Source organism: Ambystoma mexicanum, chromosome 5q (genome assembly GCF_040938575.1).
Source record: "Ambystoma mexicanum isolate Mex_15411 chromosome 5q, UKY_AmexF1_1, whole genome shotgun sequence".
Lineage (NCBI taxonomy): Eukaryota > Metazoa > Chordata > Amphibia > Caudata > Ambystomatidae > Ambystoma > Ambystoma mexicanum.
The window spans coordinates 562,510,398-562,582,486 of NC_090933.1; positions in this window are offsets into that span (position 1 = coordinate 562,510,398).

The window sequence follows — 72,089 nt, forward strand, 5'->3', positions numbered from 1 at the left end:
TGCCAAACACCCACCCAAGTATTTCATCCACCCACATAGAAATGCCAATTACATGACACAACCCCAATGGCAAGTATGTAAATGAAGACCTGTCCCTCACACACACACAATGGGTGCAAGTGAATGTCAAAACCCATATCATGACATGCATGAAAACAATGAGATGATACCACACATCGAAGTTGGATGAAAAAAATGTATTAAAAGCAACATGAATGGAATTAAAATCAAACAAACGACAATGGAAATTAAAAAAGAAAAGCTGCATGTCTGTAAAATAATGAAAAACAACAAATCATAATCCAAAGGAAAGGTGTCCAAAGTCACAGTTCCAAAAATGAAATCCAAGGGCAAAACAAAAGTGAAAACCATTGCTCCATGGGGAAATCCAAAGAAAAAAGTAGAATCCAACAGTGAACTATATACAGATGAACAATCCAGGGTCCATGATCCCAACTGAAGAAATGAAACCTATCAAAAACTCCTACCTAATTAAAAAAACTATATACAAAAATGTGGTCAATTGTCCTAAAGGTCCAAAATAAAGAAAAAAACAAAGGAAACCTAATACTATCCAACTATTTACAAGGGCAGCGGTCAAGTCCAATGGCTCACATGTTGATGTCCCGGGCCAGGGAATCATCGAACTCCTGCTCGATGTCCCGGAGGCGGTCCCCTTCCATGGCCGCGAGGGTTCGCAGGGATGATGACATCTGGAACTCCAGGTCCCTGCGAATGGCCTCGAGGCACTCAGCCCGTCTTAGGGCCCTACGCATGGAGTTCTCCGCCCTGACCATCGTGAGCCGTGCCTCTTCCGCCCGCTGCCGCTCTGCATCTATCGCATGGCCGAACCGCTGCCACACGGAAGACACTTCCCGTCCAGGGTCCTCCTGCCCTCCGGCCGATGCCTGCCCCTCCGATGTTGATGGCCCTGAGCCATCATTGCTCCCACCTACAGCCTGCTCCTGCTGCTGCTGCTGTCCATGTGCCCTGTCCGATGGTGCCTGCACATCCTCCATCTGCTGGTCTCCAGTTGTGGTGTCCACCCCTGCTGGACCGCCAACTCCCGACTGTGGCAGGGATGGGATCTCCACCAAGCTGGCTGTGTTGGTCAGGCCAGGTCCACAGGGGGCCCTGGTGGAATCTGGGCCGGAAGACGATGTGGAGAACGACTGGCGCATAGCCCCCACAGAGGAGGAGCGGTCCTCCAGAGTGCGCGTCACATGTAGGAACCCTCCGACCAGGGCCCCTCCCAGCAGTGCCACGTCACAACGCTGCTCTTCGTGATGGCGTGCGTTCTCCGCCCAGGAAGAATGCACGTCATCATGAATGACACGCGTGCGCAACGCGACACCCACCAGGACTGATCCCATACGGTCGCGGGACCCCTCGTCCGCAGGTAGTGGAGAGGCAGGTGATATGGCACTCTCCCCTACCTGCGGACGGGCCTGGGACGGGGCCTCCCTGCTGGTGCATGATGGTGCAGTCACAGGGTCAAGGACAGCGACATGCACAGGCCCCTCCGCGGTGACCTGTGCTGCCTCCTGACCCTGGCCCTGGACTGCACCACTTGCACCAGTGGTACTACCCCCACCAGGCCCCATGTGCGGCTCAGTAGTGGGCTCTTCCTCCTCTGTGGAGACCACCAACCTGGATGTCTCCACACCGTCTTCCACCATTGGAAGCCCCTGTGGGGGCTCACCCGGCCCTTCCGCCACAGCCGTTAGGGCAGACGCAGCACCAGCCCCCTCGCTCCCGGATGATGGTAATTCCTGGGAGGGTGGCTGGGCCTTGCGTCGCCGCCCAGTGGAGGCATTCCCGCCGCTTGGCTCCACAGCGCCGTCTCCGCCCTCCTCTTCACTTGACGCTGCGTAGACGGAGACATAGAACACAAGCATCAGGGCACAGTACAAAATACCCTAGAAAGGAAGCAATAACACCTGAGTGGCACTGTCAAGTGTCACTTCCATCCTGTCATTCCACAACACATGGGTGAATGCAGACAACACACATGCAGAAACAGTCCGGGCGCCTGCAATCAACATCAACATCCATGTAGAAGGTCCCCTGTAAACCAAGATGTTGCCTTCAAAGTCACATGCATCCATGGCGTTTCAAAGTAACACACACACTTCTCAGGCACACACACACACATGTGCACCATACATGTACATGACATCAGCACCCATTCCTCACCCCCCCTCCATGTCCAGGAACAGAGACAGCCATGCATTCATGTGTGCATTCCACATAGAGCTCCCCATGTTGCTTTAAAACACATGCACCAACCATGTGGCTCACACATAACTGGTCTCACATGCATGACCATGATGTCCCTGCACACACACACATCCATACATGGCCTATGTCACACATACAGGCAAGCATCAGACTACCAGCACACTGCAACATGCCCTGTCTCACACAGCAATGCTTGGCCACTCACCGCTCAACTCCAGATGGGTCTGCCTCCCAAGGATCTGGGTGTGGAGCGCTGGGCCTACGTGTTCCAGGACCCTCATCTGGATGGCACTCAGGCATGCCCGGCCCCCTCCGCGAGGCGCCGGGCCTTGTGGAGGGTCCAGGACCTGAAGTCCTCCCAGCGCTTCTTGACGTGCTTGATGTCGTGGGTTGCCACCCCCTCCGCGTTAATGGCAACCACTACGTCATCCCAAATCCTCTCCCTTCCTTCCTTGTTGGCGCGTGATGTTCCGAAGAGGGCATCATAATGCCCCAGGACATGCTCCACCAGGACACCAACTTCGGTGGCAGTGAAGCTGGTGGCCCTCTGCCTCTCCAACAGTGAACTATATACAGATGAACAATCCAGGGTCCATGATCCCAACTGAAGAAATGAAACCTATCAAAAACTCCTACCTAATAAAAAAAACTATATACAAAAATGTGGTCCATTGTCCTAAAGGTCCAAAATAAAGAAAAAACCAAAGGAAACCTAATACTATCCAACTATTTACAAGGGCAGCGGGCAAGTCCAACGGCTCACATGTTGAAGTCCCGGGCCAGGGCATCATCGAACTCCTGCTCGATGTCCCGGAGGCGGTCCTCTTCCATGGCCCCGAGGGTTCGCAGGAACGATGACATCTGGTACTCCAGGTCCCTGCGAATGGCCTCGAGGCATCCGGCCCGCCTCAGGGCCCTACGCATGGAGTTCTCCGCCCTGACCATTGTGAGCCGTGTCTCTTCCGCCCGCTGCCGCTCTGCATCTATTGCATGGCCTAACCGCTGCCACACAGAAGACACTTCCCGTCCAGGGTCCTCCTGCCCTCTGGCCGATGCCTGCCCCTCCGATGATGAAGTCCCCGAGCCATCATGGCTCCCACCTTGTTTTGGTGCTGCTGCTGTGCTGCTGCCTGTGCCCTGGCTCCTGCTGCCAGCACATCCTCCTCCAGCTGGGGTGCAGTTGTGGAGGTGGCCACCCCTGCTGGATGTCCGACTCCCGACTGTGGCAGGGATCTGTTGTCCACCAGCCTGGCCGCAGGGTCAGAGGCAGCTCCACAGGGCACCCAGGTGATACATGGGTGGGAAGATGGTATGGAGGATGACTGGGGCATAGGGGGTTTAGTTGAGGAGGGGTTCGGAACAAGGTCCAGGAAACGGAGGAATCGGGCCCTGGTGAGCTCTCCCAGTGGGTCACCGCGGTCAACGAGCCATGCGAGAAGACGTGCAGTCTCCTCATGAAAAGACTGCAGGTCACCTCGCATGGCATGTTGACGCAACGCCACCCCACCCAGGACATGCTCAACCTGGTGCCGGATAGCCACATCTGCAGGGAGAGGAAGGCCAGTTGGTGTAAGCCAATCCCCTCCCTGAGACCGGGTCTGGACGTAGGCATCCCTGTGGTGCAAGATGATGCAGTGACAGGATCAGGGACAGGATTGCACACAGGCACCTCCGCGGCGGCCTTTGCTGCCTCCTGTCCCTGGTCCTGCACTGCACCACTCGCACCAGTGGAATCCCCACCTCCAGACCCCGTCTCTGTCCCTTGCACGGCCTCCTCCTCCACCAAACCCCCCACCAACCTGGATGACCCCATGCCATCTTCCTCCGTTGGGCCCTGTGGGGTCTCAGCTGCCCCTTCTGCTGCCGAGGAGTCCAACTCCAACCTCCGCCTCTTGGACCTCCCCTCGGCAGCTGCGGCCTGGGACGCGACACCGGACTCCTCACTCCCCGACAAGATGACAACCTGGGAGGGGAGCCGGGCCTTGCGTCTCCGGCTCACGGTGCGATCCCTGCCGCTGTGCTCCACAGCACCTTCTCCGCCCTCGTCATCAGTTGACGCTGCAGATAGGGAGAAATAAAACACAGGCATCAGGGTACTGTACAATGGACTCATACACACATGACAGTTGTACATGAGTGGCATTGTCAAACTTCAGACATGGCATCACAATCCCGAACACACATGTCATTTTGACTCACACACATGAGCTATTCCACAGCCATATTGCAACAGCCAGCACCATCCATACACATACAACAGCATGAGCAGCCAAAGGGAGTGCACTACACATGCACACATGCCACCACACTTACATGCATGTGTACACCTCCGCCAACTGTGGCAGTGTTGAGATCGGCATCCATGTCACATCTGCAAATCAGTTTTCCACATATCAGTGTCACATGCATCCATGTTGCATCACTGTTTCACCCTTGTGAACCAACATCCATGTGTGACACCACAACCATGCCAACTGACATACACAGTAATCCAAACATGTGTGCTCACACATCTGCATTTGGCTTGCATGCTTACCCACACATACACCATCCATGTGTCGCACACATGAAAGGACTTGCATGTGTCTGCCTCACAGCCCTGTACATACACATCCATACATGGCCCTAGAAAAACACATGTACAACCTGCACACTACTGGCACACCACCACATGCACAGCTTCCAATCAGTATGCATGTACACTTACCGCTCGACTCCAGACGGGTCTGCCTCTCAAGGACCTGGACGTGGAGCGCTGGGCATATGCGTTCCAGGACCCTCATCTGATGTTCCGACAGGTGTCTCCGGCACCCCTTAGCATCCGCTGCCTTCAAGAGGCGCCGGGCCTTGTTGAGGGTCCTGGACCTGAAGTCCTCCCAGCGCTTCTTGACATGTTGGAAGTCGCGGACTGCCACCCCCTCTGCGTTGATGGCAGTCACGATGTCCGTCCAGATCCGAGTCCATCCTTCCTTGTCGGCGCGCAAACTTCCGAAGAGGGCATCATACTGCCCCAGGACTTGCTCCACCAGGACACCAACTTCGGTGGCAGTGAAGCTGGTGGCCCTCTGCCTCTCTGGCTGGGGGTTGCCAGTGGTGCCAGATGGTGTAGTGCCCGACATGGCAACCCCAGAGGCAGGAGTGGGTGGGCAACTGGGTCCTGGGGCTGGGCTGTGGAGCGATGGTATCCCAGTCGGAAGTCTTCTGTTCCAGCAGGGGTGGTCACAGCAACTGCACCCCTGGCTGATGTGCAGGCAGCAAATAGCAGGGCACGTGGGCAGCAGGCTGTCAGGCAGCAGCAGATGGCAGGTGGGAGCATGCTCGGGGCTCTGGGGGGCAGTGATTCGGCCTTTTGGGCAGGAGCGTGGTCTTCCATGTGTGAATGCGTGGCCAGCTTGATACGGAGTGATTTGGCACGTGAAAAATGTGACGTGTGATTCGAGGAAAGGCCCCTAGCACGTAAGCGCGTCAGCACTCGTACACCCTTTCATTGGACCAAAGGCCCTTCAAGCGTAAGCGCCTCTGTGACGTGACGCGCGCAGGCGTGCACGGGCATTTCCCTCGTGACGTTAGCATAGTGGTTCAGCGCACGTGAAAAAACTGCACGTCCGCGTGTGAATGTGTGTAATCCGAGGAAAGGGCCCATGCGCGTGACGTGACACGCGCGGGCGTTTCCCTCATCACGGGTTAAAGGTGAGCGGGGGCAGCAGTTCGCTGTACGTGCCTTTCGTGGAGACCGACGTGTGTTGCTGCTTCCTGTTGTTTATCGCGCCATCACAACTTCACAGCTATCAAGGACGTAGCTCTTCTTTTGGCGGGGGTATTGGCTACGTGTGTTTTTCTGCATCGCGCTAGTCAGACGGTGAGTCGCACATGCTATTTTTCCCACTGCGGGTGCCCCTGTGTATCGTACCCATTTTCGAGGTCATAGTAGCCTGCGTGTCCCACGCGTACGCGTTATTCATGTTACTGGGTGCCACCACGTACTGCGGGAGGTTGATTCCACGCACGTAGGCTGCAGGGTTGCGTGCACGGTTTCACTGCAGTTTTGGGGTGCCTGAGCGTTGCGTGACCAGTCACTACATCACCGGGGTCACATACAGCCTTGCAGGTGCAGTGGGCTGTTAACATCTTGCTTCCCACCCCCTTCACCACAATTGCCCAAGTCAATTGTGCTGTACACCTCCCATTGGCACCACTCCATCTGTGCCGGCACTACTCCATCTGTGCCATGGTTGGGAGGCCAGCAAAGGTGAGGGGCGCCTCAGCTGGGTGTACTCCTCGTGGCGGGCGTGGTCGGGGACATGGCCGTGGTGACCAGGGAGTAGGGGAACTCCAGGGTGTCCAGGGCGGCCACAGAGGGGGAAGAGGCAGGGGTGCACCACTTGAGGACAATGTTGTGCCATGTGTCGGTGCAGTCATGCCACCACCCCCTGTTGTTCCAGGAGATGCAGCTTCTGCATCTGGCACTGGCGCCCGTGTGACCCTGCAGTCCGTTTCATCGACTGCCACGGGCCCAAGGGTAGTGGTAGCTGCAGGTGCAGCTGTAGACACCGCCACCCAGGCTCAGGTTCTGCCAGCGCAGGCTGCGTTGGCACTTGAGGAGACCTTGGAAGATTTACAACAGGCCAGGAGGGAAACCGTAGGGGCATGCAGGGCTGCTCTGATCAAGACACGTGTCCCTGGGGTAGTTATGTCATCTGCTGCCCCGAACAGCTGGGTGTTGTCAAGTGCAGGGGCAGATGCACCCAACAACACCCCGGTTGTGAGTCTGCCAACCAGGACCGTTGCGGTCAATGACCCTGCCACAGCGGATGTTGCTGCGCAGGGTCCATTAGAGGGCACCCAGCTGCCACTGACACAAGTCAGGCCTTTGGTCGTCCCTCCACCTGCCACTCCCTTGGCTCAATCCACCGAACCCACTGGCCATACTGGTCAAGGCGGCATTAGCCAGCCAGGGTCTGCGCCACAGTCCAAGAGGAGGAAGGTTGCACCTGCAGCACAAGCTGGGACCCCACATACAGCCACGACCTCCTGCACGTCGAGGAAGAAGCCTTTCTGCAAGCAGGAACTGGACTTCCTTGTGGACTACGTGCCGGCCACAGCCGTGACATGGTAGTGGGTGCCAATAGTCAGACTACAGCTGCCTACCGTGACACCCACTGGAAGCATGTTGCGGAACATGTCAGTTCATTCGGCCATGAGGTGCGCACGGCGCAAGAGTGCAAAAAGCGTTGGAATGACCTCAAACGCAGCGCTAAGGCTAAGCGTGCCTCAAATTACAACTTGACTCTGGTGACTGGCGGTGGGCCTGCACCAGAGGAGGAAGAGCTCACTCCGCATGAGTCACTCGTTGTGGAGTTCATACCACCTGAATCGGTCGAAGGAGTGGGAGAGATGCTGGACTTTGATGCCCAGTCCAGTGAGTGTTGATGCGTGTTTGTTGAGGATGTGTGCGTTTTACTTGTGGCATTTGTTGTGCATGATTGCCACTACATGTGACGTGTACATGGTTCTTATGTGCAAGTAATGCAATGCTTCCGTGATGCATGCCTGCTCTGCTGGATGGTGGACATGTGGAGCAGACGGGGACTGTCCGCATCACCATTATTGCACCCTACTCACATGCTGGTTACCAGTATACCCCTCCGGTCCATGTTCCAGCTCACTGGCCCTTCTGCATGTGGCATGGGGTGACCTTCCTCTCAGCCCAGGCACAATGTCACAGCATGACTGACGTGCATGTGTCCTCTGCCTGCATGTGGGTACTCCATGTAGACATGCTCCCTTGCCCCTCCTCCACCACTCTGCACCCAGTTACACCTTTGCACTGGTCTGCTTCAATCTTGCCATTGTGTACTTTCCTGTTAATGCATCCTGTGTACATGCTAACTTCCAGCATACAATCTGCCAGACATATGCTTTGTGGTACAGCCTTAGTACTTGATGCAGGGTATCTCACTTGTATTGTGCATAGGTCAGATGCCCCGCAGGGACATGAGTGTCCATTCATGCTCCATGTGCATTGCACGCATGCCCCTATGTGTCCTTGACTGGATGATCACTGTAATACAAGTCCTGGGTGACATACATTGCATGGCATCTCATCAGCCTTCCCATGTCAACTGTGGCTCAGTACTGCGTTGCACACATGTTTAGGGTCTGACAATTTGTGTGGGTCACAGGCCTCAGCCTGTTTAATGGCCAATGACGCTGTCCGACTGTTGCAGTGTCTTCTTCACACGTGGGAGTCCTCCAGAGTTTTCATCATGTGTCCTGCTTACTGTCCCATCATCATTTGCAGTGTTGTCACTTGATTCACATTAAGCTGTTGATGCCAGTCAACACTGCCTGTCAATACACAGGTTTATGTGATACCATGCTAGGCATCCCTGCTTTTGTACTTGGGTGGAGGGGTGCTTTGCTTGTAGATATGCTACCCATTGAATGCCCAGTGCACGTGATGCCTGAATTTGACCTTGCACTGCCTTCACATTTCCTGACACACACCATGGAGTCCTTGTGCATGTAGGTAGTGAGTGTCATACACATTTGCTGCACTGCATAGACCCACTTCTATGCAAACTGCCACCTTTCAACAGGTCTGATCACAGAAGCAATTCAAAGTTGACCCAGCATGCATGCCAGGTTCTATTTTGTGTGTCACATGTCTGCCTGATGTGTTTGTTGTCGGTGTGTGTGTGTGTTGTGTGCTTCTGACATTTGTAGTGACCGTTTTTCTCTCTATTTTTCAGGTGATGACGCAATGGAGACGGAGGATGGTGTTGTCATGCCAGACACAGGGTTGTTACCACTACATCAACCCGGCACAAGTGGGGGTCGTGGGGTGGTAGGCCACGAAAACCCCCAAGTGCTACAGTCCATCTTGTCTCTGGCTGCCTATGAGTCCAGCCCTGATGACGACTCTGACGTCCATGTCGAGTTGGATGAGCATCAGGTCCATGTGTCAGGGGTCAGTGATTCTGATGTGGACACTCCTCTCTCCGCGACTCCTGCACTGAGGGGTCAGACAGTCTTGGTTCCTCCGCCCATGGTGGATCGGGACGCAGGGTCACCATCCACACCAGTCACTGATGTGCCTGGGACATCACGTCGACGGGGGCATGTAGTCGTGCAGCCGCGGGCGGTGCCAACACAGCGAGGACACCCAGTCCTTGGGTCCCGCAGGGGTCAAGCCCAGCAACGCGGTCGCCGCGCACAACCGCAGTATACTGAGTGGGAGCAAGACATGACTGCCAATTCAGAACGGCAGGGGGCAGCAATGGAGAACATCGCTGAGAGCATGGAGCGTGTGGCCCGATCTGTGCTTTCCCCTGCTAGGCAGGTGCTTCTCCAGCAGCAGGCGGCACGGTCCACGGTCCGCTCGCTCAGGCTGGGCATGGCAGCCTCAGACAGGGCACGCCAGGCTGAAATGTCGTCTCTGCATCAAGCAATTGCTGCTCATGCAGAGGCGCACATGGATGCCCTGAGGGAGGATTATGCTTCCCTCAAATCCACTCTGGGTGTCCTTATGATGTCCCAGAGGCAGCAGGCAGAGGAGAGGTTTGCACAGCTTGAGCGTACCATCTCGGCTGAGCTACAGGCTTGCCGGGAAGTGCAGCGGTTGTCCAGCCAGGCCTTGCAGGAGGAACTCTGTGTTACACGTGCTACCTTGCAAGAGGAAGCACGTGTATCATGTGAGGTTCTGCATGCAGACCTACGTCACATCGCCACACAGAACCAGGCTCACCCATCCGGCAGACTTGCTGCCCTCGAGGGGCAAGCTGCGGCTAGGCGTGGCCAGGCTACTGTGCCATGTCCTCCTTTCCAGGATGAGCCAGACTCGGACGACCATCTATCCCCCACATAGGTCGGGATGTGCAGGCGTTGAGCCCATGGAGGTTTTGCTTTTGGCTCAGCATCATCGCATGTGGGTGTTGAGCATCACCCTGTACCTCCCCCCTCCTGGGTGCCTCCCCTCCCCCCCGGGTCGTATGTGGTCATTTTTGATTTTTCTTTTAGTTTAGTTTGTTTAGTTTCTGTTTGATAGTTAGTTTAATTAGGTAATGTAGGTTTTTCATAGTTAGTGTAATTAGTTAATATAGTTTAAAATTGCTTGTCTATTGTGCTTTCATGTGACGGTGCGGTGCTTTGTGGCTTTTGAAAGCATCCATTGTCTGTTCCAGCTGGGCCCTTCAGGCTTGTCTTGTGTATGTGTTTGCTGCTTGGGGTCCTTGACTCACATATGCCACTACTGCCTCCCTTATCCATGGGCTCGCAAGGATGGTTCGGTGTAACAGCCTATTACATAAGGGCTTTGGACTGTCATATCTGTGGCATTGCTGGTGCTGTGTAACTTGTGTTAACACCCCTAGTGGGGATGATTGCAGTGTTATTGACCACTGCTCTGCTTTTGCTAGATGGGGTGTTTCATGATTAATGTGTACATTCATTGCTATGCATTGTGTAGTATGTTTCTTATCTTTACTGTACACTTGCTTGTTGCAATTCATGCCGTAGATAGTGTGTTCCACACTTTGGATGTGAAAGACGGACTTTCTGATGTACGTCTCTCACATGGTCCAGTAATGAGATGCCTGAAGAGACACACACAGATGACTCTAAAGCATTAATCATGTGTTTCATGCCCTTTCTGCAGGGGGATGAGCCTCCAGACCACCTTTTCCAGCAGACATGGCCAATTGGACGTCTGGATTCTGGACACGTTTGTTGGTGCCCACATGCACATGTGTGCACAAGCAGAGTCACAGGGATTGCAGACATACATCCTAGAACGGCTGACGTGTTCCAAGGAACTCCAGGCAAGGTGAGCAGCACAGGGGGGCCACAACACAGCAAAGCTTCCACCAGGCTAGTTGCACATGCAGGCTTGGTAGCAGCACTGAGGGTGAGCTTGGACGAATATTGGTGTTGAAGCACACAATACAGCTCAGATGTGTTGGTGGACTGATGGCTAGTTGATTGTAAGGTTGTCTGGGGCACCTGCCGGGGCAGTGGCACATACCCTCCGGTCCACCATGGGCCATTGAGGCACATGTATCACCCATGCTGCCTTCCGAGACATGGAAAGGAGCAGCTCACAGGGACATACAGCAAGGGACAGACTTGGGTGCAGTGCATTTAATTTCCATGTCCATTTTGAAACATGCACTGCCTATTTTTTTACGGTCATGGTGGGACACAACTTTTTCTGAAGTCATACCTTGCTATATGCGTCTGTCTGCTTACCCAGGGAACATTGCATGTTGTGTGAATCGTGACTCATTGATGTTCCATTTGCCACGCACCCACCGGCGCCTGACTTACTGCATCGACTGTGTAGGAACCATCACAGGGGGAATGTTACGTATGGGTACGAAGCATCCACACCAGATTGTCTGTTTGTAGAGTAGTTTGTTGCTATGGGGCATATTTGGTGGTGTATTTGTGTGTTATGGGCACGCACAGATTATTAACTGTGGCTCTCTTTGCAGCATTAAAGTGCTCCTGTAACCGGACCTGAGAGTGCGCAGGCAGGAGGCCAGCACTCAAAACCAGAGCTGAGTGTCTTGTTGTTTTTCTTTCAAACTGCTCTACATAGGCTTGCTGGGGGGTGCACTGTTGCATGGATGAATGTGTAATTCAATTTGGTATGTTTTTTTTTCCATAATCACCCCGAGTCCTATCCAATTCTAAACCCTGTACCCTCTACCCGGTGTTCCTGCTTCCCGTACCTATCCAACCAACGTTCCCTAACCCTCTTTCCCCGCTGGGGTTGCGGATGCCTGTGTAAGCCCCAAGCTTGCAGGCGCCAAAACCCTAGAGGGGGTGGTTGGTTCGTGCCACTCCTGCGCCTGGACTCCGGAAGGCCCTGACAATGATGTACAAGTTTGTTATGATTGTGTATGTGTTAATGCAAGTACTCCATTTTAGTGCATTCCCTACTTTCACGTGTCAATCCTGCTCCCCTCTTCTGCCCCTCATTCCAGTTATCCAGTATGCCAACGGCTGTCCCAACTGCATATCCCTGACCCTCCTTCCCCACCAGGGTCTCAGAGGCCTGTGTGAGTTTGACCTTGCAGGCACCCAGGCCACGGTGGGGTTGGTTGTTTCGTGCCACTCCTACGCCTGCACACGGGAGCTGTGACAGTACACATCTGTTTGTGGTGCATCATTCTATGTTATGTACCACACATGGTTCACATCCTGTTGTGACAGATTTACTGTGCTACCTTGGTTGTTACATCATTGTGGTAGTACTTGGACTTTGTGAGGTACTGCTACTTCAAGTCATCTACTGGAGGCTGTTCTGGTTCGTTTTTCTGACTTGGATTTTGTGTCTTTGCAAATGAAGGTGGACTCTGAGGGTGCAGGCAACTTTTGACACACAAGGTGGGAGATGGTGACGAAGGGGAATGGTGATCCTGTGGCCAGGTGAAATTCAGGGTTGAAGGCTTCCATGACCCAGGTACAGTTGTTCAGTGGGTCATGGTCATTTGTGGGGGAGGGGGGGTGTTTTGTTGTTGATAGTTGCCTTGCCCTGCAGTGTGATGGGAACCCTGACATTGTAATTGTGGTATCCTATGTACATGCTGGGGTGTACACATGGTGAATGTTCACATGTGCTGTGTAGAGGACACTGATGGTCAATTGATTGCACATGGATATGTTGAGTGCATGTCCTTGCTGACCCGTACACTCGCACTATGATGCACTACATGTACAACCACCCTTCGATATCCACATGTACACTCTGTTTGCCTTCTGCTGCCCACTGTGTCCCTGCAGCACATGTTCTGTGACCAATTATGGATCCTGTACATGGCTATTTTGCTTTTTGATGTGGTTTGTCGCTTCGATGTGATGCTCAGGGTGTGCATCACACACAATGGCTGTTCACTGTGCTGTGCGCTGAGCAGTGTGTTGCAGGAGTTGGACACAGCACACAGAAGCTGCAGTGTTGATTTTGCAATGCACAATGTGCATGTAGACAGGCATTCTTTGTTATGTTGCGGCTACTACTTTTGTGATGCATTTGGGAATGACTTATTTTGGGTGGGAGGTTGTTGGTCAGTCATTTCATCTGATTCCATGTCAGGCATCATTGTCTGATGCCAATTTACATTTTTCACATGGCAACGTGTACCTTATTGGTACTGTGTTGGTGTATGGCTATTGCTTGCCATGTCATGTTGTGGTTTGGGAGGGTTTGAGTGACATAACAGTGATGGTCATGGCCTGTTTTGCAGGTGTGTGTGATTCACACCTTGCATGTCAGGGTCAGCCGCTTCTCGAAGCAACAAGCTGGGGTAGATCTCTCTCCGCGGCAGGTGCCTCCCTCTGGAACGGCCTTCCTGCCTCCCTGTAACTTGAGGAGAACCATCTCCACTTCAGGAAGCACCTCAACACCTTCCTCTTTGCTTCTGCTTTCTCTCTCCCTCCCCCTTGCTAATTTCTTCACTGAAACTGCACTGAATCTGCAACTGGGCCACTCTCACCGACCTCGGTCCCTGGCCCAGCCACTCTCCACTTGCACTGCCTCCCTGGCAACCCCTGCACTGCGGGACTGTCTCTGTATCCCTACAGCCCCGCCTTCACCAGCACTTGTCTGCACTTACCTTTGCACTTGCCACCAGCTGGCCTATTTATTTATTTTTTATTCTACTTACCCTGTACTGCACTCCCCCCCCTCCCCTTCCCCTTTTCCCTTCCACCTACCCCTGCACTTGCCCGATCTAAATGACATCTGGCCTAGTAGGATCGTTGTCTGTCTTCCCTTGTTCCCCCCTCCCTGCCTCGTTGCGCCTTGCAACACTTGTGTATAGGCGCGTTACAAATGCCATATCATATCATATCATATATCATATGTGTGCCTTTTGGTCACACAGGATAGCTTGTGTTTAAGTAGCTAGGGATGCACACAATGTGGCACTTCCATGGCAACAATCTCAGGATGGTAAGGTTGTGACAGTTGACTGTCTCTTTGTCATCATCGATTGTCACCTGGTATATGCCAGGCCTGTGTGCACTCCACAGGGGTGGGAGTTTAGGTGAAAAATGTGGCCACAAGCTGGGTCCGGGCTTCCTCGCCACGTGCCCTCCCCTCCTATGGGCAGCGCCTGTGCCTGTGGTTGGAGATGTGGGGGCACCACCATGTCCACCGGTACCCCCTGCCGTGTTGCAACATTGTGCAGGACACATGCTGCCACAATGATCCTGCACACTACTGGGGGTGCATAGAGTAGCTGCCCGCCAGAGCGGTCAAGGGAGCGGAAGCGTGACTTGAGCACTCCGAATGTGCGCTCCACTATGGCCCTGGTTGCAATATGGGCCGCGTTGTATCTTACCTGGGGTGGTGTGGTGGAGTTCCGGATTGGCGTCATCATGTGGTTGCTCAGAAGGTAGGCACTGTCCCCTGGGGAGATGATAATAGTTGAGATTATTAGGGTTTGGGTATTTGTCTGTGTGTGACTTGCATGCATGTGCACAGGCATTTGTACTCACCTAGGAGCCATGTGTCACCATGCTGCCCAGCTTCCAGGGCCCGGCTCAGGGCGGACATTCTGTATATGAAACTGTCATGGGTGGAGCCAGGGTAGTTTGCATAGACAGAGGTGATGATTCCCTTTGCATCGCATACCACCTGTACGTTGATGGAATGCCAGTGCTTGCGGTTTCGGTAGATGTGCTCAGTGGCCCTAGGTGAACGTAGGGCCACATGGGTGCAATCTATGGCACCGAGCACTTTGGGGAAGTGTGCCACCCTGTAAAAATCCAGCACCACGGCCTGCCTTTCTGCGGGTGTTCTGGGCATGTATATGTGCCTGCAGACTGAGGGGCGCGCTGTCATGATTGCCAAGACCTGGTGTAGGCAGCGTGACTGCGTGGCCTGTGAGACCCCCCCCACTATGGCAGTGGTCCGCTGAAATGACCCAGTGGCCAAAAAATGCAGGACATTGAGCACCTTCTCCAAGGGGCTGAATGCTTGGGAGCAAAGGGTGGGGGATGTAAGGTCATCTTCCCACTCCCTGACCAGGTCTAGGATGATGTGGGGTGGAAACCTATACCTGCTGTAGACCTGGTGGTCAGGCATCCCAAAAAGGCTTGTCCGTGGTGAGAAAATGCATGCCCTGGCTATTCTCCTCCTCCTGCGGTGTCCCACGATCAGTGCTTGCGACAAATGGGGCATTCATCGTAGCTGTATATACGTGTTTGTTGTTTGCGCGCACTTTTATACTGTGCACGGGGACGCTTCCGCCTGCCTTCGTGTGGCGGACGCGTTGATGCCTGTGCGCGTCTTTTGCCGTGCGCGGGTTTCCCGTATTCGAATCCATGAATATGGGTTGTTCACGTGCATGTGGGCGTTCCGTGTAGTTCCCTGCAGTACTTCCCCAGTTACGTCTTCTTTTTCACGCGTTGTTCCCCATTCCGCGTGTTACGCCCACTGTTCCACCCATTTTTGTTGTGTGCGCCGCGCTATGTGCGCTTTTGCTGTGCGCGTAGCGTACGCCGTTTGATGACATGTGTGCCCGTGTGCGACATGCATGGATTTGGCGCTCGACCAGCGGGAAACTTGCGCAGCGCCTTCCTTGTATCGCACGCGTGCGCGTGCGCTTGATTTCTCATGCTTGCGCCTCCTTGCGGCTGCTTGCGCTGGGATTTTCGGCGTATGTTTGTTCCATGAATCGACCCCTGAGTTGCCTCCTTGTAATGGAATGTTTCTTAAATGATTGTGCAATAAATTACTAAGTGTTTTTACCAAGAAACCTGTAGTATAAGTGTCTACTTGAACCACTGTGATTGAAAGTCCTCTGTGTAACTACTTGTACTGCTCCAATTCACTCTTGAGATAAGCCTGGCTGCTCAGCTGCTACCAACAAAGTGTGTGGTATAGACCTATACCAAAGGTTGGTCTTGCTTGCATATGTATTCCTAATTGTGTGTGGTGGTCCCAGAGGGTACTGCATGCAATTCTGCCTAACAAGAGCTGCAGTGAAGGAAAGACAGTGCGATCATAATTAGGTTGAGGATGTTACCTTTCTCGTGTGTTGGCTCTTTCATGTGCTGTGTGAGGCTGTAGGTGTCGAGAAGGCAGAGGAGAGCTCCCTTCATCAGTTTGGTGGCCTTGGAGGTTGAAGTTGCCTAGGAAGATTATGTGGGTGTACATGAGGGACATGATGGTGACCAGGTCGGTGAAGTCTCATATGAAGGCAATGTTGGATTTGGGTGGTCTGTAGATGAGAGGGAAGGTGACTGTGTCAGTCGGGCAGAGTGAGAAATAGCAGGAGAGGACTTAAAAGGAGCCAATATTGTTGACATCACATTTTTTATGTTATGGTACATTATGTTATATTATGTTATATTATGTTACCAGCATTTGTAATGCGCACGGTCACCCAAGGGCATCATGGCGCAAAGGATATGGACGGCATAGAGCTTAAGGACATAAAACAGTACAGTTTTCAGAAGATGACAGAATTGTAGATGGTTCTCCACATGCCTAAGAGCAACAGGCAGATTATTCCAAATTTTGGCCACCGCTAATGAAAACGCATGGCTACCCATTCTGATCCAACGAAACTTGGGAATGGCCACTAGAAGTGCAGTTGCAGAGCGGAGGGCTGGAGCGAGCACGTAGAGCTGGAATTTGTCCTGAAGATATTCCGCGCCTAGATGATAGAAAGCCTTGTGCAAATATACAGGGACTTAAACTCGATCTTTTTGGCCACCGTTAACCAGTGTAGGGAGCGACGCACCAGGCTGATATGTGACCCAAAAGGGGATAGAAGTGACAACCCTAGCGGCTAGATTTTGAAGGTGCTGCAGCCGATGGATAAGGCCAAGAGGCTGTGCCAAATACAGTGCATTGCAGTAGTCAATACGATTAACTACAATGGTGGCTAGGACCCGAGGGCACAGATGAATGGATAGATACGGAAGTACTCCACAAAGAACCCGCAGTAGAAAGTGGCCTGATTTGCATACCGCGTTCACCTGGTCTGACATGGAGAGTGAGGTTGAATGGTACACCCCCCAAGTTCTTGACTACAGCCACTGGAGAGGGTCAAACACTGAAAGCAGTGGGCCAGAAAGAGGAAGACAAAGACACTGACTCAGAAGAGGAGCCCACCACAAGTATCTCAGTCTTGTTCCCATTTGATTTCAGACAATTGTTCATCCAGCCTTTCCTGGCCAGTAGGCACTCACATAACCGAGGACATCCCAGCCTGGTCATGATCTAAATAGACCAGAATTGGGTGTCATCGGCATATGCATAGCACCGAAAACCATGGGAGCGAATGAGACAAGTCATTGGCTGAACATAGATGTTAAATAGTATAGGGGACAGAGCCGAGCCCTGGGGAACTCCACAGAAGAAAAAGAGGAGAAGAATAGAGGTAAAGAAATAAATTGGCCCCTCTCAGACTGGAAGGATGAGAGCCATGCCAGGACTGGACCACCAAGGCCTGCCGCCCTGATGCGGGATACCAGGGTGGGGTGGTCGACAGTATCGAAGATCACAGATAGATCAAGTAATATCAGGGCCACCACTCCAACCTGGTCAAGCAGCATGGTAAGATCGTCAACCACAGACACCAGTATACTGTCAGTTCTACGTTCTGGATGGAAACCTTACTGAAAGGAGTCAAAAAGAGAAGAAGATTGCAGGAAAGAGGACAGTAGTTTCATAAAGAAGGGAAGGAGTGAGATGGGATGATAGTTAGCCAAGACAGAAGTGTCCAGTGATGCCTTTTTTAGCAGGTTGGTAACCATTGCCTGCTTAAGATTGTGAGGGATGAAGCCAGAATGACAAGAAAGATTATCCGCCATCGTCACCCAGGGGATGATAGAAGGCATAATATCCCTAAGCAGCTTCAAAGGCACTGGTTCAGAGGGAGCTGATTTACAGGGCCACAAGGTCTTGTAGATGACTGCGAGGCTTCTGCCCATCTTGTTGGTCATGTCTCTGTGTTGGATGCTGTAGCCATTGGAGACAAGGATGCCTAGGATGTGGGTGGGGGTTGGTGTCAGCCAGGTCTCGGTGATGAAGATGGCAGCAAGGTTATGTGTAGTGATGTGGTCAGCGATGTCTGCTGCATGGGTGATAGCTGAGCGGATGTTGGCGAGCATCAGCTTCTGTGTTGTGGATGGTAAGGGGGTGCAGATGGGATTGGGGCTGATGTGGGTGAAGTAGCAGCATTTCAGAGTCCATGCCTTAGAGGTGGGGCGATGTCATTGACATTGCCATTCCTTAGTTATGGTGGGGATGGCCTGTGGGGACAATGGAAGAAAACATTTGTCGGTGCATGGTTATTTGTTGTCTGAGGAGGGGTTTGGTATGGTCCCTGGGTTCTCCTGGCCCGAACAGGTCCAAACAGGAATTGCCCTTTTCTTCGTCTGTGCTTCTGACACCATTGATCTAAGAGTTAAGAGAAAAAAGGAAGAGGCAGGGCTAGGAAGGTGGGTGGGGCTTAGGCCATGTGACCTAAATCCACGTGCACCTACTCACCAACCATATGACTGTGAACCCCATGATTGTATAGCTATCATGGATTTCTCATTAACCCATTAACCCCCCAAAACAGACAACTGATTTTTCCCTCACACTGGCAGACATACTCTACTTCGTTGATGGGCGCATTACTGTGTATAAGCCTTGGGAGTTGGTGGAAAGTGGGAAGTTACCTCAGGTCACTTCCACTCAGATTGCAGAGATGATGGCACTCACTAGGACGTGCAGACTAGCTGCCCAACAATCCATTAATATCTATCCTCCTAGATACCATTATGTTACCTGAAAAGATAGCCATTGTCAAGTGTGCCACTCATTAGTCCCTAGATGATGAAATTAGTAGTGGAAATTATTTTGCAGACAGAACAGCAAAATTGACTGTTGTATCAGAACCAGAAGACAGATGCTTCCTCCCTGTTAAGACCAGTCCTGAACCCTCCTCATAGAAGGCTCTTGAAGATTTAGCTCAAATGCAAGAAAGGGCCCTATGACGGATCCAGGGAATTAGTCCCTTCTCCCAAGGGAGCCCCCCCCGCGTGGCTACCGAGGTGAGCCGGCTCAAGAAACCCTCCCCAGGGGTAGAGGCAAGCAGGAACTCACCAGCAGAGACTTCCCCTGTGGGGACAAGGACCCCCGTTCCTCTGAGGAACTCCCAAAAGAATATCCTTAAATGGCCTACTTGGGAATACTTAAACTTAAATGACATACAATATAGAGACTTGGGTGAAGAGCAAACTGCCATCGATTATTGTCAACCAGAAAATTATTATGGGGGTCATCATGAGTTAGGAGGAGTGGAAAAATGTGGCGGTAATGTTATTACCACCGCATTTACTGCTCCGCCCAATCATGTGTTCCGGGGTATTTACCTCCGGCTCTGAACTGGAGGTGAATGAGCCGGCTGTAAGGCCATTTTTGGCGCTATTACCGCCCCAATCCCATTCAAATTGGGAATTGGGAACTCCCCCCCGCCCCCAACAACACGAGATGCAGCACAAATTGTGCCGGACCGTTTTGCAGTAAGGCTAATTGCATTGGGCGGTACCCCGGCACAATTAGCACTGGGATACCGCCCAGCTCATGATAGAGCCCATTTATGTCTTTGAAAGTAGATATTCCCATTTAACAGGGATGAAGAAGCTGAAGTGAAGAGAAACTTTGCAGCAAGCGGAGGCAGAGAAACACATAAATCAGTCAGGGAAAACCCACAGCGATGCAACACCTGAGAGGGGTTTGGAAACTGCTGGGAAGCTGATAGTAAAGCATGGGACGCAGACCCTCCTTCGAGAACGAAGCAGAGAGAAAATGGTGGTGGTGAGGTGACCACGGAGATCCTGTGGTGGACCAGTGATCCCCAGAACTCTGCTGAGACCACTAGGCAGCCTTGACCACCTACCGTCTGTTTGCCTGCAGAGCTGTCAGTCCGTACCGAGAGAGAGAACAGAGCTCGGGACACCACAGGAAATCAAGTCGGTGAGAAAGCAAGGAAAGCATTAACCCCGAATGAATTAAGGCCTCAGTGATGTTATCCCAGTGAAGCCCAGGTTTACTTTAGTTTAGTTTAGTTTAGTTTATTCGTTTATAATGCACAGCAGACCCAGAGGTATCAGGGATCAGCAGTACAAGTAATGCAAAGCTTGATTAACAGGTTACAAAATAGGCTAGGCAGTATAAAACAAAGTAGCGCATATGCAATATGTACAGGTCAGGAGATTACAGTTTAGCAAAAATATACAGCGAGTATAGTATACAACAGTGGTACCAGTGATTGACAGAATATACTGCAAGTATACAGCAAATAAATAACAAAGTTATTAGCAGAAGGTACATCAATATACAACAGTGGTGCCAGAGTGAGAGCATGGCTAAAGATCGAGGTGGGCTATTAGGTGTTGTTCGACTTAAGCCAGTTGAAATAGCTTAGTCTCAACTTTGGGAAGGATTGATCTTCTCTAATGTGGTGAGGTAGGGAGTTCCATAGTTGGGCAGCTTTGACATGAAAGATGTTGCCACCGACTCTGGATAGCCTAAATCTGGGTATGGTGATACAGTTGGTATTGGTAAGTCTTGTGGGTCTGGTGGAGGTTCTTCTTTGACATCTGTTGATGAGATAGCTAGGGGAAGCATTATTCGTGCCTTATGTGTCAGGGAGGCAGTTTTTAAGTGAATCTTGTTGAGTGTAGAGAGCCAATTGTTTTGGCACCTTAACACTGAGATATGTGATCTTTTTGGGTTGCCCAGGGCCGCTCTTAGAGTGTTATTTTGAAGGATTTGAATTTTTGGATGATAGATTTGTTGGCACCAATTTCATTTGTATTGTGCACCAGACCCGAGGGTATGAGGGCGCATGAGCAGCATGGTTATTCAAAGCTTGGTTACAGGTTGCTTATACTTTGCATTACATAATTACAGTGTGACAATGAGGGACATGTGTACAGTTTGACAGGAGGGAAAAAATGCAGTACAAATATTTTATAGATTTACATAGATTTATAAATTTACATATAAACATACATTGCAGGGTTGCAGCAGTGTGATGTTGGATGTTAGAGGTGTTACTGGTTCGTGTTCTTTATCCAGTGGATATAGATGCATCTAAAGTGTGAATAAGATTGGGGTGTTCTGAGGGAAGGTGGTAGGGAGTTCCAGTGTTGGGGTGCTTTCACCTGGAAGCTGTTGCCGCCCATTTTAGTGCGTTTGAACCTGGGGACTATGAGCATGTTAGCGTTGGAAGTTCTGGTGGGTCTGTTGGGGGTGTGTTTGCATATTCTGTCTACCAGGTAGCGTGGGGCCGCGTTGTTCAGGCATTTGTGGGTAAGCGATGCTACTTTAAGCAGGATTTTGTCTGATGTGCTGAGCCAGTTATGGGATTTCCTAATGTTGGAAATGTGTTCCCTCCTGGGTATGTTGAGCGCTGCTCTAAGAGCGTTGTTCTGTAGCGTCTGAATTTTGTTGGTGATTTGCTTGCTGGCTCCTACGTAGAGGGCATTACAGTAGTCCAGCTTGGACAATACCAGGGCTCTGGCTTGTGTAATGCAGCTCTGGGTGGATAAGAAGGGTCTTGCTGCTCTTATAAGCTTACATGTGTAGGCCGTGGAGGTTGCCATCGAGCTAACCTGTTTGTGGAAGGTTAAGGAGGAGTCGAGATATATTCCTAAAGTTTTCACTTCTTTGGAAACCTTGATTAGGTTCCCGTCTATGATGAAGTTGGTTTAGTTGTGGTCAAGTTTAGTTAAGTTGGAGGTGGAACCAAGGATGATGAGTTCAGTTTTGTCATCATTCAGGCATAGACTGTGCGAAGCCATCCATGCCTGAATGATGAGGTACACCTTGTTCACCAAGGCCAAATCCTGGTTGTAATCTCCCGTCAACGGGATGAGGATCTGTGTATCATCAGCGTAGTTGGTGTAGGTGATACCCAGGCCATCTAGATCGTCAAACAGGGGCTTCGTGAACACGTTGTACAGAGTGGGGGAGATGCAGGAGCCCTGTGGGACTCTGCACGTGATGGGGCTGGGCTCGGCAGCGGCAGAGGTGGAGAGGACACGCATGGATCTGTTGTTGAGGAATGACTCAATCCAGCTGAAGGCTTCTTGGGAGAGTGCATTGTCATAGTCGAACCTAGATAAAATCAGGGATCTGGCAAGGGTAATGCAATTATCATCTGAAAGAAAGGGTTTGCCCGATCTGATCAGCTTCCAGGTGCAGGCTGTGGCGGAGGCCAAGGTGTTGACTTGTTTGGCCAGGGATAGGGTGGAGTACCTTGGCTACCTTAATAAGATTACCATCAATGATGAAGGAAGAGTAGGCCTGTCCTACTTTTTTAGGTTAGTTTGGGTGCCCAGGATGATGAGTTCCATTTGTTCATCATTCAGGCATAGACCATGTGTGGCCATCCATGCCTGGATGCTGAGATACACCCTATTCACCAAGGCCAAATCCGCTCCATAATCCCCAGAAAGAGGGAGGAGAATCTGGGTATCATCTGCATAGTTGGTGTCGGTGATACCGAGAAGGTCCAGATCATCGAAGATCGGCTTGGTAAATATGTTGTATAATGTGGGAGAGACACAGAACCCCGGGGGGACACCACACGTGATAGGAATGGGGTCTGCTGCAGCAGAAGGAGCAAAAACCCTCATGGTTCTGTCACTCAGGAAGGATTCAATCCATGTTACAGCCTCTTTCAAGAAGTTAGCAGCAGAGTCCAGATCTCTACATAAAACCATGTAATCCTCCAGGTCGAATGCAGCTGAGAGGTCAAGAAGTAGGAGGAGGGCCGTTTTCCCCTTGTCTCTCAGCTCATCGATCTGTGCCTTCAAGTCAATGAGGGCAGTCTCTGTTCCATGTTGAGGACAGAAGCCTGATTGACGTGCTCCTAGGAGTTTAAGGGATTCCAGGATTTTTTTATTCTGGAGATATGCGACCTTGTCTAGGATCCTGAGCAGGAATGGTACAGTTGTAATGGGTTGATAATTGGTGGGTATGAGTGGGTCTAACGTTTGTTTTTTAGTAGTGGGAGCACCCAGGTCTCAGGTCTCTAGCAGCGTCTTTTATGAGTTGGGCAGGGCAGAGGTCTCCCTGACAGTTAGAGGGCTTAAGTGAGAGAATTACTTTCTCTGTCTCAAGGGTAGAGATTTTGGTGAAATTTAATTGAATCGGGGGGTAGGATCAGCCATAGTTTCATTGAAGAGGACTTTCAGGGCACTGAGGTTAGGAGGGCAGTTGAAGGATTTTTTTTGTGATATTTTATTTTGCAGGGTGGTCACTTTATTAGAGAGGGCCTGTTGTATGTCAGAACACCACTTTATGCATTTAGTGCAAATTTCTGGGGTGATGATAGGGGATTCAATTTCTTTCAAGATTGTGGACAATTTGTTAGTCCTAGAATTAACTCCAGAGATACGATTGTTGTAGGAGTTACGTTTGGCACGGATGATTTCCTTTTTGTATTGGGAGGAGGCTTCGGTAAGCTTAATTTTGTTGGTAGTGGATGGGAGAAGTCTCCATGTGGTTTTGCATGTCCTTTTTAAAGTCTAAAGTCTTTAAGTTCAGACGTGAACCATTTGTTCAGATGTGCTTTTGGTTTGCTAGGTCTAAGTTTAAGGGGTGTGATGGTATCAAGTGTGGTTAACATAATTTTATTAAATTCCTTGACAAGAGTGCCTGGTTCAAGGTTGTCGTCTAGCAAGTTGAGGGTAGGCAAGATGACTGGAATCACTTTATTCCTTGTTATGTTTTTCTCATTTCTAGTTAGACAGGGAGGAGCGATAGGTGTAGTTAACATAAGAGGTCTAGTGGTGAGGAGGGAGAAGGATAAGAGGAAGTGGTCCGTCCAGGGGTAGGGCAAGATGGAGGTGATATTTTCCATGCAGTTATATTCTGCCACCGAGTCAAGGGTTCTTCCTTTGGTGTGTGTGGGCTCACTAATTTTTTGGGAGAGGCCTAATTCAGATAGGGTGCTGGCAATGGTGGTGGCATGCTTGTCAAGTGGGTCCATGAAGCCTAAATTGAAGTCTCTCAAGACTAATAATTGAGGCGTCGTTTTAAGGTTATTGGATAGAAGAGTATGGATATCCTCCTCAAATGTTCCAATAGGGCCGGGAGGCCTGTAGATAAGATGAATGGTTAATGTTTGGGAGTTGATTAGGGGGAGTTTAGCTGTGAGGGTTTCACAAGAGAGAGTATTTTGGGTCGGGGCAAGTCTCATGGAGAGGCTGGATTTAGAGATTATGGAAGTTCCTTCACTGCGTACATTTTCTCTATCTTGTCTGATTATAGTATAGCCATCTGGGACAGCTAGAGAGAGTGAGGGACTTGCTGCCTCGTGCAGCCAGGACTCCATTATTTTTTTTAATTTATTTATTTGTTTAGTTGCGTAACAACTTTTCAAATATTTTCTTTTGGTATCTCAAATAAATACATTTCATTATAATACATTTCATTACAATTCTCAACAATTAAAATTAAAATTAGCATTTTAAACTGGTTAAAATTAAAACAATTGAGGAATAGAGAAACATAAATTAGTACATGATTAATATTAAAGGGGAAAAAACACTCTGCTAAAACAGGAGCCACATAGATTCAAAAGTCTCTTATTATCCTCACAGTGAATTTCGGCCATTATCCCATCATTTATGTACTTTTATTATCGGGGACAGTCGCTTCCAAGAAATGCACAATTGCCACTTTTACCGCTATCCTCGGAGAAGAGAAGAGTAATTGCCAAATTTCTTGATGATTTAATTGTGTTTCAAAATTAAAAACATTTCGAAACAACTGTTTCCGAATAGCAGTGAGTGCAGGACATACTATCAATAGATGTTTTAGCGTTTCAGTATCGTGTTGATTTAGGCAATGTCTGCAATATGTTAAACTATTAGGAATTAACTTCCTTCTTGACAATATTTCACGTGTGTGTCATAAATTGAAACTGAATCGCATGTATTGACATCTGATGACAGGCGAGGGGCATTTAATGAGATATTTGGCCATTTGTCTTTATCGTTTTGATCCAAATAATGATATTTGAAAATCTTTGTAGCATGTACAGGCCTCCAGATTTAGTATCCAGTCCCATTGGAAAAGTTTAATTTTAGCTTGCCCCGGGTTGTTTATTAGCAAGTCTACATCAATAGAAGCCTCTGCCATAGCATCAAAAGTGTATTCGAATTTGACAAAAGTTGTTTAGTTACAATACTTAAGAAATTGTGCATTTGTTCACTCAATAGGCACTTGCGTAGCAGAGCACATCTCTTCCACAATAATTGGGAGTACAAGGACAATGATCCCAGTTCGTATCGGATCATGGGGAGCGGTGTACAATTGGGTAAACACAGTACATTTTTCCAGAAGCTGGCATCAATTTTATTCCACTCTTCTTTCTTTGTGATACAAAAGGCTTCCATACCGTATATTAAAATTGGTGTGACTTTCATTTGATAAAACGTTAGAACGTGCTTGAATGAGAATTTTCCAAATCTGCGTGCTAATATTTTTGCTTGAGATGTTAGCGCTCGCAGTTTGGATTCTAACTCCAACCTATGGTGCATTTGGTCATTTGTATCTGAAAGTGCAATCCCTAGATATTTATAGTGATCGACCACAGTTAACCTTGTATTTTGGATTTTCAAAGCACATTGTTGTCTTTTTTTACCGGTTTTGCTATTTTTACACACTACTACTTGTGATTTCTTAATGTTAATGACCAGATTATTTTTATCGGTATATGCTTCGAGTACTTGTAACATTTTTTGAAGTCCACTCGGGGTTTGCGAGAGCATAACCAAGTCATCGGCATATAGTAAGTATCTTATTTTCTGAGTGCCTAGCTTTGGTGGATCACAGCTTAGATTGGTGAATATGTCGCCCATGTCAAATATAAAAAAGTTAAACAAGAATGATGCAAGTGAGCATCCTTGCTTCAAACCCCTCTTAGTGGCTATTAGTGCTGACAGAGAGCCCTCATATGTTAGGCGCACTTGCATTGTAGTGTTTGTGTGAAGTAGCATGACTAGAGTTAGTAAAGATTGAGGACACTTGTGTTTTTTCAATTTATTGTATAACATTACTCTGTCGATGGAATCAAATGCTGCTTGGAAATCAATGAAGGCTAAATATAACGGTTGACCCTTTTCAGCATATTCTTGTTTTAACAAATTTAGGCATAGTATGTTTGGGATTGTTCCTAATCCCGCAACAAATCCTGCCTGAAATGGATCTCTTAAATGTTGGTCCACAACCCAGCAGTTCAATTTTTTAAGCAATAGTCTCCCATAGATCTTTCCCGGGACATCCAACAATGAGATAGGCCTATAGCTATTTGGATGTTGGAGATCTCCTTTTTTAAATATGGGTACTGTTATGGCATGTGTCCAGCTTTTTGGTATCACTTGCTCTTTGTTTATGGTTAGGAATATTTTATATAATATAGCAGCCCAAAGCTCTGGTTGGGATTTCAGCTGGTAATTTGACAGTCCATCAGGCCGAGAGGCCTTTGAATTGCTTGCAGTTTTGATCAAGTGAAGTATATCCTCTTGGTCAAATGCTAGATGGAATTTCTGCATTAACATGTTACCATTTAACTGTTCGCTGCCTTGCGGTATTGCATACAAATCTGTAAAGTGTTTAATCTATTTTTTTTCCTCAACTGCATTCGCTTGAATTGCCACTTGTGAACTAGCCCCCACTTGATTCATGATTGACCACATTCTTGCTGTAATTTTCGATGCCAGAATTTTCAGCATATTTGCCCCGTCATTTTGATACATTTTGGCTTGATGCTGTTTTACCCAGTTTACATAGCGGTTCCTAATTTCCTTTAATTGAATCACCTTCAGTTCTGGAGGATTACGAGCTACTCGCCTCATTTCGGCTCTATAGGCTCTTTTTTTTGCTTGTAAGGTGAGATCGAATAAGTGGAGACATGGTTTTGCCATTGTTTTAAGGTATGTTATCTTTTTCGGCTTTTGAAAAAGTTGCATTGTGTTACTGTATTCTTTTGTTAGAAAGTTCTTACTTTCACTTTTATCCTTGTGTAAATTTGACAGGAATTTGTTAAAATGTTCTAAACCCTCCTCAGACCATCGAAGGTGATTCAATCCAGGATTAACAGATAAATAACTACCCAGAGTCATATTATTTGATGAGCAAGTTGTTCTTTGCAGTTCATTCTCCCATTTCATTTCCAAGATGTTATGCTCACTTTTTTCTGTCTTGTATCTCGAATCCCCTCACAGCTGGGAGTTTTTTGTCATTTAAATATATGTAGTCAATTATGGAATAAGTGCTCCCACGTTTCCATGTGGCATGAGGAGGTATGTCAGTTGTAACCATGCCATTAAGCATGTGGAGGCTTCGATGTTTGGTAAATAAATTCCATTTATGCGCTCTTAATTTGTCTCCCCGGGTTTTACTTTCCCAGCAGTTGATGTTAAGATCACCCGCCATTACTATGCAGGATACCATTGTATCATTTTCGGCTAATTCCAAGAGCATTATCAGATCTTCATAGAATTATGTTTCCGTTATTGCCATGCAGTTCCAATATACATTCAAGATTGCATAACCCACCTTTCCAATAACTACCTTCACCATGAGCATATGGTTGTTTGGCATTGCCCATAATTTAGAGGAGGTTACCTTCGTTATTTTGATGGCTGTTAGGAGGCCCGAAGATGGCCTTCCGGTGGTTTGTTTATTTGCTGGGTTCAGATAGATATCATAGTTGTCCCATCCCGGTACTGATGTCAGCCACGTCTCTTGCAACAATATGATGTCACTTGCTCCTAAGTTACTGTTGTCGTTATTGAGAAGATGGGTGAAGCCCCTTGTATTCCAGCTAGAAAGCTTTACTATGGTTATTTGAGTTGGTTTCTCTAGTTATTGGCCTTCAGGGAACATTTGCATTGGCAGGTATTCGGCTCTTGGAATGTAGTTTTTTCTCTCTTCTCTTGTGCTGTTCTCTGTTCTACTTTTTGTTTTGGATCGGAGGGAAGTTCTGGACTTAATTCAAATCCCAATTCATACAATGCATTTTTCGATGACCAAACTAGATTTTGAACAATTCGGGAGTTAAACCATAATCGAACTGTATTAAGTCCTCCTTCTTCAGTGAACTCCACGCATTCTATATCTGCAGATGATATATCCTCTAACTTTACGATTTTAGAAAAGATGGCCATCACCGACCTTCTATTTAGATCGTATTGTACACTTGGGGCCGGTCTGCATGCTAATGTTAAGGAGTATGTTGCAGGGCGTTTTTGTACTGGTTTGTTTGTGGGGATTATTTTTTCATCATGTTTTTTCTGGTTTTTCCCTTCGTCCCGTTGGCCTTTGCTCACTGCAAGACCTTTCTGACCGGCTTCAATAGATTTTAGTACTATTTCAATGCGTTGTAGTACCTGCACAGTAATATTTGAGCCGCTAAATTCACTGTCAATGCACTCAATGCCCGACTGTCCAATATTCACAGCAGTTACTTGGGAGGTCGGCTTAAGAGGGACGGATACTTCAGTACTCTGCTTAGTGCATCGAGGCTCTCTTTCACCCTTGCCAACTGTGCTTGCATCTGGCAGAGAATTGAGCATACCTCTTAAGGCAAACGGCTGCAACCGCTCCTTTACTGACCCTCTTTGATTCTGTTCCAGAGTTCTCTGGCTCGTCATGTAGTCGTCCACAGCTTTCCTGATCTCTTGTCATGCTGATTGATAGCTTCGAGATCTCGTGTTTGTGCTACTGCTATGGCTCCAGCTCTCGGGCTTTAAGGTGTAATGATTGTTTTCATTTGTGTATTTACTTTCGATTGACACGCTGGGATGCTTTTATCGATATGCAGTATCAAGCTGTCTAATGGGGCATATGCTAACTGATTGTTCTTCGCATTTAACTGCCTCTTATTGTCCTTTACTAATGATTGTTGCTTGTATTTTTTTTTGATCGCCTGCGAAGCAGTATTTGTGCTCTTCTGTGGTATGTTAATTGACTTGAAAAATTGCTTAGTGCTTGCTGTCACCCCTCTCTTCTCTTTCTTAGAGTTTTTCACACGGTTATTTGGTACGTTGTTTAAGGGTAGCCCTGTTTTTCCCGCATTGAAGATGACATAATCCATTTTTGGGGTTAGTGTCTGTTTCGAGTTTGAGATCTTTTCCCCTATGTGTTCTTTACTTAATTGGGGCTGAGTAAGACTTGTTATCTCATAAATAACTTTTTCAATGCAAGGTAATTCTGCCATTGTTTTTTTGTTCTTAGGTATGTTTTGTATCTCATTGGTTTTCAATGTTTGGCATGCGACTGTTACCCCTAGTATATTTTGCATTTTTTGGGGATTGGAATTTGTTAGTTTCGTCATCAATTGTTGTGTGAGTGTCTTTTGCCAATTTCGTATATTATTCATATTGGTCACCTGCTTTGCGAGTTTTGAATCAATTGACTCATACAGTTTGCCTAGTGCTTGAATTGCCATATTCATGGCTGCGAGTGTTGTTTCTAATAGCTTCTCGTTAAGTGGCCCACTATGCTGTCTTGGACTATCATCATGTAGATTTTGTGGTCTCCTTGGAGTTGGTTGCATATTTGAGTCATTCAGACTTGAACCACTATTCTCCTCCTCTGGTGACTCAAACAGCACTGGTGATTTAGACAAATTGTCGGGAAGATTTTGTAATGAAAAATCTGTCCCCTCTATGTCCAAGTCAATGATGGCCGCATCTGTACTGGTGTAGTTTTTTGTTTTATCTTGTGGCTGTTTTGCCGTTGGTGGAAGCGCCTTTAATAATGCGCTGTCTGAAATCGAAACTTCTTCGATGCTAACAATTAGATTAGCCTGTGTATCAGATGTAATATCAATTGGAGTAGTTAGGGCACTGACAGTTGATTCTTGTATTCTTGATGCTGTATTAAGTGGAACAGCACAAGGCGGTTTGTTAACAGTCTTTTGTTGACATTCAAATTGCCCCGGCCCCACCTCAACCTCCTCCCCCCCTCCATCTTCAGCTGTAACTTTTTCTCTAGCTTCTTTCCAGAAGGAGCGAAGATCTTTACTGTTTCCAATATTGGGGGAGGCTATGTTTCTTTTGCTTGCTTTTCTCGAACGGGGCGTTGAACAAATCATGTTCACTGCGCGATGTCGTAGCACCGGCATCAGTAAAGTTCTATCACCTCTTATTGCCAATGGTTTTGGTGCTATCGGCATATCAGATTTTAAGGTGCGTGGCTGCATCTTACTTTCAAACGGCCGCGGTAGGACCTGTGAGCTTCCTTCGCCTCTCGGCTCCAATGCAAAGGGGTCAAGGAGTACTTCACAGGGAACAACAGTCAGCCGCGGCAAAGAGAGACTTACCTTTGTCTCAAGGCCGGGATCAAAGAGGGAAAACCTCTGCAGTCTCCCTTCCAATGGTCACACCGTCAAACAGCGGTACAACAGCCAGCGGACTTGTCTCCTCCGGGCTTAACGCCGCAAGGGTGGTCTGGCCGGCAGTTTATGCTGGTGGTTGGACACGTGATCAGTCACGTGTTAACTGCACGTCCCGCCTCCTCCAGGAAGCGCGGCCGCGTCCGATGGGGAACACGAACAGCAAGAGCACCGGGCAGCTCACAATGCTGTGTAGGATTAATACATGCTGGTAGGAAGCACGTTCTGCTCTCATGGAATTCCTCTGTAAAGTAACAATTTCCGTTATGGCTAAGAAGTTGAGATTGTTAGTCAGTATTAGGTCGGCGATGTTCGTGGCGTGTGCCACTAGTGACATTGCATTTATTAGTGCTGACTTGAGTGGAGGGGTAGGTGTGGTTGTACTAGGGGGGGTGGTACTGGGTCTAGTCTCTTAGGGTTGTTAGAATAGTGTATTTTGGATGTGGCCTACTATAGATCATTACTATTAAAAGTAGTGTTCTGTTTAGTCTTATGAACCGTGTGGCAGATAGTTCTAGTGTTGGCCACCGGTAGGGATCTAGCAAGTGGTTCATAGAGTTAACTGGGGCGTGATCGGAGTCTAGCATTCTAGCCTCTACGGTGCTGGGAATGCTGTGGTGAGGTCTAACGTCACTAAGGTGTGCCGTGTGATGGGGCCCATCATGTATCGTATAAGGCATGGTTCCTGGGATTTGTAATGTCGGGGAGGTGTATGACACCTAACAAAATAAACAAGGATAATAGACAAGAGGGGCTAATGTTGGAATTGAATGGGCGCATGTTGGGCAATGACCTGCAGGATTTAATGGGTAAAGTTGGGTTAGCCCTTGGTAGGCGTATCACGATGAAGCTAATGTCGAAGTGTTTGATGGGAGTGTAGCTGTACTTAAGATATACAGTGGGCACAGTCAGTAAGTAGTAGGAAATGATTTAAAATATTTAAGAGTGGGCATAATCAAAGTGTTCAGAAGCGGCAAATTCAATTGGGATGAGCGTGGCGCTAGAAAAAAATGTGGAACATGCTAAGGCATTGTAACATGGGCTGGAATGTAATAAGAGCAGAACAGTATACTAGTAACAACAATATTTGCAGGCGGTATCCGAGGCAACAAGCTCTGAAAGTAGACCTGCTAAGACATAGTAACATGGGTTAGTTTGTAGTGAGAGCAGAACAGTATACTAGCAACAACAATATTTGCAGACGGTATCCGGGACAACAATCATCTGCTGATTTAGAAATATGCAGCAGTGATGAGGTACTTTGACTCGTGAAGCTATGTAGTGCAGTCACCAGATGCGGTTATAGCTCAAAATAAATGATCATAGGAGAATGGAGTTCAGGTGCAACTGTCAGAGATATTACAAGTGGGGGAAGACTACTAAAACCAGTGCTTTGTCTCATTCGCTAATCATGAGCGGACGCTCGGTCAATCACCACAGCTTACACTGAATGCTATTTAATGATTGTAGGAACTAGGTACCGCAGTAGGGGTGTGCTTGACTAGGTGTCTAAGGATGGCAGAGTTGTTAGCAGGCAGGCCTGAATGCAGGTGCATGCAGCAGTACAAAACGATTGAAATTTCATTCAAACTATCAGCAGGCACTGCACTAAGCAAAAAGGGGGGACCAGTGCAGGGACCCAAGCCGCAAGCAAGACCATATGCATTAAAGTGCGCAACAGTATGTCGAAGAATGCAGATAGCGAAATTGTTGTAAAGAAGGTCTGTATAGTGTGTCGATGTCTATAAAGCTGTGCAGTGCCGACAGTAGCATTTATCCGTTGCTGAGAGCAATGAGTGGTAGTTGGCGGGCAATAGACAGTTTATAAATAGGTGGTAAAGCGGACAGTGACGGGCTGGCTCACTGTGAGTTAGCAGGAGACGGTGCTGCCAGCAATATTCTATAGGCCGCTTTCTATGGGCAAAGCTGGAGGTGCAGGCAGAGGATATCAACGGAGGGTCACAGGGAAGGAGTGCTCTTGGCTCGCCGGCTCGGTCAGGCTCAGTCAGGAGGAGCCTTTTTCGGTTGCCTTTGTTGGTGGCTGGCTCTCGCCTGCCGGTGCCCCGCGATTGGTTACTAAGGCAGGGTGGACCAATCAGGATGCAGCTGAGGCTTAGAGCGTGTTGGGGTTAGCCAAGAATGTGGCAGTGGCCATTGTATAATGGCAAAACCCTTGTGGCTTGGGCTGCAAATGCTGTGCAGTATTTACTTCAATTTTAGCACAGGAATTAGATAAGGGCATGAGATCAACACGGGATCAGAGCATCTAATTAAAGGATTATGGATGCAAAATTGCGGCGGAGGTACCAGGGAAAATGAAAGTCCTGGGAGGCCTAAGGGGAATCTTTATGGGACTGTTCATACTCATCTCAGTCCTAAACATGGGAGAATGAGAAAATGGAATGATGGTGATGGAAGAAACCTGAATGCAGTAAACACTGAAGGATACATTGCGTTTAAGAAACGGACTCCTGGAGAGAAAATCAGTGTTTTTAAGGATAGAAATACACATGTAAGAGGAATTGTGAAAGAAATTAACAATAAGAGAACAACGCCTGAGGAGAAGGGCAGAGTGGAATATCTGTCAAAATGCAGAAAGCATAAAGAGAATGAATACTATGAATTGAGAAGAAAAGAAGAGTATTTAAAGAGAGCGAATTTCAAAGAATGGATATCATTACCCTGTGAAAGGGGAAAGCAACCCTATATGAGCCAAGGGAAGAGAGGAAGAGAGGGAAGAGAGGAAACAAAAATGTGAATCTTCAGGAAACAGAAATGTGAATCTTCCATCAATAGATATCAAAGTAATTGTTTAAGGTTCAGGAAACCAACCTCTAAGAAGGGACAAACATATCATAAAGTCTTGAAGGAGTTATATGAACTGATTAAAGAAAATACTATTTTAAAAATATCACATTAAGAAGAGTCAAGAAGAAGAAACTTGCAAGAAGCAAGTTCCAGGAGAAGGGAGTCATTCTCCTATCTTTAGTTGTTATAATAGTAGTAGGGTAAATTAGGGATATGTTGGACTGTGGACACTTTTCTTTCAGACATTCACGGATGACTGACAAGCACTTTAGTTAGTTTGATAGGTAGGGAACACCCCATAGAGATAGGGAAAGCTTTGGCATTACACGTATTCTTTAATAGAAACCAGTCTTGAAATGTCCTGAGTCAGTGTCCTTCTTCTGACCCACCACAGCCCCCTCCAGTGAGAAGATTAACTATATAAGAAAACGTTGTCAGTTACATGACAATTCTCTGCAGCGTGATGACCAAGGTCTATTAGTGGCACCAAAGATATAATTTTCACATCCTGTCAGGTTGTATCATGGCCAGGCACATGTGGGAAACAAAGAGATGATTATGCCAGTCAATAAGATGTGGTTTGCCCCTGAATTCTCTAAAATGGCTCGAGAGGACTGTAGGCATTTCACCATTTTCCTCCATAATAATGTGGGCCAAACTGTACTGCCAGACAGGGAGCCCACCTCTTCCTTATGGCCCCTTTGCTGGCCTCCAGATTGACTTTCTCCAGCTTTCGCTTTGCAACAACTGCCACTATATCCTTGTTATTCTCGATGTGTTCGCCGGTTGGGTGGAGGTGTACCCCTTTTGGAGGGCAGATGCTCTAACAGTTGTCAAGATTCTTGTCAGACATTTTATACCCAGGTTTGGAGTTCCAGTTAGTATCAACAGCAGCCAATGGTCAGTGTGGCAAAAGCGCTCCTGGCCTCTTTAAATGTGCAATACAAATTGCACTGCTCAAACAATCCTCAATCAGCAAGTGCAGCAGAGAGGCACAATGGTGTTATAACGAATGAGTTAGCCAAAATATGCCAAAGCACAAGGCTTCAGTGACCTGATACCCTTCCCCTTAAACATCTGATTCTTTATCAATTTCATTCACATTTTAACATTTTACGGTTATCCTAAAGATTTTAGCGTGTTTGTAACAATTGTAACCTTGTCTTTTATTCGGTACACATTTTTGCGATTCCAGTATTGAGAACTATGGACTTTATTATGATATTAGTTCATTTAATTCATGCCAATACTGTGTGAGGATTGGAATTTGTGATCTGTAAAAATTGTGATTTCTGGTTGATAACTGTTCAATTGAAACGGTGTATTACAACTGAAACCATAATACATTTAAAAAATAAAAAAAAGATATATCAGCGACCCACTAGGCTTATCTCCAAGACAAACATGAAGTGTAGAGGTGCACTCTTATTGCTTACAAGTTGTTAAATATCACTGATTCAACAGGCTTACACTATATACTAATGAAATTTAGGTGCTCCTGTGTGGGTCTTGGCTAAAAGACTGTAACAAAGTAGAAAAAGGAAAGGGTCCACCTTACCTTGTGGACAAACACAGGGCACACTTTTGTCTGACTAAAATCAGTAAATATTAAATCAATTCTTCAAGAGAACATAAAGTTTTAGTTGCTTTACTTCAAGACAACTTACTCATATTATTTCAACATATATTTCATGTAACAATTTACAAAAAATTATGATGATATATTTACAAGTGAGGTAAGTACATTGTGTATTACACAGGTAAACAATTTGAACAGTTTATCATCATTATGAGAAAGCACAGGACTTTATATCTTTAACATTGTCCCAATTGGAACATGTGGATCAATTTCTCACAAAACAAATGTACGACGTGTTTGGGACTAGCCCTTCTTCAGGTACAATTTTCAAGCTTTGACTTTCCTGTAGACAAATAAAATAAAAAAATATAGGACTTGTATTTGACTTTGGGGTATCTATTAAGTTTCAAATATAGCTGTTCAGTAATTCAAAATAAAGAACTGACCTGTGTTCTTTAAGTGCCAATAGTGACTGGACAAAATTCAGCGGGATCTAATAGCTGGTTAGATCTTCAAGGTTTAATAATATATCAAACTGATACCTAGTGGAGAAATACATATTTCAAAAACTAATCATGGGTGTATATGTACAAAACCGTGAGTGGGACAGAGTTGCTCTGAAAAAGCGCTGAGTCCCACTCCACGGTTATTTCATCTGTATTATAAAAGCATAACATTCAGCTCACCGTGTTCCCGGTGATGATTGATTCAGTATTGGGATTTCAGCTCGGAACGTCATTTGCTGGTTTAGGCTAAATGTCACTGATAGTACTTTCCACATTTGCCACTCGTTATCTTTCGGGATTCAACTCTGTAAATAGTTACAGCGAGTGATTATTTGAATATTAAGTGCTCCAATCCTAGCTTTAGTTTTAGGCTGATTGGCCGTACCAATGTGAACGTTTGTTGTTCGGCTGACTTACTTATGGTCCTGGGTGCTTAACGAACAGCTGCCTCTTGTGGTCTTCTTCGTGCCGCACTCACAGTAAAAGTGTAGACGTTCTGATGTCTACTGAAACTGAAAGGTCACTGTGCTATATTTCGTTGTTCCCGCGATCCGTCCCGTTGGTTTCTTCATGTCTGGAGAAGACACGCAAATGTTTTCGCTGTGTGTTTGAATACCGTTGTTAGCAAGGCAACCGTGAAGGTTGCTGGGTAATTTGCATCTCTCCTATAATCATGTTGATGCAGGGCGCCATCTTGTAATGTCATAACTGATAACGTAACTCGATGAGTTTTGTATATTAGATTTCATTTTAAGGAAAAGAAAAAATAATAATTACGAAATTAGATTACTCAATTATGTATTTGTTGGCAAAGAGCACCCTAGATTCAGGATTGTTGTCATTTACATCACATCATTATCCACACAAGAAGGACAATACTCCTAATAACTGTTGTACAATTTGAATAAACTGCCATACATCCGTAAAGGTTATGGTAGTGTATTTAAACATTTTCTGAGAATCAGTCTGTGTAGTGTGCTTAGTTAGAGGATATTAGTATTTTCAAATGTATGGTTTTAGTTTATTTACAGATGACAACTCATGTCCCAATCAACGTTCATTCGTTTTGGGTGCATTGATTCTAATTTGTCAATCCAGTATAGTTTGCATTGTAACGGAGCCTTGAGTTGCCGAAATGTCTCCTTCATCGCAAACTGCAGTGAGATGCCGCCAACATGTCCTAAACGGTTCCCTCCAGAATGAACAATAATAATGTCTGGCTGAACGAGCATCACCAAACTGGCACAAAGAGGACCCACATGCAGCCACTTCATCCCATGTATTCCTTACCAGTGGACATCGACATTATGGAACCGGAGGTGTGCAGCCAGTGCACAGCGTTTGGCGTAAACATTTAACCAATGTATCCAGGAGTCGCCCAAAAGCCATATAGTCTGCCTACTAAATGGCACAACCATACCCGTAGCCATGTGCACTCCTATTTGCAAACACACCTTCTGGCAGAATCTGTTGTTACACACCACAACCAGGAAATCCCAACACCTGCACAGTCCCATTTCCATGCCAGCCACCCTGAAAAGACCCAGATGTAGCACGTGCGCACCTCCAAATGTCACGGCTTTCGCAAACATATTGTCCTGTGTGGGTGGGTGCACAAACACATTTGAAACAGGATAGAGAATCCCCTCTTTGTTCGTGGTTGTGAAAAGAGTTTTTATTTGTAAAGTGAATTGTAAATAAACACCTTTCTGTTTGGTTTTTGTTGGGGATTGCTCTCTGGTTTTCCTCCTTACATTATTACACAAGCTTCTGCAAACTACATTTTACATTGTGGAACACAAAACTATTTTCAATAGGGGGAAAAAAAATATATCAGCTCCACTGACAAACGTCACATTAGAAGCACTAAGGTTCTCATGGGCACAGAAGAACATCCCAGAATGGAACAGAAAATCAGACATACACCTGATTTGATAATCCGTAGTCCCATTTCCAAGGCATGCATATTAAGAATGTAGCACATGCGCTTTTCCAAATACCGGGAGGGCCACACCATAGTAAAACAGGGGCAGTCCTTCTTCCCTTTCCAGTAGTCTTTTTCAAGCACTCCCCCATTGGCTACTGTTAAACGGTCACACACGCATCTACCAATTACATCCAAGAATTCTGCATCTAACGTTATCATTTCTGTTGAACAGTACCTACTAACCATTAAACATGCAGAGTTCAAATGTCTTGTGAATCAAAAGCACCTGCACTAGAAAGCACTGTAAAACGGTTCTGCATCCAGGTTCATCGGCATCACCACCCATCACCACGTCCTGCAGATATCACTACCTTTTGTACAGTACATTTCCAACTGTGTTATAAGTCCGTCGCAACAGAGTACCTGGCACTGAATCTCCATAATGTACTGAAAATGCATACTTTTATTTCTCCCATCACCTACCATGAAATGGCTCCTACAGTGGTAGGTGCTGGCAAGGTTGGCATTTGCCCATAGCAGCCATTGTTATATGCAAATGGTTACACTGTTTTCTCTTTCCGTCAATTTTACAATGCTTTCCACCATTAACGCACCTCCTATGACATTTGTAAAAATCGCACAGAAAAGGATCAGTCAGCGTATCCCACCAAACTAAGCCAAGTGCATACATTGGATGCATGAAAACAGTTTCCAACCACTTAGCTTTCACACTTTATAGATTGCAACATTACTTAAAAAAGAAAAACATTTATTTGTGCATTGACAACAGTACCATTCATAAATGCACATAAGGAAATTAAAGAACGTAAGTAATGGCTCCACTCATGTAGCAAGCATATATATGTAGAAAAGTGCATGCAAATGCACACACAAAAACATTCTGCTTTGCAGTCTGCAAATCTTTCCGAACCTTTTTTCATCCTTCCACAATGAGAAGAACTCCATTTTCAAAGTGAATACTCCTACACTAACACACCCACTTGCTAAATACGACATCATACAATACACTTGCAAATAACCCACCTACCCCCTTACAAAACATGCTTATGCTCCCAAGTCCCCATTCATATAGTAAGCCATTCATTAATACACACACACTTTCTTTTCCTTTCAAGACATCCCCCTTACACTTTTAAAGAATGTATTGTACAAATGCAATCACGATGCCATTAGCCAACATATTTTCTCATCATCTTCTTATATAGGTGCAGTACCCACCTCTCTCCTGAAAGCCAACGGCTGGCGCACTCCAAAATACAACCTGCAATAAACCTACTCTCACCAAGCAACAAAGTAAGTACAATACCATCATAGTGTTTTACGTCTTACTGGGAGAGTGCACTATTCTTGTATTGTAGAATATAGATTTGCAGCAATCCATCAGTATGTACTTCATTGTTACTCATGACACTGCTACAGATGCTCAGTGTTTATTATGTTGGAACCATTAGACAAATCCCCACATAGTAAGATGCTGTCCCCAACTGAAAGATAGAGGCCATTACACAGTGACACACTTCCATTTATATGCACAACCACTCATTCACATTGCACACATATACATTTGAAAATCTGCACACCCACACTTCCCTTTCTTCTTCAACAGCTACTACACAATGCCTACCAAACTGCAACTCTGTAGAAAGCAATGCAGAAATAGAGCCACGCAACCTAAAAGCATAGAAAGTAGCCATCCACTGCAAGCAGAACTTCTACAGAAAGTTGAAAGAGAAGAGCTAACACAGTCATTAAGCAAAACGGATGCACCTACCAGTAAAGAAAGTGTAATTCATCTGTCAAAATGTGACAATGAAAAAAGCACTAAAAAGAGTGCAACTCGTAGTACTGCTAACAGAGCTCATACAAATGGTAATGTAATCACAAGCAAGCATTACAAAAAATTAATTTTACAAAAACAATTCCACCACAGAGTCCTTCAGAACCTTATAAATAGAGGGGACAAATCACGCTCAACCCTCAAAACTTACTGCAGAAAAGTAATCCTGGAAGCTCTTGTAGACAGTGCAATGATCATGAAACGGAAATTGTTTATAGTAATTTTAAACAGAATGAAACCACTAACAACATTAATTGATAAACTACAAGCACTACTTTGAAACAAACGCAATATCGCCTAAATACGTTTGGTCACTCTTGTACAGGTGAGTGGAGTCACACCACCAACACAGAGCCATACTTCAATTTAGAATCCTACAAACAAGAGCAAACAAACCAAATTGCCTTACATCGGAGTGGACGATGGTATGAAAAGATACACAATACCATAATGGATTAAGAAACACTGCTTTCAGAAATATCAAACTTAGATGTCACTCTCCATTCCACCAAACTAACACGCCTCACCTACAAATGGCCTTGCACATCAATGTGTAATGTTCGCCAATGCTTAATCAAATCTTTGCAGCAGTTCCTCAATCACTATGTGAAAGGCAACGAGAAAAGAAAAATGAAAATACTACAAACTACACAGCAATACGAGGACATTCCTTATCCTGTATTTCTGGACCTGCTTGTAAAAGCACCTTCCACCGTATCAAAATGTTAGCAACCCACCATTCAACTGTCAGAAATCTAGTTTACAAACTGTACTATGCAAAAAGTCCAGCTTTAGTACTGCAACATGTAAATGATATTCTCCTACATGGTACAGCCAAACAAGTGCTTGAAGAAATAGAGCACATCTTAAGGATATATTGTGGAACTGAAGAGCACTTACAAACTCCAGCATTTTCATACAAAAGTACTAACAACATTGCAGATGTCAACTTTTTATGTCACACATACAAAAAAGAAATACAAAAGTTCAAAAGCACATCTGCTGAAATGCCAAACCAAGTATGTGTGTGTTGTTGTAGAACATTCTATAGGTACAATGCAGAAAATAGAAGACAATGAGGAATCCCAATGGTTTCAATTAGCTCTGTACCTTATAGCTGAAAACAAATACGAAATTACTACCACCTCCATACTGTGCACATACTGCACTGCAAAACTGGACCATAACCAGATGCCTTCATGGGCGATCAGTAATAATTTGGAAGTATTTGCACTGCCAAATGCACTGCAGCAGATTAATTTGTATGAGAGCATTATAATCCAAACAGTGCACCAATTTCAAGCAATAATATGACTTCAACCCGAAAACTGCAAAATTGCCTCCCACCAAAATTACTGAGAGGCATTAGTGGGAAAGTAGTTTATTTACCATTGGATCTCAAAGAAAATGTAGACACTCTATGAGTGCAAAGGTCAATACAAGAATCTTTGATTATCCTGATAAATGGTGTACCTACAAAAGACAAAACAAATTGGCAGCAACTAGTGGACTTAAACAAGTTAGAGAAGGCTTGCAATACCTTAAAAAACGATGAATACTACAAGGAAATAAACATTGAAGAAAACCTGAGAGAAACCACTGAAATAATTCAGGACTCCTCAACAACTGGCCAATTTCAATGTCAAGATCCTACTGACCGATTCCCACATGGAACACACATGTTATGTTATCTATTTGTGATTTTACCCGCCACACCTTATCCGTGGCCATTTGTTACCTGCACGCCTCACCAACCCTCACATGCACCATGACACTTGATAGACTCTGAGGCCTTCAATCTTAGCCCCGTGTGTCCTTTTTTCCGCAGCCCCTCACGCTTGCGGTTGTCTTTGCATACTCATCACGCCAGCCTGTTCTATCCACAATTTGCGTGGCAACAGGCCCTCAAGGTAAGCTTGTTCTTACCCCCTTTTTTTTTTACCTTTAGTTGCTCCACCACTCCATATGGCTTAACACAGCCTCCATGTCCTTCCTACTTCCACAGGAATGGCCACCTCTTGGACCTCGAAAATCCTCCAGTGTACTCCTGACACTGCTACTCCCTGAGCCACTGCGCTCCCAAGTTCCAGTAAGCACCGGTCCTTCATGTATTGATACCTCCACCTGTGCTAGATACTCACAAATGTGCCCACTCCTATAACACCTCGTCTGTTTATCTCAACAGACTTCACAAGATACTTCCTGCTTTGGAATATCTCGTCCTGATGAAGGCCACACCATCAGAGCTCATCCAAGCTCACTTTCTGGCCGAAACACCGTCGTGTTGACTGTTTTATTGTCTGCGTTGTCCTTGTTCAACCCCACATTGTTTTGATGTATATGTGCTGATTATTACATGCTATCACCTCACTAAATCTACTGGTCTCCTTCCCAAGGAACGCTCAGTGGATGTGTAAGCATCGAAAAGACGTCACAAATATTTGAAATTTGTTACTCACAAACTGGTTACTATACCTTCAAAATGTGTAAATACTGTTGTATCTTGTGTTACTCTCAATTAAGTCTATCTACAAACACGTAAACTGCAGTTTTATTAAAAATCGCACTCCAGCACTCGGAACTGTCCTGATACATTTTTGTCAGAAGTCATTCACAGTAACGTGTACACACTTACCAAGGTGTAACCCCCATAGGTGTGTGTTCACCCTTCGTTCATCAGCCAGGTATCCCATGACCTTGCTCATTTTTGCTCTTTAATACGTGACTACCCACCTGGGTAGAGCAAGGCATCAACCAGGTGCCCTTTGTGATAAACATAGATCTTACTGCAGCCTCCAATATTTTAGACCACTATACAATTCACCCACGGCACTCCAACGACACGATAGACAATGCACTAGAAACATATAAAATGCCAAAGGAGCGCCAATCAGTATATGGGAAAAAAGTTGTAGAACCAAAAGCCTTTCCTCTACTCTTCCTGATTGGAAAAGGTGGAAGATATGATGAAAGATGCACACAAATAACAGCATCAGAATACCGCTGTTTACGAATGTATTCTGAAGACCCTAGATTTAGACAGAACGTTGAGTACATATTCCCCCTCCTCTTTGAAAGTGAACTGGCAACGCTATGCTATGGAGTTGCACACACATTGAAAACAGGTTCCAATTTTCAAAAAAATTCTGCTACACAGCTACTTCAAAAGGTGCAAGACAAGGACGAAGTTTTACCGTCAAGTATTACATGCGTGGTACTGTTAGTGACTTCAATTCAGCACTCCAACTATGTCGATGCCTAGTCTGGGATGCCCAAGGGAAGCCCTTATTTATATATTTTTATGACAAGTTCATAGATCTGGATGATAAACCCTTGTATAATGCCCCTCTCTTTGAATCCCCCTGACATCACTGAGCCAAGAAGTAGGTTTGTTTTGCAAATTAAAAATGTATTGAAAAATTAAACAAGATATATATCACACTTTCATAAATAAATTAATATTTGATAGCACACTTATGAATATGACAGTGATGAACCATGGATAATATTACAATGGCACACTTCTTTAATTACTTAGGAGTTGGTATAGGAAGGATAAGGTAGCAGAAAATACTTTTATGGTTTCAAGGAAAAGAAATGATGGAAAGAATGCAGCACAGAAATATACTGATATGGTTTCAACAAGAGATAATATGATCACTTTTCCTTGTGACAATTCACTCCCCCCTATGCAATATAAAGAGCTGGAAAGGAGAGCACACAGTTTTCAGGAATACAAACAAAATGCAATACAAATTCCAGTTCCCCCCTAACAAGCTTGGAGCAACCGGTATGCTTTTAAACAGTCAAAAATACTTTTAAATGTGATTTGCAATGAAGTGAAAAATATGCTAAAAAGATTTAAATTCCCTATAGGAGATTCAGGGAAGGTGATATCTACTTAAGATTGGTTCAGGTCAACACTATCAGTGATTCATGAATGATTATCAGGTTGAAAACGGAGTTCAGCAGTTGCAAGAAAAAGGACAGCTATTTTTGACAGGTGGAGAAATTGAGTCAAATTGCAATTGGTGGCACTTTTTCCAAGTGTGTTGATCGCGATTACGGACAAACTCTAGGAAATAAGCTTTTGGGCTTGTTGGAAAGCTTAGGTTCTTAGCTTTAAAATGAAAGTTAAATCTCGCTTCTAGGACATGCGGTTCAAAAGATATGGACGATTTAATGGAGGTAGATTCTCAGAAATAAAGTAAGGTTCAAATGACAAATGACACTTTCACAGGTTTGAAATCACTGAATGGACACATGATTTCTATGATGCAGTTCTAGGTATGTGGAAATGGTTTGAATTAGATTATTATAAACTAAGAGGTTGGTTCTGCACAGTTCTGGCTGGATACTCACACTATAAATTTGAAATAGGCCGTCAAGATCTGGTCAACAGGTTTAGACTGGACTTCTAGCAGGTGGTTCTGAAGTCACATCTATCTGGGTCAGCTCTGCTCTGCTGGTCTGGATCTCTGGTTCTGGCAAATGTTCTTGGCACTGCACAGCGGTCTGGTCTGGTCTGCGTTTCTGGATACAGCACTGCTCTCTGGGTCTGGTTCTGGCGAATGTTCTTGGCAAAGAAGCAGAAACAGCACAGCCCGGCTGTTTTATTCTGATGTGCCTCTTGGAAGTCTGGGGTAAATCAGTTTGCAAGATTGTAAGGCCAGCTGAGAATACTTTTAGCTATCAGTAGGCCTTCTGCTTCAAAGTTCTGGAATCTGGTGTCTAAGTTCTGGATATGGTCCTTCTGGATATTGTCTGGTCCGGCAAAGTGCTTCGCAAGAAAGTGGAAAGAGCAGTCCCTACCTGGGTCTCAGTGGCTCTTTTTATGTCTTTTGAAAATGGGTGGGAAGGCTAACTTTCTATGCCCAACCCTCTAAGGATCCTGATAGGCTAGAGGATTTTCTGTCCTCTGACTGGAGAACGGAGTCATCCGGTGTCATCAGGCTCATTTTTTTATGGCATACAGAAAGAACACTCCCCTTTGGTTTCACTTAGAAAATGAATTTTCATAACAAACAAGTTTCCCAGATACACACATGGTTCATAATACATGTACACATCACAGATGAATTAAGACAGGTCTCTGATCAAGCCCCATATTCCTGCGAGCTTGGGTTCAGAAACGACAACATTTTGCGCTTTTCGTGGGTTTTGCCATATTGGTTTTTCATCATATCTTCCCCGGAGGTACACCCCCTCTCTGGGCACATTACAATAAGTTTTCAATTTTCTGAGATAACCACAGTGTCTGTAATATTAATAAATCGCGGGGTTTGGTCTCAGAACATCATACAGAGTCCTAACACCTCTTAAAATGTGCACATAAAAATCACAGGAATAATGATATTATTTATATACTTTTGACAATTTCGTACTATGAATTATCCATCTTTTTAAAATTATGCTCTGGCCCAGATTGGCGTGTTTAGGTCCCAAAGCACATGGGGGAATTCCTCGTTCGTCGCCGCCTCCAAGCTCAGCTGGCTCACAGAGGCAGAGCCCCTCACAGTTCCTTCCATGAGGAAGCCATTTACGACCCCCTGATTTAGCATTTGCTTTGAGCCAAGGGAAGTTCATTGTTCTGTTTCCCTGCAGTCCCAGGTACCCCTCCCCTGATTCAATCAGAGAGGTGTGATCTCATTTTGGTGGGGCAGCAGAAGGTTTCCCATGGACAGAGGCCTCTTGAACTTTTAATTAAATCAGACTGCCTTCTGGTATCGGGCCTGGGAACAGTAGGTGTGAAGAATTCTCATTGACCAGCAAGGCTTTGAAGTCCCAGTTGACTTAGGTTCCTTTTCAGCTTCTGAAATACAGGTCTCCTGTCAGTGTTTAGATCGCTAGCGCCGGTCAGTGTCAAACACCGGTACTGTACCCATTTTTTGGCAGCTGTCTTGAATTAATGCATTTCAAAAAGGGGATTTTACTTGATGGCATATGATCCTTGCTAACATTGTATTGATGTAGATTCTGCAGTAGAGTACTGTAGAACACCCAACCAGAAGTTGGATTTTTGTTTGGTGTTTTTTGTGCCCATGATTTTAGCAATTTTTGACATCAATTAAAACGGATTTTGAACCGCACCATATTCCTTTGCACTGATTTCGCTCTGTGTGCAGCCAAAGGATAGGGTCTGGCAATGGTCTCCTGTATTAACTATCTTGCAATGTTTGAAATATGCATTTTGAGCTTGCATTCAGAGAAACAAAGGTGATTTCAAAGCGCTTTTTGAGCTAACAGGCACTGCTGTTTTTCCTTTGGCACCATGTTTCACTCATGGCGCTTCTGGCCCATCATGCTCGCACTGGTGGGTGGCAGGTCAGGCGACCATTTTGGTGTGTGCAAAACTGCGCGGTTTTCCTGGATTCTGGCGCAAATGTGGGCTTTTCGGCCATCCTGGATTTTGTAAGCCCAGAGCACCAAATGTTGCAGCATAATAAACCAAACATGGGTCAATACACCTGACAGTACGAAAGAGTACTGGTTCCTGTGGCCCACAGATGTATGGTGTATGCTACCCAACCTTGGCCCACCCACATGGTTTGTCACTTTAAGTTGTACAGAGTATGCATGAGAAGACTAGCACATATTCCTACGCATAGCAAACAAAACAGGTGTAGACATGAAAACACCAGGAGAATTTTGCTCTTGTGATCCTGTAAATGTTTCACAGTACTTCCATCATTGCTTCCATGCTGTGGTAAGTATTGTCAGCACAAATATAAGAACAGAGGCAAATACTACACCAAATGCTGCTTTGGTTTCCCTAGACCAGTTTCAGCAACAGGGCAAGTAAACAGCTTCATGTCTTCGGTTCGACACAGTGTGAAAGGGAAATCTCCTAAGAACACATACTGCAAAAAAAGGAGTGAAGCATCAAAGTACATCAATGATTACAATGCAATAATTGTTCTCCTATGGAATGCTAATGTTGATGTACCGTACATTGCAGACAATTCCACTGCAGTTGCACAATATGTCACAGCCTACTTAACCAAAGCGGAGAAAACAGAGCTCAAAGTCCTCTGGGATGACATATCATCTGACAAAACACTGGCACAAAAATTGTACAGCTTTGGCATAAAAATGCTGTCCCATAGAGAATGTGGCTGCTACAAAGCCGCAGACTGTTTAACCAGCACCGTCTTATATGGGAAATCTGAAAACATAGTGTGGTTAACCCGTGGTCCCTCTGCATCCCAAAAAAAGAGTACTGAAATCGTACGAAGACATACAAACAATAGCCAAAAACGATCCCAATAGCCAGGACATTTTGAAGAACAACTTATTGAACACATACTACCCAAACAGGAGGACTACTTTAGAAGCCATGTGCCTGTACCAGATAGCCCAAAACTTCTCATACAAAAATAACATTAAACCAGATGAGAAAAAAGGTAGATACAGAGTGGAAAGTTGTGAAGGCAGCCTGGTGAAAGTTACCAAACTCAGCATAATTAATCATATGAAATTGTCATTAAAAACTCCTCAACACAAAGAACTGTACTACATGGCTCTACTGCAACTTTTCAAACCATGGAGAAAAGAAGTAGATTTATTATCCACTCACGCCTCCTAGGAAGATGCTTGCAATGCAAGTGAAAGTACAATTACAGGTGGAAACTTTACACAGTACAAAACCATATTGGACAATGAACGCCAACAAGAAGAAGAACGTCAAGCACAACTAAATGTAGACACTTCTGAGAGCAGTGAACCTTCTCTAACAGGCAGCCAAGAACCACTTGGACAGCCACTCATAGCAAATGAGGCAGAATTAGCCATGACAGAAGTAACCACCACCATGTTTCAGTATGAGCAATCTGCAGAAGAGTTGGCTGTACTGAAATCCCAACAAAACAATGAGCAGCGTACCATTTTGTCTGAAGTAAGTGAAAAGATTTAACATGGTATACAGCACAAAAATAACCTGTGACAACTGCAATCCTGTACTGCTGTATGTAAGTGGTGAAGCTGGGTCAGGGAAAACATTCTTAATAAAAATGATCAGTAAATACCTCTAACAATTAACAAACAACAACCTTTCAGCTGTTGTAACCGCCCCCACAGGTTTAGCTGCCTACAACATAGGTTTAGTCACACTACACCAATTGCTACTCCTTCCAGTACAACACCAAAACAAATTAGAACACTATAAACTTTCAACAGAAGCTGCTATGGAGCTACGCAGAGTTAATAGATGAGGTGAGCATGGTTTCTAACCTAATGTTAGCTTTGATTCATCTCAGATTGCAAGAGGTCCTCAAAACAAACTACAAAGGACTGTTTGGAGGAAAACATGTAATTGTTTTCGGAGATCTCCTTCAATTAACACCAGTGAAAGGTGAACCTATCTTGAAATCGTTAGGACATAAAGTGTGCCGTAAATGTCTTGGAAGCATCAGGAATGTAAATCTCTGGCAACATTTCCAATACAGAGAACTAACTCAAAACATGCGTCAGTCTGCAGACCTCACCTACGCCAACATTTAAAAAAAAATATGGATTGGTGTACTATCAAAGGAGGAGCAGTCTACCCTCAATACTAGACACATCCATTAGCTATACGGGCGTAACACATGTGCTACTGATGTCATGGAACAAGTAGCTCACAAAAATGTCATCTGTATGTGCTTAATGCAAACTCTAGCAAGCTGTGCACAATTCAATGCAACAATGCTGAAAAAAGAAAAACAACCACTAGTGGAAATTCACGCCACAGACAAACTGGACTTACATGGTATGACAATACCTACGTGTCACCAAGCCATAGGACGACTAAATACCTTAGAAAACTCTATCTCCAACACAGCTGGTTTGAAGAAAATGTTAGAGTAATGTACTGTAGTAGTGTAGAGTAATGCTAAAGCGTAACCTTGACGTAGAGCAAAGTTTAGTTAATGGACCACTTGGTACAGTTGTTGGCTTCCACACATACCCACAGGACAACAGCATTCAGTTTGTCAACATCCAGTTTGACAAACTTTCAGAAGTTAAAAAGATAGGATGCACAACGGCTCAATTCCTTCTTTTCAAAGACATGTATGTATGCAGAGAACAGTTTTCTCTGTTGCTAGCTTATGCAGTAACTATAAATTGCAAGGTCTAACCTTAGATCAAGCATTGATTGATATTGGCAGCTCAGTCTTTAAAGAAGGCATGAGTTACGTAGCACTGTCACGGCTAAGCACACTGGAAGGACTATATCTAGTGAATTTTGATGCAACTGCAGTCAGCGCAGACATTCCTTGCATCATAGAGTACAATAGACTACATGCACTCTACACACCACATCTGAAAATCTACCCTGTTCTTCAGAAACCCAAAGGTTTCAAAAGAAAGCTCATTCAATTAGAAGTTCTAAATGATTCGGCAACAGCACTACCAAAGAAATTGAAATCAGCTCTTACTCAATCAACTACCAAAAGCACAGACAAAAGGAGTAAAAAAGACTAGAGATACCTAACTCCACACACAAAAAAGTGCCTCTTCAAACAAACAACGGGCCCTTCCATCAAAGCACTCAGAAACAGAACTGGTCCATTCACAAGTTCTAATACAACAGGTGTTAATTGCTATGCAAATGTAACAATGAATGTTCTATTCCAAATGCCAGCAGTTGTTAAAAACATATTATTTTTTATTTATTTATTACATTTATTACTCGCCCAGACCCAAAGGTATCATGGCGAAATTGCAGGCATATTATCACATTTCTCATACAGTGTTACAATTACAGGCATATTATCACATTTCTTATACATTGTTACAGTCCGTCAAGCAGTGAAATCGCAGTTCTTTTAAAACTCTAGTTCTAGGTCTAAAGCGACCACTGGACATACATGTGGGCCATGGGATCAGCACATGGTATTTCAATTCTGTAAAACGAGGTAGGTCAGTACGTTCTGGTGCTAAAGTGGGTTGGGAATAGCTGAGGTTAATATTTGTTGAACAACCATGTTTTCAGTGCTTTTTTGAATTCTAGTAAAGTGTCCTCATTTTTGATGCTGAGTGGTAATGCATTCCAATGATTCGGGGCTAGGACTTTGAAACTACTTCCTCCTGCTCTACTGTATTTGTTTTGCGGTACTTCCAAGAGAGCCAATTTATTGGCTCTAAGTGTCCTACAGGAGGTTTTTTTCTTGATGGTATTGTTGAGGTAGCTAGGCGCTTTGTTTGTGATGCATTTATGAACGACACTAAGTGTTTTGAAAATTATTCTGGCTTCAATTGGCAGCCAGTGATTTTCTTTCCTGATATTGGATATGTGTTCGGATTTCTTTATACCTAGAGCCGCTCTAAGGGCTTTGTTCTGTAGTAATTGTATCTTATTAATGTTAGTTTTGGATGTTCCTAAAAAAAGGATGTTGCAATAGTCCAGTTTCGTTAAAATCAGCGCTCTAGCTAAAGTGATACAGTTTGTGGGAGTAAGGAATTGGCGACTGAGTGAAATAAGTTTAGCTGTGTATGCTGTGGAGGAGGAGAGGGCTGATATTTGTTTGTGCATAGTTAGGTTGGCATCTATATATACCCCAAGAGTTTTGACTTGCTTTAGTACTGGGATCTGTGTGCCTCAATGTTGATATGTGAATAGTCGGGATGGAGGGTGCTTATTCTTTTTTGTGAACCCACGATGAGAACCTCTGTTTTCTCGTCGTTAAGGCAAAGGCTGGTTAGGGCCATCCAATTTTGAATTATGGCGCATACTTTATTGATGGTATAGGTGTCTTGGGTGTAGTCACCTGTAATGGGGATGAGGATCTAGGTGTCATCTGCAAAGTTTGTGTAGATGACAACCATGTCGTCAAGGGCTGAGAATGGGAGTTTTGTATATGTATTGTAGAGAGTAGGGGAGAGACAGGATCCCTGGGGAACTCCTATGGGCGCTGCTATACGATCAGCTGCATAATTTCCAATGGCAATGGATGTTTGGTCCGTTAAAAAGGATTTGATCCAGAGTGTGGCGTTTGAGAAGTTAAAGTCTTTTTTTAGGGTGTCACATAGTTTGGTCTACCAGGTCGAATGCTGCTGATAGGTCCAACAACAGTAGGGTAGCTAGTTTGCCTGTGTCTCTGATGGTGTCTAATTGGATTTTCAGATCCAAGAGGGCCCTCTCAGTACTGTGATTGGACCTGAAGCCAGATTTTCTAGCTCCTAGTAGGTTATTTTGTTCAAGGTGGGATTGTATTTGGTTGTAAGCTATTTTGTCAATGGCCTTCATTACAAGTCAGGCGTTAAGGGGTTAACGGCGCCGTAAAGAGCGTCGGCGCCGTTAAACCCTTAACACCTGATTCACACTTTAACGCCTGCTTTTTGCAGGCGTTAAAGTCCAAGGCGCTAAGCGACCTTGGTGCTAATTACGGCACCGTAATTAGCGCCTTCCCCATCCCCATTATGCCCTATGGGGCGAAATGGGAATGGGGAAGGGCAAATGGTGAATGGGGAATTACCGCCCCCGCCAACCTTGTGATGGGGGCGGTAATTCCGCCATCCAGCATGCCGGAGACCGGCATGGCCCATGGTGCTAATAGCACCATGGTCCACCGCCTGACTTGTAATGAGGGCCAATGATTTTAAGTAGGAAGGGGACAGTCGTGTGGGCCGGTAATTAATGGGGGCAAGTGGATCTAGAGTAGGCTTTTTTAGTAGTGGGGTGACCCATGCCGCTTTAATGCTGACTGGGACCAGATTGGAATTGAAGGAGGCGTTCACAAAATTAGTGATTATGGGTGTGAGGGTGGGGGCGCATAGTTTGACTAGGTGTGCTGGGAAGTTGTCTCCTTTACAGTTTGATGCTTTGAGTTTGGTTGTAGTACTATGTACTACATCTTGGGAGACTGGGGTGAAATTGAAGGAAGGAGTAGTGTCTCCTATGTTGATTTGGTTAGACATGGGGTGTTTATCGGATAGGAGATTTCTTTTGGAGATAATTTTGTTTTGTAATAGTTTGATTTTAGTTGCAAGAGCATCTTGAATGGTGGTGCACCATTCTTTACTTGGTTAAACCAGGTTAATAATAGGGATGGGATTCTCCAACTCCTTAAGTATGGTGAATTACTCTTTTGTATCACAGGAGGCATTTCTGATTCTGGTATTAAGGGCATCTGCTTTATGAGCAAATGATGGCTGCTTTATAAGTTTTATTTGCGGTGTTGAATGCGTCCATGGCTTCTAGAGTGTGGGTTTTATTTAGACGGTGTTCAAGCGATCGTTTAATCCGTCTAAGAGAAACTAATTCCTCATTAAACCAGAAGGAGGATATATTTAAATGGCGCAGACCAGTTGTGTTTACAAATGCTCGTCCTTCACAGAAATGCAGTACGTAATCCTGGCAACATTTAAAGTGTCCCTGGAGTAAGACAAGAATTGGACTACTGTGCTGCAATGGTGAAATTCACGTTAAACAAACAAGAAGATCCACAGGAATTTCTAATGTACTAACTACAAATACTGGAAAGAAAAAACATATGCATAAATGAAATCTTTCAGATTTCCTACATGTGGAAACATACATGCAATCTCTGCAACCATGTCATTCAGGAACAAGTCCATAACAAATGCTTTGTGTATGCATCAATACCTAACTGTGACTCCATTCTGTTTCAGTAACTGGTGCAAAATGCAAGCCATAGCATATTGTGTACGTCGTGCAATTCTGATAATCGTTTGATGCTACATAGACACTCACATAGTCAATATGTAATTGTAATGCTCTTAAGATAAAATGCAGATGGAATAAAAAACAACTGCAAACTGACTGCCTTCACACATGAGCAGGTATCACTTGGCAAGAAAACCTACACAACAGTAGCCATAATCTACCACACAGGCGACACAACCAGTGCAGGCCACTTTACCACATAGATTAGAAAGCAATGGTCATCGTGGGAATGCAATGATACTTCCATCATTCTAAAGCAGAGATTACCTGCAAATCTTGCAAATGCCTACTTAATATTCTTGAAGCCAAAATGTAGTCATTGATGTACAAACCTGCTTTACCCTACTCCCCAACACTCACCAGTACCTTTGTAATTGCACAAAAAAAGAATGACCTCCCACACTGTTAACCTAAAGCAACTTAGCATACAGCAAGTATTCAAAAAATGCATTAAAGTGTGTGTTGGACAATTTTATCCCCAATGAACCCAATGTGTACACTCAGACAAACAATGCGCGTACAGAAATTAAACTAGCAGTATTTTGCACATGATACGTAAAAGGGAAAGTACTAAGTATGAGGAGAGACAAGCAAATGTGTTTTTTTAATTGTGGTTCAACCACATTTTGTTTTTTCACAAGACATTACAAATATAAACCAATAACAAATGTGTTTATCCCAACCAATATGGCTCGTTCCCAGTTGCAGATTCATCCTTCACACTGTTACCACCATTTGATACTGCAGAAAGCTGTGGTTTCTGAAGAGAGACTCAGTGGCTCAAAAGTCGGTGCATGCAGGCTCAGACTGACCTATAAGGCAATAGGTTAATGCTCGAAATGCCAACGCGTTACTCTAGGATGGGACACTATCTTATTCAATATTTGCTAAATATTTTACCAAACTCACCCATTTGGATATTACTCAAAAAGTCTGTTCTGGACAGTAACACATTGTAATGTGTGATTGTGGGCCACTCCCACGCATATCCCAATTAGGCAACTGAGCCCTCTTGTACCTATAGAGGTACAAGGGGGATCTGCACAGGAGAGACAGGGTTGCGTCAGATTCTCCCTTGAGTCCAGTCGTTCAGCCTGTGTCTCTGTAAGGCAAAGCAGAGTGTGAGTGGCTTTTCCTAGTTGGTCCCTCCCCCTTGCCTGTGGAGTGTAGGTGTAGTGTAGGCATATCTTGATGGGAGCTGAAAGCAGTCTGGAACCTGACTTTGACCAGTTGCTTCACTGACGTCCAACAACACAGTCCTGCTGGCATCAGCTTTCTATGGCACTCTTGGTAGTGGGCTACCTATGTTGTGGTATCCTTGTGTTCTCGTCTTCTTGTGTGGTATCCTTGTGATCTCATCTTCTGTATTCTGAACAGTCTTTTGTGTTGAATTTGAGAGCTTTCTGACACGACTCACATCTTCCCTCCTTGTGCCTTGCAGGGTGGTGATTGCAAATACTATGGATAAGCCTTTCTGGATCTGGGCCAGGTCCATAAGAGATCTCCCCCAGTGTTCTAATGTCCCAAGGTAATCCCCAATGTAACATTAACCGTCTTGTTGCCCAATGAGCTCACCAATGCCTGCTACCTTCTGGTTTTTCCAAGGTCCTTGCTGTATCTGTGGTGTTCTCTCTAACATTGTTGTTATTCTTCTTTGTTGCAGGATGGAGCCCGGAGTGTCCAGAGGTGGAGCATGTGTGCCCGGAGCAGAACCAGAGCAGGTAAGGCTGAAGAAGTAGAGGACGGACCCAAGAGCTTCTACCCGTGTTGTGAGCATTATGGTAAACAGAGCTAAGCACGGGCTGAGAGATCGACAAGGCTAATATAGCCTTGCCTGCTAAAATGGCCATGAGATCTCCTGACCCTGTGAGATTACAAAATCTCACAGGATTTGGAGACAATGGATACAAGTTGCTCCTGCCATTGTTTTGGGGCCCGCCTTGCCCTCCAGTACCATCTCCAGCCATGCATCAGGTTGCTTCATGACCTGACCCCACAGGGGTCTCCTGTGTGTGTGTGGTTGTTAGGGTGTGCGCTGCTTGGACATCCTGAAGTGGGTGTGGGTAGTTAGGGCCCTTGACGGCATAACAGTACTACCCCCTAACAGTCTCTCCTCTGGTACCTAGCTTTTTGGGATGTTCCGTGTGGAAACGATTAACTAATCGTGCTGCATGCACTCCCGAGGCAGGTTCCCATGAATGGTCTGCTACCTCGTACCCTTTCCAGTCAAGAAGGTGGTGAAAGATTCCCCTTACAGTCTTGGTGTTCAGGATAGCACGTCCCTCTTATTTGGGTTCACTATTAATCAGTCCCGATGGTGGATAATTGAGGTTGGAACGCAGTATGGGCCATATTGGTTTAAGTAAAGATACATGGAACACAGAGTGCATAGAGAAGTGTACTGGGGGGTCGGGCCAGACTGCTGCTGTACTGACCAGGGTGAGTAATGACCAATGTAACTGAGGAGAAACGTTCAGGGCATTTCAGGTGAATGTTATTGGTGGTCAACCATACCTGGTCTCCTAATTGGTAATGAGGAGCTAATCTGTGGTACCGGTCGGTAAATCTCTTGTACGTGACTTTTGGCGTGTTGAAGATTAACTTTGGCTTGGACTTGTGTGCGGTGTATGTTGTATGTAGGATCTGGACTTCAGTTATCTCAGAAGGTTCGACAGGGTCATAAATGGAAGTCTGTAGATGCCATCCTTATAGTTAGTAGGTAATATGGCGTTTACCCCATTGATGTGTGAGAAGTGGTATTATATGCATATTCTGCCACCGAAAAGATGTACACCCATCCTGATTCTGTCTGGGAAAGCATGCATTGGAGGAACTGTGCTAAGCACTAGTTCACCCTCCCCATCTGTCTATCGATTTGCGGAGGACAACTTGTGGATAGACTAACATCTATCTAGGCCAGGGAGCAGCAATGAGACCAGAAGCGGGAAAGAAGCTGGCTGCCCGAGTCAGAGATGACATCAGGTGGGAACCCATGGAGATGGATGATTTGCTGTAGAAAAGTCTGCACATGGGTGACAGTGTCAGGCATGTTCTTCAGGGGGATAAAATGATCCATCTGGAATAATTGATCTACTACCTCTAGGAGGGTAAACCCCCGACATAGGGTCAGGTCTGTGATGAAGTCCATCGACAGTGTGTGCCATGGAGATGGGGGCATTGGCAGAGGTTGCAAGAGCTCTTGAGGTTTTTGCTGCTGATGTTTGCACTGGGCACAGGTGAAACAGGCTGAAATATATTGTGTGATGTCACGAGTGAGTGTAGGCCACGAATAACTTTGTTGGACCTTTGCAAGCATCTTTTTTTAACCCAGGATGGCCTGCCATCATGGTAGCTCTGTAGAACCCGTTTTTGGAGACCAGCATTGTACAGGTACAAACAGTCAAGATGATAGGGTAATGCATCCTCCATGCTACATCCTGGTTGTGTGTTAACCCATAGGTGCAGGTCCTCTGAGGGAAAGATGTTGTGGATTTCCTTGTGGAGGTTGGACACATCTCTTCCTTCTCAAGCTATCCTACGATCCGTTCAGTAGGTATGATGGGAGAGGGTTCTGGGGGTGTCTGTACCCCTTCTTCTTATTCCTTGCTCAGACATAACTGGGTGAGGGCAACAGCCTTACCATTGCGAGCACCTGGTTGGAATGTGATAATAAACAAAATTCAGAAAAGTAGAGCATCCAACGTAGCTGGCGTGCTGAAAGTGCTATTACAGACTTCCGGAATTGCAGGTTATGATGGTCAGTAAGAACGGTAACAGTTTTTTGGGCTCCAAGCAGATGGTGTCTCCATTAGTTGGAGGCCGCCTTGATGGCCAGCAGTTATGTGTCAATGATAGAATAGTTCAATTCTGATTGCAAAAACCTTTTTGATCAGAAAACTACGGGGTGCAGGTCTCCTGTTTGTTTCTGGGTTTCATTGTGACAACACAACTCCCATGGCAACGTATGAAGCATCCATTTCTTCCACAAAGGGCTGCTCAGGATTGGGGTGTAACAGCACAGGAGCGGCCATGACCTGCCTTTAGGGTGTTGAAAGAGTGTTTGGTTTATGGGTTCTAGACAAATGTTTTGTTTTTACTCAGGGGAGAGGTGGTGGGGTAAACCACCTGTGAAAACTCTGGAATAAAATGTCTATAAATGTTGGTGATGCCCAAGAACCTGTGGATGGACTTAAACAATGAGGGAGCTGGCCATTGAAGGATGGCTTCCATCTTCCTGTTATCTTTGATGATGCCTTGGTTTGTCAGAATGAAGTCCAGGATTTCCACCTTACGTACATGAAATAAGCACTTCTCCAACTTGGCAAAGTGATGAAGAGGGCTGCACCGGTCACACCTTTGTCTCGACGTCACAGAAATGAAAAATGTACATCAGCGAAGATGTGAGAAACGCTATTCACTCAGACAACCATTTAGACACCATCCTGATGATGTAATTGAGGAGATAAATCTGCAGTCCATAGAACAAGTAGACTGTCTGTGACCATGCAAAAGGCTGATGATGTCACAACTGAGACTATGACCTAGATGCATTAGACATGAAGCACATATGCACTCCTGCATAAAGCTACGCAGACACTTACATTAAGTTACTCGTAGACACATAGAACATGCTTATGACCCACTGAGATAGAGGACAGACACACTTGGCTATGCAGAAACCGCAGTAACCGCAAGTTGCACAAGAATACATATGAAATGCTTGCTGATGCTGAATGCAACTAACATGAGCGGCCATGTAAATCAAGATGGAAGCCAAAGCCGCATTGAAATGAATGGAAGGCACTGGAACGGGCTCAAGAATACAGAAAGAGGCCTGACACACTGACTTCACAGAGGAGTGGAGACCAGGCTGTCGGTGCAGCTTTTGTGCACAGTCTTGCCAAGGAAACCGAGGGAGAGAATGTTTCACATTAGCAGAAGAGATAGGACCCCGCATGAGTAAACGCTGAAAATCCTCATAAATACAAGTAGGAAAATTAAAGGATAGTTCCGGGACTTTTTTTTTATTGTCCCTATGGTTCGGCCATGTGTTTTTAAGCATAAATCGGTAGATCGTAGAAAACTTTCCTATGGACCTTACCCGACTTTTCGTCCATTAACGCACTCGAAATCAGCCGCCATTTTCTGATAATCCTATCATTTCCCCCCATCGACCTGGCTCACCTGCTTTTGCGGCACTAAATCAAATCCCCCGCCCCTGAAACAGACTTTATCAAAACATTCATATTCCCCGCCTCTATCCGTGACGTGACTGTGCTGCGTAGGCAAACGCGCCCAGGCGTCTTCTACACGACTCCACACAGAACCCGGAAACCAACACAGATCAGCTCACAACACAGCGCGCCACAATTCGGAATATGAAACTGTACTTTTAAATCAAACCGCAAGATTGTAAATTTGGTAAAGTACATTTATTTGACATCTAGAGGGTAATTCATAGAATTTCGCAGAAAAGTGTCGCAAGCGGCTGGCGCAGAGTGTGCGCGTGCGAATCCCTGCGCCAGCCGCGTGCGCCAAAACCCATTTCCGCGCACAGCGTATTCATGGATTCCAGCCACCAAAACCAGCCGTGGCGCACAGTGGCGCAGCGACCTTGCAGCAGCGCCAGTTACGCCCCCAAGAACGCCTTCCGCGCAGGGAAAAGCCATCAAAATCCCCAATCCAGCACAAAGGGCTGCGCTAACCCTGTACCAGCACGGCAAGCGGGCTACGTGTATCACTGGGGTGCGCGGGAAGTACCTCACGCGATTGGCCCCGTGCGAGCAGGGTACGCGTATTACAGGGGTGCGCGGGAAGTACCACACGCGATTGGCCTGTGCGCGTGTATTTCAGGGTTGCGCGGGAAGTTCCACACGCGATTGGCCTGGGCGCGTGTATTTCAGGGGCACGCGGGAAGTTCCACACGCGATTGGCCTGTGCGCGTGTATTTCAGGGGTGCGCGGGAAGTTCCACACGCGATTGGCCTGGGCGCGTGTATTTCAGGGGCTTGCGGGTGGTTTCACACGCGATCGGCCCTGGGGGAGCGTGTGCGTGTATTTCAGGGGTGCGTGAGAAGTTCCACACGCGATTGGCCTGGGCGCGTGTATTTCAGGGGTGCGCGGGAAGTTCCACATGCGATTGGCCTGGGCGCATGTATTTCAGGGGCTCGCGGGTGGTTTCACACGCGATCGGCCCTGGGGGAGCGTGTGCGTGTATTTCAGGGGTGCGTGAGAAGTTCCACACGCGATTGGCCTGGGCGCGTGTATTTCAGGGGTGCGCGGGAAGTTCCACATGCGATTGGCCTGGGCGCATGTATTTCAGGGGCTCGCGGGTGGTTTCACACGCGATCGGCCCTGGGGGAGCGTGTGCGTGTATTTCAGGGGTGCGTGAGAAGTTCCACACGCGATTGGCCTGGGCGCGTGTATTTCAGGGGTGCGCGGGAAGTTCCACACGCGATTGGCCTGGGCGCGTGTATTTCAGGGGCGCGCGGGAAGTTCCACACGCGATTGGCCTGTGCGCGTGTATTTCAGGGGTGCGTGAGAAGTTCCACACGCGATTGGCCTGGGCCCGTGTATTTCAGGGGTGCGCGGGAAGTTCCACACGCGATTGGCCTGGGCGCGTGTATTTCAGGGGCTCGCAGGTGGTTTCACACGCGATCGGCCCTGGGGGAGCGTGTGCGTGTATTTCAGGGGTGCGTGAGAAGTTCCACACGCGATTGGCCTGGGCGCGTGTATTTCAGGGGTGCGCGGGAAGTTCCACACGCGATTGGCCTGGGCGCGTGTATTTCAGGGGTGCGCGGGAAGTTCCACACGCGATTGGCCTGGGCGCGTGTATTTCAGGGGCTCGCGGGTGGTTTCACAGGCGATCGGCCCTGGGGGAGCGTGTGCGTGTATTTCAGGGGTGCGTGAGAAGTTCCACACGCGATTGGCCTGGGCGCGTGTATTTCAGGGGTGCGCGGGAAGTTCCACACGCGATTGGCCTGGGCGCGTGTATTTCAGGGGTGCGCGGGAAGTTCCACACGCGATTGGCCTGGGCGCGTGTATTTCAGGGGCTTGCGGGTGGTTTCACACGCGATCGGCCCTGGGGGAGCGTGTGCGTGTATTTCAGGGGTGCGTGAGAAGTTCCACACGCGATTGGCCTGGGCGCGTGTATTTCAGGGGTGCGCGGGAAGTTCCACATGCGATTGGCCTGGGCGCATGTATTTCAGGGGCTCGCGGGTGGTTTCACACGCGATCGGCCCTGGGGGAGCGTGTGCGTGTATTTCAGGGGTGCGTGAGAAGTTCCACACGCGATTGGCCTGGGCGCGTGTATTTCAGAGGTGCGCGGGAAGTTCCACACGCGATTGGCCTGGGCGCGTGTATTTCAGGGGCTCGCGGGTGGTTTCACACGCGATCGGCCCTGGGGGAGCGTGTGCGTGTATTTCAGGGGTGCGTGAGAAGTTCCACACGCGATTGGCCTGGGCGCGTGTATTTCAGGGGTGCGCGGGAAGTTCCACATGCGATTGGCCTGGGCGCATGTATTTCAGGGGCTCGCGGGTGGTTTCACACGCGATCGGCCCTGGGGGAGCGTGTGCGTGTATTTCAGGGGTGCGTGAGAAGTTCCACACGCGATTGGCCTGGGCGCGTGTATTTCAGGGGTGCGCGGGAAGTTCCACACGCGATTGGCCTGGGCGCGTGTATTTCAGGGGCGCGCGGGAAGTTCCACACGCGATTGGCCTGTGCGCGTGTATTTCAGGGGTGCGTGAGAAGTTCCACACGCGATTGGCCTGGGCCCGTGTATTTCAGGGGTGCGCGGGAAGTTCCACACGCGATTGGCCTGGGCGCGTGTATTTCAGGGGCTCGCAGGTGGTTTCACACGCGATCGGCCCTGGGGGAGCGTGTGCGTGTATTTCAGGGGTGCGTGAGAAGTTCCACACGCGATTGGCCTGGGCGCGTGTATTTCAGGGGTGCGCGGGAAGTTCCACACGCGATTGGCCTGGGCGCGTGTATTTCAGGGGTGCGCGGGAAGTTCCACACGCGATTGGCCTGGGCGCGTGTATTTCAGGGGCTCGCGGGTGGTTTCACAGGCGATCGGCCCTGGGGGAGCGTGTGCGTGTATTTCAGGGGTGCGTGAGAAGTTCCACACGCGATTGGCCTGGGCGCGTGTATTTCAGGGGTGTGTGGGAAGTTCCACACGCGATTGGCCTGGGCGCGTGTATTTCAGGGGCGCGCGGGAAGTTCCACACGCGATTGGCCTGTGCGCGTGTATTTCAGGGGTGCGTGGGAAGTTCCACACGTGATTGGCCTGGGCGTGTGTATTTCAGGGGCTCGCGGGTGGTTTCACACGCGATCGGCCCTGGGGGAGCGTGTGCGTGTATTTCAGGGGTGCGTGAGAAGTTCCACACGCGATTGGCCTGGGCGCGTGTATTTCAGGGGTGCACGGGAAGTTCCACACGCGATTGGCCTGGGCGCGTGTATTTCAGGGGCTCGCGGGTGGTTTCACACGCGATCGGCCCTGGGGGAGCGTGTGCGTGTATTTCAGGGGTGCGTGAGAAGTTCCACACGCGATTGGCCTGGGCGCGTGTATTTCAGGGGTGCGCGGGAAGTTCCACACGCGATTGGCCTGGGCGCGTGTATTTCAGGGGTGCGCGGGAAGTTCCACACGTGATTGGCCTGGGCGCGTGTATTTCAGGGGTTCGCGGGTGGTTTCACACGCGATCGGCCCTGGGGGAGCGTGTGCGTGTATTTCAGGGGTGCGTGAGAAGTTCCACACGCGATTGGCCTGGCCGCGTGTATTTCAGGGGTGCGCGGGAAGTTCCACACGCGATTGGCCTGGGCGCGTGTATTTCAGGGGCTCGCGGGTGGTTTCACACGCGATCGGCCCTGGGGGAGCGTGTGCGTGTATTTCAGGGGTGCGTGGGAAGTTCCACACGCGATTGGGCTGCGTGCGGGTATTAAAGGGGTGCGCGCGAAGTTTTACACGCGATTGGGCTGCGTGCGGGTATTACAGGGGTGCGCACGAAGTTTTACACGCGATTTCAGCAGGGTACGTGTATTTCAGGGGTGCCGGGGAGTCCTACATGTGATTTGCCAGTGTGGGTCCTCCCAGGTGTTCCCTGTACACCCTCCACGGCCCCTGCAGGCAGCCCACACCACAGGGGACTACCCTGCATCCCTGGTCATGTCCCGCAGACAGCCCACCCAACATGGGCATGCCCCCCAGCAAAGGCACATGTCTCCTTGCGCCAATGATCACCAACTCATGTCCCCTTGCACCCCCACCCCCAGCATTGCGGGGCACCTGCCAGCAGGCCCCCACCCATGTCTCCCAGCACCCCCACCCCCCCAGTCACCAGGGGCAGCCTCCACCAGGCCCCCACCCATGTCCCCCACAACCCCCACCCCCAGCAGTGCAGGGGCACCCACCACCAGGCCCCCACCCATGTCTCCCACCACCCCCACCCCCCCAGTCACCAGGGGCAGCCTCCACCAGGCCCCCACCCATGTCTCCCAGCACCCCCACCCCCCCAGTCACCAGGGGCAGCCTCCACCAGGCCCCCACCCATGTCTCCCAGCACCCCCACCCCCCCAGTCACCAGGGGCAGCCTCCACCAGGCCCCCACCCATGTCTCCCAGCACCCCCACCCCCCCCAGTCACCAGGGGCAGCCTCCACCAGGCCCCCACCCATGTCTCCCACCACCCCCACCCCCAGCAGTGCAGGGGCACCCACCACCAGGCCCCCACCCATGTCTCCCACCACCCCCACCCCCCAGCAGTGCAGGGGCACCCACCACCAGGCCCCCACCCATGTCTCCCACCACCCCCACCCCCCCAGTCACCAGGGGCAGCCTCCACCAGGCCCCCACCCATGTCTCCCACCACCCCCACCCCCCAGCACTTTGGGGCACCTGCCAGCAGGCCCCCACCCATGTCCAACTCATGTCTCCCACCACCCCCACCCCCCAGCACTGTGGGGCACCTGCCAGCAGGCCCCCACCCATGTCCAACTCATGTCTCCCACCACCCCCACCCCCCAGCACTGTGGGGCACCTGCCAGCAGGCCCCCACCCATGTCCAACTCATGTTCCCCACCACCCCCACCCCCCAGCACTGTGGGGCACCTGCCAGCAGGCCCCCAACCATGTCCCCCTGCCCCCAGGTCCTGATGATACACAATCATGGCAGTAATGGGCAGCATACCCAGCACAAACACCCAGCCAAGGATTGCATCCACCCACATAGCAAATGCAATTACATGATACAACCCCAATGGCAAGTATGTAAATGAACACATGTCCGTCACACACACATACACAATGGGTGCAAGTGAATGTCAAAACCCATATCATGACATGCATGAAACCAATGAGAAAATACCACAAAAGAAAGTTATTAAAACATGTATTCTCGAAGAGAATGAAGTAAACTGATCAAACATACAACAATGGGGATAACAAAATAAATTGTCCATGTCCGATAAGTAATGTAAAGATCCAAAAAACAAAGGAAACCAAAAACTAATGTTGTCCAAAGCAAAATCATGGTGAAAAAAATAAGGAAAAACCATTGCCTCATGGTGAACACAAATATAAATCAAAAAAATGTATTTTAAAAAATCCAACTATACACAAGAATATTCCAGGGTCCATGAGCCCAACACTATAAATGAAACCTACTAGTACCTAATAAAAAAACTATATACAGAAAAGTGGCCATTGTCCGAGCGGTCCAAAAAAATCTCAAAAAATAAAGGAAACCTAACACTAACTAACTAAAGAACTAAATACAATGGCAGCGGGCAAGTCCTGCGGCTCACTCTGTGATGTTGCCGGCCAGGGCATCATCGAACTCCATGTCGATGTCCTGGAGGCGGGACTCTGTCCTGGCCCCGAGGTCTCGCAGGGATAACCCCATGTTCACCTCAAACTCACTGCGAGCTTCCTCGAGGCACTCAGCCCGCCTCAACGCCCGACGCATGGAGAACTCCGCCCTGACCATGGTGAGCCGCTCCTCTTCCGCCCGCTGCCGCTCCGCACCTATCCGCTGGACCAACTGCTCCCACACGGAAGACACTACCATCCCAGGGTTCTCCTGCCCTCCGGCCGATGGCTGCCCCTCTGATCTTGATGGCCCCGAGCCATGATGCCTCCCACGTCGAGCCTGCTGCTGCCTCCGACGCCACTGCCTCTGCCAGCACGACGGCATCCAGGATGATGGAAACCACCGACGCCGTCGTGCACGTGCCCTGCCCGATGATGCCGTCACATCCTCCATCTGATGGGGTCCAGTTGCTGTGTTGTCCACTCCTGCTGGACCTCTGACTCCCGACTGTGGCAGGGATGGGATCCCCACCGAGCTGGCTGCATTGGTCAGGGCAGGTCCACAGGGGGCCCTGGTAGCATCTGGGCCGGAAGACGGCAAGGAGAACGACTGGCGTATAGTCTCCACAGAGGAGGAGAGGGCCGCCAGATTGGCCGACACATGCAGGAAACCCCCGAACATGGCCGATCTCAATTGGGCCACGTCGGCACGGTGCTCTTCATGATGACGTGCGTGCTCCTCCTGGGAAGCACGCACGGCATCACGAATCACAGCCGTGCGCATCGCGACCCCAATCAGGACCTTCTCCACACGGCCAGGGGTCCCCTCGTCCGCAGGTGGAGGGGAGTCAGATGACATGGACATCCCTTCTACCTGCGGACGGGCCTGGGACGGGGCATCCCTGCTGGTGCAAGGTGGTGCACCCACAGGTTCAGGGACAGCGACATGCACAGGCCCCTCCACGGTGACCTGTGCTGTCTCCTGCCCCTGCCCCTGGACTGCACCACTTGCACCAGCAGGGATGCCCCCACCAGGCCCCATGTGCGCCTCAGTGGCGGCCTCCTCCTCCTCTGTGGAAACCACCAACCTGGATGGCTCCTCGCCGTCTACCGCCATAGCAGGCCCCTGTGGGGGCTCACCCACCCCTTCCGCTGCAGCCGTGGGGGCATCCCCGCCGCCTTGCTCCACAGCGCCGTCTCCGCCCTCTCCTTCACTAACCGCTGCGTAGAGGGAGACATAGAACACAAGCATCAGGGTACTGTACAATGGTCCCCTAGACAGGAAGCAATAGCAGATGAGTGCCACTGTCAAAGTACACTTCCATCATGTCACACCACAACACATGTGTCAGTCCAGGCAAAACACACACAGTGACAGTCATGGTGCGTGCCATGGACATTTCAATGCATGTCCAATGGACTCTCGAATCATACAATGTAATGGGACTCACATGCATCATGGGTCATGCCTATCACATGCACACACTTCACCTCAGTCACATCCATCTGGCCCCGTACACCCCAATCACAGTGCATACAAGGATGACTAGGCTGCATCAGTGAATCTGTACATTGTCACAGACATGTGTCATGCATCCATGCAACTCACAAGTCACAGACACGCAGGTCAGGCACACAGACATGGATACCACATATGTATCTGGCATCAGCACCCATCCCTCGCCCCCACCCATGTCCAGGAACAGAGACTGCCATGCTCTCATGTGTGCAATCTGCACAGGGCTCCCCATGTCGCATTCAAACACATGCAACAACCGTGCGGTTCACACATTACAGGTCGCACATGCATTCCCATGATGTCCCTGCACACATACATGCGTACATGGCCTATGTCACGCATGCAGGCAAGTATCAGACAACCAGCACACTGCAACATGCCCTGTCTCACACAGCAATGCTTGGCCACTTACCGCTCAACTCCAGACGGGTCTCCCTCTCAAGGACCTGGGCGTGGAGCGCTGGGTGTGCGCGTTCCAGGACCCTCAACTGGATGGAACTCATGCGGCCCCGGCCCCCCTCCACGAGGCGCCGGGCCTTCATGAGGGTCCTGGACCTCAAGTCCTCCCAGCGCTTCTTGACCTTCTGGATGGTGCGGGTTGCCACCCCCTCCGCGTTGATGCAACCACACAGTCGGCCCAGATCCTCTCCCGTCCTTCCCTGTTGGCGCGGGACGATCCGAAGAGGGCATCATACTGCCCCAGGACTTGTTCCACCAGGACACCAGCTTCGGTGGCAGTGAAGCTGGTGCCCCTCTGCCCCTCTGGCCGGGGGTTGCCACTGGGGTCAGATGTGGATGTGCCCGACATGGCAACCCCAGGGGCAGGAGTGGGTGGGCAACTGGGTCCTGGGGCTGGGCTGTGGAGCGATGTTATCCGAGTCGGGAGTCTTCTGTTCCAGCAGGGGTGGACACAGGAACTGGACACCTGCAGATGGCTGATGTGCAGGCACCAAATGGCAGGGCACGGTGGCAGCAGGCAGGCAGGCAGGCAGGCAGCAGCAGATGGCACGTGGGAGGCTGCTCGGGGCACTGGGGGGCAGTAATTCGGCCTTCTGGGCAGGAGCGTGGTCTTCCGTGTGTTTTCGCGTGGCCAGCTTGATACGGAGTGATTTGGCACGTGAAAATCCTGCACGTCAGCGTGAAAATCGAGGAAAGGCCCTTAGCGCGTAAGCGCGTCAGCACGCGTATGCGATTTCATTGGACCAAAGGCCCTTACAGCGTAAGCGCGTCTGTGACGTTTTGCGAACGGGCGTTGCCCTGGCAGGGCTTGGTGATCCAGCGTGCCTTTCTGTTCTGTACGTGCTTTTCGTGCGGTGCGTGTGTTTTCCATCCGTTGGGGTTCACACGCTATTACTTCACAGCGTGTGTTGGCTACGCGTTCTTCTACACGCAAGGCAGACGGTGAGTGGTACCCCGCTCCCCCAGGCCCGATCGCGTGAGGAACTTCACGCGAACCCCTGAAATACACGTAGCCCGCTCCCCAGGCCCAATCGCGTGAAAAACTTCACGCGAACCCCTGTAATACACGTAGCCCGCTCCCCCAGGCCCGATCGCGTGAAAAACTTCACGCGAACCCCTGTAATACACGTAGCCCGCTCCCCCAGGCCCGATCGCGTGAAAAACTTCACGCGAACCCCTGTAATACACGTAGCCCGCTCCCCAGGCCCGATCGCGTGAAAAACTTCACGCGAACCCCTGTAATACATGTAGCCCGCTCCCCCAGGCCCGATCGCGTGAGAAAGTACACGCGAACCCCTGAAATACACGTAGCCCGCTCCCCCAGGCCCGATCGCGTGAGAAAGTAAACGCGAACCCCTGAAATACACGTAGCCCGCTCCCCCAGGCCCGATCACGTGAAAAAGTTCACGCGAACCCCTGAAATACACGTAGACCGCTCCCCCAGGCCGGATCGCGTGAGAAAGTACACGCGAACCCCTGAAATACACGTAGCCCGCTCCCCCAGGCCCGATCGCGTGAAAAAGTTCACGCGAACCCCTGAAATACACGTAGACCGCTCCCCCAGGCCCGATCGCGTGAGAAAGTACATGCGAACCCCTGAAATACACGTAGCCCGCTCCCCCAGGCCCGATCGCGTGAAAAAGTTCACGCGAACCCCTGAAATACACATACCCTGCTCGCACTGGCCCAATCGCGTGTGGAACTTCCCGCGCACCCCTGCAATACACGTACCCTGCTGAAATCGCGTGTGGAACTTCCCGCGCACCCCTGAAATACACGTACCCTGCTCGCACTGGGCCAATCGCGTGTGGAACTTCCCACGCACCACTGAAATACACGTACCCTGATGAAATCGCGTGTGGAACTTCCCGCGCACCCCTGAAATACACGTACCCTGATGAAATCGCGTGTGGAACTTCCCGCGCACCCCTGAAATAGACGTACCCTGCTGAAATCGCGTGTGGAACTTCCCACGCACCCCTGAAATACACGTACCCTGCTCGCACTGGGCCAATCGCGTGTGAGACTTCCCGCGCACCCCGGTATACACAAACACGTATTTTTGGTCAGCGGGTGTCCGTGTTTGTGGGTACCCCTTTGCACGTCATTTGTCCTGGAGGGCCACAGTATAGGACATTCATCATGGCAGTACTGTTGGCGCACCTTTTGGCGCACATTTCTTACAGCCGCAGAGACGCTACCGCCTGCTTTCTTGTGGCGGTCGTGTTTGTGCCTGTGCGCTGGTTTGAGCGTGCGCTTTTTTGCCCTATTCTATTCCATGAATACGTGTTGTAGGCGAGCGTGTGGGCGTTCCGCGCACTTGTGCCCTGTACTTCCCCCGTGACGCCCACATTTTGGCAAGTTGTTCCCCATTCCGAGTGTTACGCCCGTGTTCCGCCTACTTTTGTTGCCTGCGCCGCGCTATGTGCGAATTTCACTGTGGCCTGTGCGATTTTCGCTGTGACCTGGCGCACGCTGTTAGATGGCCTGTGCGCCAACGTGCGCCGCGCACTTTTTTATCGCACATCCGCTGGTTTTCTCGCGCACGGACTTCCATGAATCGATGTGCGCTGCTTTTCGTGCGATTTTCGCACTTGCACTGCGATTTTCGCTATTCCACTGCGATTCGCACGTTTTTGCCCACTTGCGCCGCGCTAATTATTCCATGAATCGGCCTGCAAATGTTTAGAGAATATTCAGCGATTTTCATTTTTATTTGCTCACGTTCCAAAAAGTTCGTTTTGAGGCACGCGATGTTCCTTTGCTGTACACAGGGTCTTAGATCATCTCACAATACAGCGCCACAATTCCGAATATGAAACTGTGGTTTAAAAGCAAACGGCAAGATTGTACATTTGGCAAAGTACATTTATTGGACATCAAATGTTTAGAGAATATTCAGCGATTTGCATTTTTCTTTGCTCTCGATCCAAAATAGTTCGTCTTGAGGCAAGCGATGTTCGTGTGCAGTACACAGGGTGTTGTTTTACGATAAAATAAGCTCTTCGGTCGCACTGATAATCGCATGGCTGTTCCAACAACGAGGCACTAGGCCACCACAACGGTCTGTATGTTGCATCTAGGCGTTAGTACCGCGTAAGGGCATACTTGTACTTGGCGATCGTCCCATAAAATGGTCAGGGTGGTAACGTTGTTCACGCGGAGAAGCAACTGGCGGTTGTAAAAGCCATCCGCCGGTGTCTGGTACTCGTGACACATACAATAATGAAGGATGTACCTGTTTTAAAAACATAAAAAATGAAATTAGTCTCACCATCAGATCTTTATTAAAATGATTCATTTTATATATTAGGTCGGGAAATTATTTCATAGCTAGGACAGTGCAACTGGGTATTATACGTCAAGGGGGGGCTGTAGGATACTGAGACAGTCCCCCAGTGCAGGGGTTGACAGGGAGGCAGTGCAGGTGGAGAGTGGAAGGGCCCAGGACCAAGGTCGCAGACAGTGGACCAGTTGTAGTAGGGGAGAGGGAGAGAGAAAGCAGAAGCAAAGAGGAAGGTTTTGAGGTGCTTCCGTAAAAGGAGATGGTTCTCCTCAAGATAGTGCGCGGTACAAAACAATATGCCACATAGAACGAACAAGTACAACTTAACCTGTCTTTAAAGCTACTGTATAGTAATTAAATTGCGGTATAAACTCATCTAAAGAGTTACTTACATTATATTTGCATTTTCCATTGTGTCTGTGCGTAGGGCAGCCCCGAAATACCACTCCTTCTATGCCGACGTTATTTCTTCTAATGAACGAACATTAAATGGCTTTCGTTTCTGAAATGATATTCATTATCGTTTCTTACGTTATTGCCCCACACCCCCAAAAAGAAGTCTTTCGGGATGGTCCCGGCCTGTCAAGGTCAAATAACAATAGAACCTTATACTGAGTCGTGGGCCATTCCGGCACCCGAGCAAAAAATCAAAGCAGCTGACCTGCACTTTGAACGAGCACACATTCCTAGTTAGCTACATTCAGTGTAAGGCCATCTGACAGGACTTGAAATTTACACTCCATCTTTGCATTTTGTCTGGGTGCATTTGCAGCCCCAGCGAACCACAAATACGGAGACATTCTATATTTTTTGAAAAATGATTTATATTACTGTTTGGTTTAATTTAATGCGCAAATGAACAAGGGTGGAGAGACACATTGCATGTACACTGAGCAATCACTTTTATTTACACAATACATAGCTACACATATTCAATGGGCCTGCGACATGAGGAGACTCGAGAGAACAGACAATCAAATTACAATCATTTAAACCGTGATGTGTATTTCTCAATGAGCTCTGCTTTAGGTGGACATGGAACAGAGGCAATGTTGGGTGGCAATGCAGTTGTCCCCTGCACAGGTTCGTTCACAACTCCATGTATGTGCCTATCTAGGACATCAACAATACGTCTCTCAATAAACTCATATTGCATATCCTCAAACACTGGTTTGATCACCCATTGTTTACTTCTTTTAGTGAAGGCCTTATTGTAGCGAAGCGTCCCTAAAGTTCCGGTCGTCCTACTTTGTTGACGGCCAACATTATGGTTATGTGCCAAGACCGCTAGAAGAGTCTGATTTATCATGCCCTCCATGCCAAAATGCAATCGTTTTGGCCTGTACTTTAGGCACATATTGTGGAACACCTCCAAATCTCCTGTGTGGCAGAATTCCGTGAGTCCCCTCAAATCTCTTGTTATAGTTTTATCAAATACAATCTTTTCAATGGCTTTGTGAGTGGGTGATGAAGGAATCAACCACTTCTTCTTCCGTGCCTCCTCTGTGGACAAATGGCCATGTTCACAATTGTGGAAATGTTGGTTTGTGGTCCAGCGGTGAACGTTGCTACAGTGTAGCATTACTGACCCGCCATTTTTCCAGTAGAATTTCCAACGACCCTCCACTTGTTTTTGAGCTCCACCAAAGATGGTTGCTGATTGACTTGGACCACTGTGAAATACCTTGCATATCTTTTTTTTTACCTGCAGCCGACATTTTTTTATTGATTGTTTTTGCAAGATGCCAAACGTCAAATTGGTGATTTATATTTTTGTACTCTTCTCTCATTGTCTTGGCAATTGAAACGTGTCTGTCCGTGGCTATCAGGTCGATCACCATTCCCCGCGATTGTAGTTCTTGCAATGATGCTACAAAGCCAACTTTCTCCATGGCCACTGAGGATGTACTTTGTGACACCTGCACGACCACCGAACTCACAATTTTCTTACTTTCCATGTCCTGAAAGTGGTAGGTGCAGTACTTGGCTGAAAATCCTGGGCTGTCGCACTGTCCATCACCGGCTAGCCTGAACCATTTGCCCGCGAATGTACTATCAATAGACATTTTTTCCATTATCCAAGCTTCGCTAATGGCTGGAAATAGATACTCGGTTTGGTATTTGTAGAACTGAGTTTTCGCAATGAAATGGATTCCCACAAACTGAAAGAAAGACTCTAACTTTTTAAAACTTGAACCACTAAAAAGTGCAGCCGCTGCACAAAGTAGATTGCCTGCTGGCAGTTGCCCCAGCATGGGTTGTGCAGACCATGAGAAAGGATGATATTTTGTACAGGTGGCATGTATTTTAAGGTTAGTGCCTCTAATTGCACGAGTCACATTAATCAATGGCTCCCCACATACTTCCCCACCAACCGAATGCCCACATTTCATCCGAATAATAATATCAATCAAACAACTATCGAATACAATGAATTTGGCCTCTTTCCTTATACTGTCACTCTGCATCCCAGCTGGTTCGGCCTGTAACGTTGAGGACATGTCACTCACATGAAAGGTAGAATCTCTGATATCGTCTTCCGCTATGTTCAGTGATATTGATGGTGTTTCATTGTCGTCCACTTCATTCTCTTCCATTGCAACATCTGTTCCTTCTCCGGCGATGGGTGAATAAAACAATTTCTTCAACTTTCTCGCGGTCTTAGTTTTTGCGGGTGTGGATTCTGTGAATTGATCTCCGACTGCATCCGAACTACCAGGAGGACATTCACTATCAATGGCTGGTGGTGGTATAGCTCCGTTGTCAATCACTTCATATTCTTCCCATTGGCACGATGCATCTCCAGTCTCAAGTCCCTGCCAAAAGGTTTGACAAGCAACATCTCTCGTTCGCTTCACTGTCTGTGTAGATCTAGTTCGTACACCCACTCGCAACTAGAGGACAGATTGGAAAAGGGATGTTCAGTTTAAACACAACTTACAGTATTGAACTATTAACAGTGAAAAACAACATAATATAGTGACCAGGACACTAACCTTCTTTTGCTTTCTTTTCTTTGAAACTTTCTTGCCTCGAACTTCAACATCAGGACGCTGTTGCTCCGACTCGTGTGTGCATGTCTCCACTTCCTCTTGCGCTGCAACGACTATATTTCCATGATAAGCACATCCATCACGCACTGACGCTCCATCGACTCCCTGAAACATAGAACTTTCATTAGTATGTATAATAATATTGAAAACACAAAATGTACTTGGGGACCAATACCCACGTACATCTCAATAGCAAAACACGAATGAACGCTTTGTGTAGAACATTCAAACGACAATTATTCACGCATTGTTGATCTAGTTAGATGGAACTGTCAAGATCCATACCTCGGGCTCCTCATAGACTTCCATTGATGATATTATTGAAGATGATGCTTCAGTAACTCCCTGAAACACAGTAATTGCATTAGTATGGTTTTCTATTTTGTTAAAAAGAACATAAACTTTGTGCAGGCGTCAACGGCTCATCTAAATAGACCTGCACAAATGATCAGTTGTCTAAAATAAATAATGGATATGTAAATATGATTCCATTTGCTCGATCGTTGGAAGTGTCACCACCCAGAGATCTGCATCAACTACTAGGGGTGATGTTCTTGTAGAAGAAGCTCCGTCATCTCCCTGAAACATAGTACTTGCGTTAATAAAGAAGGAAGTATAGCGGATGTAATCACGTCATATGATTTCGCTTGATCGAACTGTCAGTATCCATGCCTCGAAATGCATAAGAACATCAAGGGACGATGTAACTGCGGTGCACACTTCTGCAAGCTGTTGCGCCGACCCGTAACTGCATGCTCCCCCTTCTTCTTGGACTAATGCTCCATCGACTCCCTGAAACATAGGACTTTCATTAGTAATGAACACAATATTGAAAAAAGAAGACACATAGGAGGGCGACGACAGAAGGACATATCAATGGCTAAAAACGAAAGAAACATTGTGTGTAACAATCACGCTACAAGAATGCAAGATCTAATGATCTCCATCGATGGAACTGTC